This window comes from Triticum aestivum, chromosome 1D (assembly GCF_018294505.1).
Source record: "Triticum aestivum cultivar Chinese Spring chromosome 1D, IWGSC CS RefSeq v2.1, whole genome shotgun sequence".
In the NCBI taxonomy this organism is placed as follows: domain Eukaryota; kingdom Viridiplantae; phylum Streptophyta; class Magnoliopsida; order Poales; family Poaceae; genus Triticum; species Triticum aestivum.
The window spans coordinates 422,103,286-422,174,823 of NC_057796.1; the positions used below are offsets into that span (position 1 = coordinate 422,103,286).

General features: G+C 47.1%; 3 protein-coding genes across 6 annotated transcripts; 1 reads left to right on the plus strand and 2 right to left on the minus strand.

The window, feature by feature from the left end:
- Positions 1-2,753: 2,753 nt before the first annotated feature.
- On the plus strand, positions 2,754-9,070 carry LOC123172441 (thioredoxin H1). Its single transcript, XM_044589410.1, has 3 exons — positions 2,754-2,987; positions 8,474-8,596; positions 8,689-9,070. The coding sequence occupies exons 1-3, from the start codon at positions 2,901-2,903 to the stop codon at positions 8,836-8,838; spliced, it is 360 nt and encodes a 119-aa protein (XP_044445345.1). The 5' UTR covers positions 2,754-2,900; the 3' UTR covers positions 8,839-9,070.
- A 676-nt stretch (positions 9,071-9,746) lies between these two features.
- On the minus strand, positions 9,747-14,578 carry LOC123182556 (calmodulin calcium-dependent NAD kinase). The gene is made up of 8 exons (XM_044595171.1): positions 14,013-14,578; positions 13,105-13,328; positions 12,916-12,977; positions 11,839-12,060; positions 11,496-11,625; positions 10,895-11,220; positions 10,544-10,685; positions 9,747-10,438 (listed from the first exon to the last, which is right to left on the minus strand). The coding sequence occupies exons 1-8, from the start codon at positions 14,107-14,109 to the stop codon at positions 10,154-10,156; spliced, it is 1,488 nt and encodes a 495-aa protein (XP_044451106.1). The 5' UTR covers positions 14,110-14,578; the 3' UTR covers positions 9,747-10,153.
- A 4,901-nt stretch (positions 14,579-19,479) lies between these two features.
- LOC123182557 (TNF receptor-associated factor homolog 1a) lies at positions 19,480-30,893 on the minus strand. 4 transcript variants are annotated; one of them, XM_044595175.1, is made up of 13 exons: positions 30,754-30,893; positions 29,642-29,859; positions 28,256-28,367; positions 27,265-27,353; positions 27,117-27,185; positions 26,892-27,021; positions 26,350-26,508; positions 25,888-26,251; positions 25,300-25,409; positions 24,234-24,384; positions 22,870-23,213; positions 22,599-22,794; positions 19,480-21,924 (listed from the first exon to the last, which is right to left on the minus strand). In XM_044595175.1, exons 2-13 carry the CDS (start codon positions 29,817-29,819, stop codon positions 19,663-19,665), a joined length of 4,164 nt encoding a protein of 1,387 aa, XP_044451110.1. In that variant the 5' UTR covers positions 29,820-29,859; positions 30,754-30,893; the 3' UTR covers positions 19,480-19,662. The 4 variants fall into 4 exon arrangements, with proteins under 4 accessions (XP_044451110.1, XP_044451108.1, XP_044451109.1 ...); XM_044595173.1 differs by having other exon boundaries at positions 28,256-28,370; XM_044595174.1 differs by lacking the exon at positions 30,754-30,893 and adding an exon at positions 30,569-30,643.
- Positions 30,894-71,538: the final 40,645 nt, after the last annotated feature.

Here is a 71,538-nt window from a genome sequence, read left to right on the forward strand (position 1 = left end):
ACTTTTGAAACTTTCGTTTCAACTTTGCTTCGGACCACAAGTGACTTATAGGCATAATACTTTTAATCTCTACAAAAAACAAAGTCCATTTTGTGCACTCCTTGTGGGATCGATACTTTTACTTAAAAAAAACTACAACTAAATCATGTGCACTTGGAAGTCATCATTATATAAAATACTTGCAAACTAGCATACTACGGATGCTCTGATTCACAAGCTAGTACCACATCTACTGTAGTATCATCCAAACCGACATGGAAAACAGCATGAACATCATCAAAGCCTCCAAGCAAATCTAGCATGCTACCAATCCATCACCACTATCTATCACAACATCACATGCTCATAGTATAGAATGCCGGCACATGCTCCTGGATCTATTCCTACCACATGCTCACGGAACTAAGAGCATCTCCAGCCGTTGGCCCCCCAGGATTGTTGCTTCCGCTGACTCGTCTATGATCGAGCACTTGTATTCGAGCCCTCGAGGCCCCGGGCTTGTATTATAATGCTTGTATGACTTATTTATGTTTTAGAGTTGTGTTGTGATATCTTCCCGTGAGTCCCTGATCTTGATCGTACACATTTGCGTGCATGATTAGTGTACGGTCAAATCGGGGGCGTCACAAGGCGCTAAAAATCGCCCCCTGGGGGCGCACCGGCGCTAAACCGTGTGCTGGGGGCGTGATGCCCCCCAGTCGTGGTGCCCACGTTTTTTTAAAAACTTAAATTTTGTCACAAACATGGCGCAAATTAAACCAAACTTCGGGAGTTCATTCATATTTAAAATATTTTACAAAAAAGAAAAAAACGCAACTAGTCTGCTCCTCGCCGTCTCCCTCGCCGCCCGCCGCCCTTGCAGTTCTACATGCCGAGGAGGCCGTAGAACCGCATGTAGTCGCCGTCGTCGTCGTCGTCGTCGTCGCCTTCGCCGCGGCCGCCGTCCCTGCTGCAGCCCTCCCCCGGTTGGCGCGGCGGGTTGGATGGTCCGGGGGCGTCCTCGTCGTCGTCGCTGTCGAGGATCACGACGCCGTGCTCGTCCTCGCGCCCACGTTTGCGGGCGGCTATCTCCTCCAGGGCCCGGCGCTGCCGGACCATCTCGTCGCGGAGGTAGTCGTCGCGCGCCCACCGTAGGGCGTCCTCGTCGGAGAAGCCGCGCCGGGCTATCTCCTCGTACTCCGGGGGGAGGCTGGGCTCCGGTTTGGGCGCCACGAGGACGAGGCGGCCAGAGGCAGGGGTGGAGTCGGCGATGCAGACACCGGAGTTGCGGGTGCGCCAGCTGACAGGCGTGTCCTGGGGCTCCGGCTTGACGGGGCGGAGGCAGGGAGAGCCGGGCGACCGACCGGACGAGGAGGAGGACGCCCCGGGGTCCATGCGCCTCGGCGTCCACGAGCTCCCACGGCGGCGAGAGAAGGACGGGGGGTCGGGGTACTCCAACCTCGGCGTGTTGCCGCCCTTGATGTACTCGAGGACGGCCTCCAGCGTGCGGCCGGGCACGCCGCACCATCGGCGCCGCCCCTCGGAGTTGAGCCTACCGGAGGGCACGACGCCGTTGGTGGCCTCGAGCTGCTCGGCGTGACAGCCCGTGAGGCATCAATGGCGGAGGCTGACCGGCGCGGCAGCGCGCGGCAGCTTTGGCATTGATTCGCCGCGGGAAACGAGGCGATGAGGACGATGAAGCGGCGAGAAGCGAGACGAGTCGCTGGCAAGGAGGGCCCACGACTCTTTCGCGCCAAAAACGATTCGCCCGGCGCCCCCGAGAGCCCCCCAGCACGCCGGGTTCAGGTTGGGTCCGCCGGCGCCAATTTCGGCCCGAGCCGGCGAAAATTGGGCCCTTGGGGGCGCGACTGGGCCGATTTTTTGGCGCCGGCGGCTGAAAAGTCGCCTGGGGGCCTTGTTGGGGGCGCGGCTGGAAATGCTCTAAGCTCGAACAAGTAGGGAGGAGGGAGTGATCGAACTTACAGCCATCAATGAAGCCGGGTGGAGGCATGGAACATGTTGGAGAAGAGGAGGAAAAAAATCGCGGCCGCTCGTCGGTGAAGAATCCGCGCGGGATGGAGAGCTTGAAGGGCGGGGGGGGGAGGGGGGGTCGGCGGTGACCCAAAGGGGGCTAAATAGGGCGACCCATTCGGCGGGAGGTGACCCAATTCCTCCCGCTGCTTCTTCGAGGACGCGCACGAGCTCGCGCCATCTCCATGCTCGCATGAGCTCGTCGTCACGTCCCCCTCCCATGCACGATGCGAGCCTAGCTGGGAGGAAATGATTGATTCGGTCATTTCTAGCGGGTCTGACTGAGTGCTTTAAGGTTTGTGTTATGCATACCAAACAGTAAACATAGACATTCACAGCGTAAAAAAAACATAGACATTCAGACAGGCCAAATTTGCATCTGGCGGGCCTGGTTGAGTGGAATGGAGGCTACGGAACGCCCCCTTGGCTACTCTAACATTTATCAAGATCTATATTTATGGGCTGAGGGGATGCCTACGCGCTCTCCGTTTGTTGTACATACATAACCTTTTTGGCAAAAAAAATACATACATACGTACGCGTGTGTGTGAAGAGGTGGTCACTCTATTAAAAAAATCATCTATCTATATGAATGTGCAGGAGCACCCTACACTAGCGAGGCTCCGTAAAAGGAAGAAAGAAAGGAATCCCAGGGCGAGCCATCAGACCGAACGAATCTGACCCAAAGGCCAGGGCCTAGACTGACCTTTCATTCCGAATAAAAACAAGGGAAGGTCCCATGCCAAGAATCCGGAGCCAGTTTTATCCGCAAGGAAGGCGTGGCTGCTTGAGCACGGGGGCAAAATAGCCCAATATTTGGGAAGGCGAGACACAGAGCAGCTAGAAGTAGAACAGAAGAGGCACGCACGCGTGAGAAAGAAGCGAGAGACATGGCGGAGGAGGGGAAGGTGATCGCGATCCACAGCCAGGAGCAGTGGGCCGCCAAGATCGAGGAGGCTGGCAGCAGCACGAAGCTGGTATGTACATGTGTATGTATGTATGAACCTGCTGGTTTCTTTCTTCTCCTTTTGTTCCCATCTCCATGTGCTGCTTCACAGATTCGCTGGTGTACTGAGAGCCAGGATTTTTTTTAGTGAATTTCAGTTTTCACCTCATACTTCACCATTTTTTAACAAAAAAATAGCCCGTTAACATTTTTCATTCAGATTACACCATTTTGCGGAAGTTTTGCCAGTTTTTACCCGATTTAACAAAAATTTAACCAGTTTTAATCCCATAGTGAAGCGTTAGGGGAGCCCCCGCCATCAAGTATGTGCAGTGGCGGCACCAGGATATTGCAACGCCCCCGGGATGTAGCACTGTAGCTCCGGTGCTCGCTATAGTGAACAAAGGGAATTGGATTCATGCCTCAGACAACCCGGGCGGCTGCCTGGGGCTTGTCTCCGCCGCCGGGCATGTGAGGCATGCCACGTTGTAATTTTCGTTTCGGCGATCACTTCGCGCGCCCGAACCGGTCGAGAATGGCTTAGCCAAACGTAGTTTTGTTTTCTCACGGTTGTCAGATGTACGTACGGAATGCTTTGCCTTGACGAGTTGCTTCTTCACGTCATGCGGTTCCTTGTTCATTGCTTCCACTTCATTCTTCTTCGCGAAATTTGCTTTCAGGTGTTGCATCGTACCAGACACACTTAGTCGGGTAAAACACTAGAGGAGTTGTCCGCAATTTAAAATACTTTAACTTGTCTCTCTTGGTTTCCACTTTAATTTTTCTTAGCGAGTTGTGTGCGACGGTAGTGCTAAAAAGTTTCACCATTTGTTTTATGCGTACATCAGAAAAGTCTCTTCAAGTTTTTATGGTATATGTGCAAATTATCTTCCAAAAAACGGTGACCTTGATTGCAAGCTCAGATAGCTTTTTATGTTTTTTTTTCAAAAAGAGGGGACATCGCTCGACCTCTGCATCGAGTGATGCACACAACCTTTTATTTATCATATCAAAGTTCATCATCCGACCATAACAAAGTTCAACAAATAAATTGTCACACATGACTGTCCCAAGGGCAAATTTAAAAATAGAATATCATACGGAAATGAGCCTCATGCATCATAAATCCTACTAGTAGGCCGCCAACCAAATCGGCTGAACAAATCCCAAGAGACCATTTCCCATCGGTTGCACGCAAAGACCATGGGCGCCCGATCTTCCTCCTTGCATAGACCATGGATGGATCCAGTTGGTGGCCTTGAAGATAGCCTGCAAAAAGTTCGGAACTTTCGTTCTGTTAAAAATACAATCATTGCGAGTGTTTCACATGGTCCAAAGTAAAGCACACGGATCTGAGACTTCAACTTGGGGTGTACCCCCACTAACCAGTTTCCAAACATATTCGCAGTAGCTTGGAAAGTGGGCATTGAAGGAATAGGTGTTGAATCGAGTCCTCATCGCCACAAAAGCAACACTTAGTGTATCCTTGTCAATCTTTTTTTTTTAATTATCTTTTGTCAGGATGACCTTGCGATCTAAGTACCACATGAAGATTTTTATTTTCAATCGGACTTTCATTTCCATATATATTTGTGGTGAAAAGGTTGCACATCACTGATGAGGTTTGCATACATGGATTTGTTTTATGTGCGAGGGTAGTGCTAAAAAGTTTCACCATTTGTTTTATGCGTACATTAGAAAGTCTCTTCAAGTTGTGTAAATTATCTTCCCAAAAATTGTAACCTTGAGGTTTGATTGCAAGCTTAGATAGCTTTTTATGTTTCTTTTCGAAAAGAGGGGACATCCCTCAGCGTCGAGTGATGCACACAGCCTTTTATTTATCATATAAAAGTTCATCATCTGATCATAACAAAGTTCAACCAATAAATTATCGCACATGACTGCCCCAAGGGCAAATTAAAAAATAGAATATTGTAGGGAAATGAGCCTCATGCGTCACAAATCCTACTAGTAGGCCGCCAATCAAATCGGCTGAACAAATCCCGAGAGACCATCTCCCATCAGTTGCACGCAAAGACCGTGGGCGCCCGATCCTCCTCCTTGCGTAGTAATGATCACGGATGGATCTAGCTGGTGGCCTTGAAGATATAACCTGCAAAAAGTTCGGAACTTTTGTTCCGTTAAAAATACAATCATTATGAGTGTTTCAAATGGACCAAAGTAAAGCACAAATTCCCACACGTGTATAAGATTTCAAATCAGGCACCTCGCTTAAAAACCATTGGATGACACTAAGATCTGTGCGCGTCTAATTAGTATTAGCATTGATGGGTAAATCTTATTAGGAAAGAATTATTGCTTGATATGGACACTTAATACCTTCCCAGATTAGATAGGATAGAGAAAATCAGTAATAATAGCCCATGTTTTAAGTCCATGCATGTCTCATCGTACGTGCATATAACGGAGGTCATACGTTGAATAAATCACTAGGTATATACGTACATAACCCAAAATATCTTAGGTATGTTTTCTATTCGAAATATGTTGGTTATATATTAGATAACCATATGTCACGTAGCCGGATATATACATAGCCATGTTTTACTTTAGATATATGTCACGTAGACTGGGTATGTACAATTTTTTCCAAGATTTTTTTTACACAACCGGGTATATAAGTGTGCAGATACATGGGGTATTTCCACTTGAGGTATATACGTCGACCGGATATTACAATATTTTCTTCAGTAGGTATTGGATAGTTAGGAAACAAAAATAAAATGCAATTAGTCAAATAACAAATTCTTGGGTATATACATACCCGCGTATGTACATACTTTTGTTAGTAAGTATAAGATACCCATTTTAGATAATTGGGAAACAAATAAATGTAATAGTATAAAAAATAAATTATTGAATATATACATACCTATGTATGTCCATAATTTCACTGGTAGGTATTAGATACCTGTATTAGATAGTTGGGGAACAAAAATACGCGTATTAGATACCTGTATCAATTCTAACAAAATCAATATTATGACGTTTTATTGTATGGCAAGTCTTGCATGCCTAATAATTAGAAGAAAACAAATAAAACATAAGCAGGGAAAGATTATCTTCCCAAAAATTGTGACCTTGATTGCAAGCTCAGATAGCTTTTTATGCTTTTTTCGAAAAGGGGGGACATCCCTCGGCCTCTGCATCGAGTGATGCACACAGCCTTTTATTTATCATATCAAAGTTCATCATCAGACCATAACAAAGTTCAACCAATAAAATGTCGCACATGACTACCCCAAGGGCAAATTAAAAAATAGAATATCATAAGGAAATGAGCCTCATGCATCACAAATCCTACTAATAGGCCGCCAGCCAAATCGGCTAAACAAATCCTGAGGGACCATCTCCCATCGGTTGCACGTAAAGACCGTGGACGCCTGATCCTCCTCCTTGCATAGTAATTACCACGGATGGATCTAGCTGGAAGCCTTAAAGATAACCTATAAAAAGTTTGGAACTTTCGTTCTCTTAAAAATACAATCATTACAAGTGTTTCAAATGACCTAAAGTAAAGCACAAATTCCCACACGGATCTGAGACTTCAACTTGGGGTGCACCCCCACTAACCAGTTTCCAAATATATTCGTACTACTCGTGGTTGGACGTAGATTGTAAGCTATGTGGACCGTTCGCCATAGTAGCTTGGCAAGTGGGCATTTAAGGAATACATGCATAATCGACTGCTCATCGCCACAAAAGCAACACTTAGTGCATCCTTGTCAATCTTTTTTTTTCAGATTATCTTTTGTCAGGATGACCTTGCGATCCAAGTACCACCTGAAGATTTTTTATTTTCAATGGACTTTCATTTTTCATATATATTTGTGGTGAAAAGGCTGCCCATCATTGATGAGGTCTGCATACATGGATTTGACTATGAAGGCACCAGAAGTAGTCAACTTCCAACAGAATGTGTCTGATTCGTGTGAAAGGTTGACCATCATCAACCTTTCAACAAGATTTAACCAGTCTGTCCATTTGTCCCCAATCAGTGGTCTTCTAAAGGCAAAATTCAACGGTATGTGGCCCATCACAGATGCAACAGAAGCATCTTTCCGCTGCACAATATGATAGAGACGAGGGTATTGCATGGTTGTGGCATGCATGTCCCCTGGCCATTTATCTTCCCAAAACTTAGTAGTTAGACAATTTCCTACAATGAACGTCCCTCTGCGAAAAAAAATTATTTTTAACTCCCATGAGTCCTTTCCAGACAGGCGAGTCTGTTGGTTTTGCCTGAACCTCGGAGAGGGTTTTTGAATGAAGGCACTTATTCCTAAGTAATTCTTGCCAAACCCCGTCCTCAATAAGTATCTTGTAAAGCCATTTGCTCAAAAGACACTTAATTTTAATCTCAAGGTCTTCCACCCCTAGACCTCATTGGTCTTTAGGGCGACAGATCACATCCCACCTTGTCAGGCGGTATTTACTCTTATGTTCATCAGACTGCGAAAAAAACCTGAATCTATAGTAATTAATCTTTTTCTTACCCCTTTAGGTATTTCAAAGAAAGATAATGTGAACATAGGTAAGTGTGTGAGAACGGCATTGATTAGGGTGAGCCTTGCCCCATAAGACATAAGCTTACCAATCCAACAACTCAACTTTTTCTCAAAGTGATCCTCAATAGCTTTCCATTCCTTATTAAGAAGTTTACGGAAATGCATTGGGATACCAAGGTATCTAAAGGGGAAAGAGCCTAACTCACAACCGAACAGATGTTTGTACTGATCCTCTTCTTCTTTGGTTTTTCCAAAACAGAAGAGTTCGCTCTCGTGGAAGTTAATTTTGAGACCAGATAACTGGTCGAATAAACAAAGAATAAGTTTCATATTTTTTTTGCCTTTTCAATGTCATGTTCCATGAAGATGATGGTGTTATCAGCATACTGAAGTACCGATACCCCACCATCCACAAGATGAGGAATTAAGCCCGCAACATGACCTGCTTCCTTGGCTCGGCTAATGAGAACCGCTAGAAGATCTGCCACAATGTTGAAAAGAATAAGCGACATAGGGTCTCCCTATCGCAAACCCTTTCGTGTTCGGAAATAGTGACCAACGTCATTATTTACCTTGACACCCATGCTGCCCCCTTTGACAAATGTGTCAATCCACTGGCACCATTTTCTCGGGAAGCCTTTCATGCGTCTATATTGTTGCAAGAATGGCCATTTAACTTTGTCATAGGCTTTTTCAAAATCCACTTTGAAGACAACTCCATCAAGTCTCTTTGAGTGTAGCTCGTGAATCATTTCATGCAAGACAACAACCCACTCCCGGATGTGCCACCCTGGCATGAACGTTGTCTGGGTCGGTCTCGCCACTTTGTGAGCGATCGCCGTACCATGATTAGTTGCCACTTTCGTGAATATTATGCTTTTGAATTAGCAATAGTGACTGTAAAGAAAAGAAAAAATAGCAATAGTGTAACTAACCGAGGCTTTCCATATTTCTCAAGTTCATATTGGCCTGTTTTTTCTTGTAACAGGTGGTGATCGACTTCACTGCAACATGGTGCGGACCATGCCGCTTCATTTCTCCAATCTTAGATGAGATTGCCAAGAAGCTTCCAAATGTTCTTTTCCTCAAGGTGGATGTTGATGAAATGAAGGTAGCGGAGCTTTTGGCACTGTTTACAGAAGAATAGCGTGCAAATTCTGAGTTACTATTGTCCTAACAACAATATATCTATGTGACAAACAGTCAATTGCCGAGGAGTTCAGTGTCGAGGCCATGCCGACGTTTGTGCTTATGAAGGAAGGAAAGGTCGTGGACAAGGTTGTGGGAGCTGCCAAGGAGGAGCTGATTGGGAAGATTGCGAAGCACAGTGCAACTGCATGCATAGTGGAGTAGGGGTAGTATTCGCCTAAATAAAATGGTCCTTCAACTCTGAGTTCGAGAATAAGATGTGTGTCAACCGCTGCTTGCTACCGCTCAACTCATGGATAAGCTGGCACTGGTGCTGGAGCAGATACGTAATGTAATGTTGTTAAACCCTGTTAATCGCGCACACTGGCGACAAACTGTATGTGATGATAACATCGGTCCATGAATAAAAAAGAAACCCCGTGTGTCCAAGGTTCAACCGCGTGCAACGGAGAATTCCTCGCCTGCGATACGGAAATGACATCGCACACACTTTGATTGAGCGATACCGGGAGTCCGGGAGCACGGTTCAACCGTGTGCAATGGTTGGCTCGATCGCAAACGGTTTTGCTTAACGAGTTGTGTGCGACGTTGTTCACACGATTACCAATTGACGAATCCTTGTTCCATTAGATCTTTTACATATGAAAGAAGTATGTTTTTGGTCCCTCAAGTTCCCAAAAAGTACAGACTTGGTCCCTCAAGATTTTTTGATATACATTTGGCCCCTCAAGTCTCAAAACCGGACAAGTTTGGTCCTAAACCATATTTTGACCCCGTTAACCGGGTTTGACCGCCACAAAACCGCCTGATGAACAGTAAATTCGAGTTAAAAAATACTTCAAAAAAACTGAAATTTTTTGGGGTCCAATATGCTTACATGCGTAAGGTGTCCAATATGCTTATATGCTTACATGCGTAAGCATATTGGACCGCAAAAAATTTCAGTTTTTTTGAAGTTTTTTTAAAACTCAAATGTACTGTTCATCAGGCGGTTTTCTGGCGGTCAAACCCGGTCAACGGGGTCAAAATCTGGTTTAGGACCAAACTTGTCCGGTTTTGAGACTTGAGGGACCAAATGTATACCAAAAAATATTAAGGGACCAAGTCTGTACTTTTTGAAAACTTGAGGGACCAAAAACATACTTTTCTCTTTATATATTGGTATATAGACAGATAGATGCATCCGGACCAGCTCCATTTCCTGGGCACGCCGACGAACCCGATTTGTAACGCGTACGTGTTATGCTCATATCGAAGATTGTCAAAGCACACAAAACTGTACCGACGCTCGTGAGTGTGTGTGTGTGTGTGTGTGTGTTTTCGATACGAGAAGAGTACACAATGATGGATCGGGTTTGGAGATGGCAGAAAGCACGGCCTCTTCGGCGAGCCATCCATCATTTAGCACCACTCAACCCAACGGAAAACCCCAGCCTGACAGTGTCAAGAGGAAGAAGAAGGAAAGGGAGAAAGAAAACGCCCTCATCACGGATGATGATTCGCACCGCACGCGCCGGACTCAAAAAGTTTGTACCGGCGCGTCGCCGCGGAGGGCACCGTCGGCCAGCGACGCGGCCCGGAAGCGCGCCTCGCTCGCCTGGACGGCGGCCCTGAGCTCGCGCTGCACGGACGCCCTCGACGGTGACGCGACGAGGTCCTGCCACGCCGACGGCGACGGCTGCCCGTCCGGGTAGAGCTCGTCCACGCAGTTGGCCTCGTCGTTCAGGCCGCTCACCCGCTCCAGGCACCCGATCTCCTCCGGGTCCACCAGCAGGTTGCTCTCGCCGTCCTTCCACCCTATCAACTGCAATGCCATGCGCAACAGCGTTCAACAAACATGATACTCCAGCTCCAAGAGTGGGTTGTACTCTCATTGTTGGCTTCGGACAGAGCGGTGGCTAGTCCTCACCTTTGGGGCACCCATGGAGTTGGTGCTGTAGAGCCTCGCGTTGTCGACGACGCCGCAGTATCCGCGGAACGCGGTGGCGAATCGCTTGTGCGACTGCAGCTGGGACTTGACCCTCACCGCTCTCCCCGTGATCACCGCTCTCCTGCCAATGCCAAACTTTTTTAGATACAAATGCTTCTGTGTTTCCACATTCAAGTATGAGCAGAAATCTTCCTCTCTGTTGGGTGAGATGTTCAGTACTTGAAGTAAAGTAGTTCGGCCAAATGGCGATAGCGCGAGATACTAGAATGAGCAGAATTTCAGCGATGCAGGGGCTAATTTTGGCATGGACTGAATTAGTAGGAGATTCACCTGATTCCTCTCACAACAGCGAGGTAGGCATCACAGACGACACCGACCAGCTCGATGCGGTAAGGCTTCCTCGACCTCATCTCGCTCTCTTCGTCGGCACTGCGGGCCTCGACCGGCTCCCAGTAATCCTCCGTGATTGACCCATCTTCAGTGACCTTGTAGCCGACGCCCATGCGGTACCTCTGCCGGTGCACTGCCCTTGCCATGGCTACCGTTTGCTGGAAGAATGGCTCCCATGACAGTGTGCCATCCATGATCACGTCCCTCCCTTCGTTCAGGGCGGTCACCAGGAGCGATGAGGCCGCGTCCATCGATGACTGGTGCACCTGTATCGACGTTGTGAATCACGATATAAGAAGTGCATAATGGTTCATCAGCTAATTCAGTTCGGATAAATTGCTTGTTTCCTTTCAGTATAATTGAAATGATGAGTTTCTGGGTTTGCTTCAGGTTGGTTTCTGATATCGCTTTTGATTATTAGAAGTCTGAACCAGTAGAATGTGCAACCTTGTTCATTTTGATCAGTCAATTAATCGGTATATACTGTGCTACTCACATAGAAATATGCATATATATATATAGCAATCATAGTAACATATACCAGCTCTGCTGTCTGCAACATGTCGTTGTGGTGGCCTCTTGAGCTGATGGCTCGATATATAACATCGGTTTCCTTGAATGCATCTGCCTCCACCACCACTGCATTTGCTGCTGCTCCAGACCAAAATGATCTACAAATTATAGGGTGATCAGCGTATAGACAAAGTCTTCTATTTAACTGCTCTACTTGCTTTGAGGAAAGTCTCGGTAATGTTTCTGTCTTCTCAAATCAGTTTTTAACAGCTCGGCATTTCTCGTCCATTTACTCGGCATTTTTGTGCAAAGTGTGCAGGTTGCCAGAAGAAATTTACAGTGAGCAACAAGTACAGAATTGATCAACTTACTCCTTTAGTATATCTTTAAGTACAGTGCTCTTGCCAGCTCCCATTCCACCACCCATCAGGAGTAGGACTGGGCTGCGATCACAATGTGCTACTGGGACCATCACATCGCTGCACTGTGCCGGACCTTGGGGAGATAGTCCTATGGCCTTCAGCTCTTCCACCAGTGTGGAGAATAGCCTAGTTACCTTCAAGTTTCTTGTGACCCTTTCGAATCTCTGACTCCTGTGTTTAGAGGAGATTCAGATACTAGACTTCAGTTTTGGTGTCAGAGAAACAGAGATCATTACCTGTAATTATATCTCATACTTATGACTGAACCAGATTGAGTTTATGTATTCTTTTTAAGAAGAAAATGCCATCTCAGATCTAAGTTGTAAACATATGCTCAAACTCCTCTGCCTAGGAAGTTAGGGAGATAGATGATGCATGAAGGGGCTTGTTAAGCATGCAGTTCTTGTGGTTTTATTTTCGTATTTTTTTCACATTTTTAATGGATTAATTCAACTACAGTTCTCCTATGCAGACATATTTCGCTTTAGAAACGGACAGATATACACAAGTAGAATTATTGTATCCCACTGGCAGTGAATTAATTGCTTTCATGATTAACAATAAGAAACGCAGACACAAACTGGACCAGAGAATTTAGCAATGCACTCATTCAAAGGGACATTTCCCGGAAAGTCTCATGACAAACCAACATGTGGTTGTGGGAGTAATTTAAAACCTTAGCACATGGGCACCATCTCAATCTCATCACTCCTGACCTCAAAAGATGCAGTTTCTGCTACAGAGCCCACGCTGAGCTCTGAAGTTGATCTAGTGCCAGGTTGACTAATTTATCACTCCGTCAGATAAAAGTAGAAGTCAACTGTGTGAATAATTCAAGGACGAAATCCAGCACGCCGATAAAGAAGAACTTATCAAACCACACACAAGAGGGACATACCAAGCTACATACACTAAGATGATGTAAGCTAAAAATAATGGGCGAAGCAAAGCAAAGAATAGACAACCACAACGCATTGACAGGCTCTACTATGACGCGTGCCGCTTAAAGAATGGATAATCAATCACCTAGTGGCCTCCAATACCATGTTCCTGAGCTTTCTCTTGGGCGCGCCTTCCACTGTCAGAACCTGTGGAGATCACACTGTATCAAATCAATATACAAAATATCAGTGGAAGAGCATCGTCGCAAGGAAGGAAGAAGAGAAGGTCGATTTCATTCAAAAGCCGTCGTCATCGTCGCTCCTTAATTTTTACCTGGGTGATCATGTAGGTGGAGCATTTCCAGTGGAAGGAGAAGTAGCCGAGTATGCACTTGTCGAGCTCCTCGATGAAGCTGACGATGAGGGAGCCGGGGTCGGCGGTGTTGTGGAAGAAGGCGAATATGTTGTCCTCGTAGCCCTTGTTCTTGCGCAGGTAGTCGTAGGCCAGCGTGCACAGGTGGGGGCACTCGCTGGCGTGGTCGAACCCGATTTGCCTGGCTGGAGAAGAAGAGAGGCCACAGGTTTTTGTCAGGCAGGCAGGAAGGTGCAGGGGAAGCTCCAAAACGGCATTATTGTCATAGGATTGTGAAGCTAGTAGAGCCAGAAGGAAGGAACATGCCGTGCGTCTGGATCTCTTTGATGGCGATGTGGGTTTTACTTGTTTATTGTATAAAAGAGGTGGAAATGATAGCGATGTGCATCCGGCAGGGTCACAGAAACATTATCTAATGTACAGTTTTTTGTGTATGGCATGGGCAAGTTGGGTGTCTAGTTAAATGTCCACCATGAGCAAGCAGAGCCGGTAATTTTAATTAACAAATCGAGAGGGGATGCTTGTGCAGCTGGGATTCCGGGCTGCGTCCCTATTTCTTGGATTGGGATCCGCTGGGGCAAGGAGCGGCAGCGGTGCGAACCACGAGAATCTGAGGATGTTCACCTGGTGAAATTGATCGCGTAATTCACTGGTACAAACTGAAGGATGAGCATAAAAGCAGCACAGACGAACAGGAACACTATTCAGATTATCAGGTAGGCCAAAACTGAAACGCGTAGCTGCTCCGTCGATGGATACAAGGCAAGGAGCGAAGAGCAAACAGCACCTAGCGGCGGGGCGGCTGCTGAAGCTAAAGCAAGGGAACGGGGCGGCGAGGGGAGGGGATGGAGAGTGGCGCAAGTACGTACCGACGTAATGGGAGAAGCGCTCGAGCTCCTCGACGCGGCTGGCGCTGGAGACGGCCAGGCGCGGCACCAGCGCCGCCGCGGGCCCGTCGTCCCTCATGCCCCCTCCTGACCTTCCGGCGGTTGAAGGCGAAGGGAGACGAGAAATGCGCTCAACAGGCCCTCCTCGTCCGCGGCAGTGAGATCAGACAGGGAGGGTGCGGCGTGGATTTGTTTATACGGAGCGGGAGCGGGAGCGGGTCGCCGATGCTTCTGGACAACCCACCCGAGGGTGGGTCGGAAATCCTGGAGCCCCGGGGGTAGGCGGTACAGTGGCGTGCCCCTAGCTAAGCTACGGAGCGGAGCGGACGGAATGCGCGGCCGGCCGGGCGGCGGCGATGGGGACGGACGGCCCGGGATTCGCGGGGTGGGAGCACTCGGCGGCCGCGGCGTGGAAGGAAAGAAGGAGAAGGCCTGGCTGCCTGTATGTATATGTATGGACGGTACGGTACGGTCCGCGGCCTCGCGACGGCGTAGAGGGAGGAGCGCGCGGTGGTGGTTGGTGGTGGTGGTGTGCAGGGTGCGGGGCCAACGGCCGGTGGCTGGCGATGGCAGAGAGAAAGAAAGAAAGCGTACGGGTGAAATGATCGCGCGCGGGCAGTTTTGACTTTGCTGCCCATCGCCCACACCGGCAAATTTGACAATTTTGACCTCGGAACGAAATCATTTCATAGAATGAATTGGGTGCGAAACTATTTCACTCTCCTGACCTTTTTGTGTAGCGTCCGCCACGCCGGTGCCACACCGTACTGTGCAGCGCCTAGCTCAGCGGCGTTGCACACCTGTCCACCGTGGCAGCCCCTGGGCCCGCACCCAGCAGTGCAGCGTCTCCGAGCTAGGCGCCACACATGGAATGTGCAGCGCCTAGACTCCGGGCTACGCGTTGCATAAGTCTGTAGCTATCCAGAAAGCAACATAAGGTAGGCCTCCAGTCTGGGGCAAAAATTTCGCTAAGTGTTTGTGCAGCGCCTAGCTAGGAGGCGCCACACTCTACAGTGAAACGCCTAGGCTCAAGGCGCTGCACTATAGAGTGTGGCGCCTCCGGGCTAGGCGCTGCACAAGTCTGTAGCTATCCAGAGAGCAACAGAAGGTAGGCCTCCAGTTTGGGCCAAAAAATTCGCTAAGTTTTGTGCAGCGCCTAGCCTGGGGGCGCCACACTGTACAGTGCAACGCCTTGCTGATGGGCGCTGCACTGTAGAGTGTGGCGCCTGCCAGCTAGGCGCTGCACAAACACTTAGTGTTTTTTGGTCATTCATACTGGGTCATTTTCAGCCACACTTCAACATTTCGTATAATAAACATTAAGGTTCAAAAAGTGTTCACCAAAGACATCATTTCTTAGAAAGGACCATCACAATAAGTTCAAGTTTAACATAGAGCTACCACCACTCCAAGTTCAACGACATAACAAATTCCACATTACTAATAGCTACGACCACTCCATGTTCAACGACATAACAAATTCCACATTACTAATAGCTACGACCACTCCAAGTTCAACGACATAACAAATTTCACATTACTAATAGTTACCACCACTCCAAGTTCAATGACATAACAAATTCCACTCTAAGTTCAACATTATAAATAAAGGACGATGACTAGTGCTTTCCGCGCTTGCTGGCTCCTCCCCCCTCTTGACGCTTATCTTCTTCACCTTCCTAGGAAGAGGAACCCGCTCCGGCTCCGGCTCCGGTTCCTCCACGTCATCTACATTGTCATCCAAATAGTCATCCAAAGCCGCCATCCGCGAGGTGCCGACCGTCCTTTTGCCTCTTTGGCCTCTTTGGGTGAAGTCTTCAGGTGTGTACTTGTTGATTCCCTTCCTAGGTTTCAACTCGTATGCAGACCGAGCCTGGTACGTCCCCACGGTCATATCATCAGCAACCTATGCATCAACAGAAGATATGGAAAGACCGTGTGTGAGGATATGGTTAGCAATGCATCAACAAATGGATATATATCGTCATGCCATACCTCTTGGGTGACCACACCCACATCCTCATCCGCGAAAGGTTCACCATGGCCCTGCCCCGAAGCGGGATCTGATGGTGTCGCCGACCTAGACCGTTCTGGTGATACATACTCGGGCCACGACAACCGAAAAGGTTTGATAGCCGCCTTAACTTTTGGCCCTGGCGCTGCAACATGTACAAGTGAATGAGACATGGAACGTAGCAACATATGTCAAGTGCTAGTTTGAAGGAGATGTGAACCTTAATGAATGCTCGAAGTGCACCTTCCCCATCGCTTTTGCCAGCCGGGGTTGTTTCCAGAATAGTCTCGGTCTCATCAGCTGCTTTCTTGATCTGGGCACGCTATGAACAGAAACGGTACCATAGTGTTAGGCAAGCGAAGATGTGAATAGTGCGAATGGAAAAGCAAAAAGGGCTAACCACAAAGTTCATCATTGGAGCTGAAGGGATCACTGAGTTGCCTTTCCTGACTAATGCGTTGTACTGGTGCTGGGCTACCTCATCAAAAACGGTGGGTTCTTCCAGAATCTCCTCAGCATACGCCGGCTTGCATACCTCCACGCGGGTACTTGCAAGAAACCATGTGAGATAGTTGTTGAACGCGATCGGGCAGTGCTCACGAAGCTGGGCTCGTTTTCCAGCCCTTGCTTGCTCCACACTAAGAGCGAACTGCAGGACATACTTCCTGTGATGGTTGGCCCAATCCTTGATCTTCTGCTGCTTTTTCCTATCCAATCTGCAAGTTAGAAACAGAATATTAGCATCATCGAAACCGTCGAGAAGCTGCTAAGGGCTCAAGGTTAATTATATCTTACGCGTGTAGCAACTTGTCCGTGTCCTCCCACTTCGGCGGGTGTGGCTGGAACAAACCAAACTGGCGGAACACCCGATGTGGCAGGTGAAGCTCAACCGCCCAGTTGCATATCAGTGGGCACCGCATATGCCAGAGATCTCTATCCTTAGTGCACATCGGATTCAGCCTGAACTCCATAGGGTTACCAAAACTCTCTCCTTTTCCATACGGCTCCCATTCCACCTGCAAAATGGGATTGAATGCAAAATTGATATCGAGTTACGATACAAGCATGATAATCACTTATGCAATGTCAGTTCACCTGCTCAGGCGTGATCACGTCCAGCTCGCTCTTGTACAACTTGTACATGGCCGAGGGATCATCCGTCGTCTCATTTAACACATCCCACTTGTAAGCCCAAGTGGGGAGCCGTAGTGGGTCGTCTTTGTCGTCCCAATCCTCGTACTTCACGGTCTTCGGTCGTCCAACCGGGAAACGCTCCCAGCTCCATATGGAAAGTGCGAGCAGACAACCACCAATACCTCCAGTGTGCCTACAACAGGCTTCTTCCAACTGCACATAAAAGAGAACATGGTCAAATTTGCCGCAAGAGCGCATTGATAATGTATCAATGAAGTGAAAAGGAAACAACTTCATACCTGTCGATACAAGTAAGCCAGTGTCGCCGAACCCCAACTCCATTTGCTATCGAAGACGGTCAACGCCTTCAGCCACATCCATGGAGCATTCTTGCCTGTGCCATCAGCAAACATAGTCCTGGATATCACGTACCACATGTAGACACGAGCATATGTCTTCACCATGTCCTCATTAGCATCCTCAGGGCAAGTACTGAAGTTCGATGATATCCACGTGAACGTAGCGCCGGCTGCGACTCTTTCCTTCTTCTTATCTTCTGCTTCTGGTTCCCGAGGCTCCGGAGGAACCATACCGATAAGGGCATGCATCTGCGCGCGCCACCCATCAGAATCGGTGTTCATACATAAAGGATTCCCATCGATAGGAAGACCGGTGATCATAGCAATATCCTGGAGCGTCACGGTCATCTCCCCGGTCCGAAGATGGAAAGTGTGTGTCTCCGGCCTCCAATGATCAATAAGCGCGGTGAGTGCTGCAGCATTGTTGGGTGGCGTCGACCGGCGGACCAACTGAATGAAAGGGAGAAGTCCTGCCTCCCTTACATACGGTGTGTACCGCTCATCATAGCGCATCCATCCAAGGGTGACCCCGTGAGACCGAAGCTTCAGAGGTGCAAGCTCCTACAAACAAACAAATTATAACATTACATATGGGGCATTTGTGTTTGAAAAAAAATACGAAATTCATAACACCGGCCACTTTCAGTATTACCCGCTGCTCCACCGACATAGCGTACGACCGGTGTTGTTTGTCCCAATGATCATCGAGAAGCCAAACCATCCTAACAATTTCAACAAAGCATTCTTGTCAACACGATTATCTTTTCAATTCAAAAAAACTAAAGTAGGCCTACTACATGCAAGATTCAAAGCATATGTATCCAAAGCATTCTTCTCAATACGAGTATAATTTCAGTACAGATAAACTAAACTAGGTCTACTTCATACAAATAACTTTTCCATAGAAATAACATGTCAATCTATGTATCCAACCATATCTTTTCAATAAAATAAAATAAACCAGGGTTCCACAAATCAAACAAACAAGGGTTGTAATACATGCAAGATTCAAATCTAATCTAATCAAACAAGGATTTCCCAAATCTTCAAAATACCATATTTTGTATGGATAGAAAGAAGGGGATCGGAGGAGAGTACCTTCTAGGATGGATTGGTGAAGAAATGCACGGACCAAATCGTCGGATCTGAAGGATTTGGGAGAGGGGATTGAGAGGGGGAGAGGAGGAAGCCGCCGGCGCGCCTGTTCTGTAACTCCTCCTGGAACGAATGGGTGGGGTGGGGGGAGGGGAGCGGGCGGCTGCCATCTAAGTCACGGTGCAGCGCCGCTGCACATTACATGTATGGCGCCTACCTCGTAGGCGCTGCACTGCTGGGTCCGGGGCCCAGGGCTGCCACGGTGGACTGGAGTGCAACGCCCCCGAGCTAGGCGCTGCACCGTAGGGTGTGGCGCCGGCGTGACGGACGCTGCACAAAAAGGTTGGGGGGGTGAAATAGTTTTACGGGCAGTTCATTCTGTGAATTGATTTCGTCCCGAGGTCAAAATTGTCAAATTTGCCCCACACCACAGATTTATTTCACTTTTCTTTCTGGAAAAGAAGGGGCTCTCGAACCGCACGGTCGCAGCAGGCAGGCTGCCATGTGCTCCCGGCGACGTCTTCCGATCTTCTCGGCCCGCGTCCCCCGTCGCGTCAACAATGCACGCCTCCCTCCCTCCCTCCTTGACTCGTCACGCGCCAGGAACCTGCCGGTAGGCAGGCGGCGAATGACCCGACCGACCAAAAGCGTTCGATCATGTCCTGCTAGTCTGCTACGTAGGCACTAGGCAGCGACTGACGCACAAATGCCAACTACTTCAACATTTCCGCTCACTATGATGAGAAGATCCCTTTCGAGGAAAGAAAGGTTAGAACGGCGGGCGACTGGTCTAATAATGCGCTCACTCCAGTCAGTCAGTCAGTCAGTCAGGCACTCAACAGCAAACTTGAAAGCAGCCGGCGACAGCGCTTTACGGAAATGTAAACTGTATCCCTTTTCTTTTCTCCCCTTTTTTAAAGCTAAAGGTTTCAAATTACATGCCCATGGCGGGACAAGCATCTGTTACAACAAGCATTATTTTCTTCCACTGTAAGACTCGCTGACTGTATACAGGCATTATATCATCGCATCACCAGCGCCCGTTGTTGGCCTGGCGCCGATACGCGGCTGCGGCGGAGCCCACACCGTTCACCCCGCTAGCCAGGTTGCTGCTGTAGTCCCCCATCTGGTGGTGGTGCTGTGGGAACCCATTTGTGCTCAACGATCCGAGATTCATCGACGACGGATTGACGGGGCTATGCCCGCCATACAGCCAAGGCTTTGATGTGCTCATGTCAGACAGACCACCATTGGTGGAGTATCCATCCAGCGAGGAGAACTGTATCTCCCTTGTCCCCTGGCCCTGGAGAGGGCTCATGTCGTAGGCCCTCGAGAACCCATCGTCGTAGTACCGGTCGGTGGAATTAAACCGACTGGGGCTGCTGACAGAAGCCAGCATCTCCGGATCTGCCAGGCTGCCTCTGCTAAACCGCCCAGGACTACCCACAGAAGACATCTCAGAATCTACCAAGTTTCCTCTGCTAAACCGCCTGGAACTACTGAGAGAGGCCATATCCAAATCTGCCAAGTTGCCTCTGCTAAACCGCCCGGGACTGCTAACAGAAGCCATTTCCGAATCTGCTATGTTGCCCCTCAGCGAAAATGGCAGACCATAAGCATGGTAATCATGGCGCATAGGCTCTGCCTTGCTGCCATTGCTCTGTCCCTCGTCGAGCAAATCATTGATGATGTCAAGGTGCTGATATTCTTCAGCCACGGGCGCCTGTGGCTGCTGCATGACAAAACTGACAGGAGCCTGTCTAGGTGGTTGCAATCCTCCAAACCTGCTGAAGTTTTCTGTCTCAGTGCCCCGTGTCTGATGATAAGCATCATCTTTCCAAGTTTGTTGATATGCGTGACCATTTGTCGTCCGTTGGTAAGGGGAATCGTCCCTCCAGAGATGATTGTTGATGCTACTATCACCTTTCCATGGTTGCCAACTATCAAGTGTATCTGAATTCCCCAACCCAGATTTAAATCCATGCCTAGCTGACAACAACTGATCATTCCTCCCAGCAGGAGGCATCATTAATGACGCAGTTGATGCATATGTTGATAGCGGCTGCGAAAGTGCAGTAGCTTGTCCCAGGGAAGTTGACTGATATGAAAGAATTGAAGAGGATGTACCCAGACCAGCCTTACCAAGGATGGCATTACGGTAGGTCTGTGGAACATACGCTGGGGCAGAAGGGGAAGGATCATTTCCTGATCTTACAGCTGCTTCACTCGCTGAGCGCGAAAGCAATGTAGAAACTTGAACTTGTGGGGTAGCTGGTACAGTTGTTCTTGGTGTAGGGAATACAGGGGCACTTGAAGGCCTTGATGTTGTGACAGCAACCTCAGAAACTCTGGTGGATGTGACCTTTATAGGAGTAGTCTCTTCCCGAGCTTCTGAATAAGTGGTGGAAGAAGTTTGTGGCGATGCTGAGGGAAGTGGAGCAGCTTTATCAACTTGTGGTAGTCTTGGCGGCGCTGGTATGGATTTATCAACTTGCAGTGATCTTGAAGGAGTGCCAGCATCCTTAGCAGATGGTGGTGTTATGGGTACAACTAGAGAAGATTTACCAGCTGATGGAGATTTTAGAGGTACCAGATTAGCTTTATCGGTCGCTGGAGATTTCAGAGGAACCACAGCAGCTTTAGCAGCTGCTGGAGATTTTGGAGGAACTGAAGTAGCTTTATCAGTCAGTGGAGATTTTGGAGTAACTGGAATAGCTTTATCAGTTGGCGGAGATTTTGGAGGAACTGGAGTAGCTTTATGAGTTGGCGGAGATTTTGGGGGAACTGGGGTAGCTTTTTCAGCTGGTGGAGATTTCGGACGAACTGGTGTAGCTTTATCAGTTGGAGGTGATTTGGGGGGAGCTGGAGCAGCTCTATTGATTCGTGGCGATCTTGAAGGCAGAGGAACATCTTTATCTGTATCAGTTGGAGTTGATTTTGAGCTATTCGGAGGTGCTCTAATTGGTTGCGGTGTCAAACTTGATCCATGATCTTTGTTTGAAACTGGGTCAACCTTTGTTCTGGTAGGGGCCTTAACAGGCACAGCTTCAGTACTCGTGGTGGCTGGCATGCCTGAAACAGCTTCTTCTGGCACACCATTGGCCAGAGGGACCTCCTTATTGGCTGTTCCATTGGCTTTTACATCATTCGTAACTTCAGGGGAATGTTCCGGGCTCTTCAGAACATCAGGTGGCTTCTCCGTAGAACTGGATGAGGATGATCCATTTGTCTTTGTTTGATTTTCCATTGCTTCAAAGTGAGCTTTGAAAAGTTTTCTCCCCTCAATGTTTTTCTGAAATATACATAGAGAAAGATAGGTTACAGAAATGAATTAGTTGAAGCTACGAAGCAGGAGGACAAGACCCAGGCAGTGCATCTGGTACGAGTGACTACTGTACATACATTTATCTGTATTGTATGCACTTGAGAAAAGGGTTTTCCTTTCCCGTAAGGAAAAAAGGACATATCGTTTTTTCCAACCAGATACTACCATGCAGGGTGGTGATCAGGGATAGAAAAATAAACCAGAACCTTTTTGCAGTTAAAAGTTGTTTCGACCACAGGCCGTAAATACCTTGTCCACTTGACAAACAAAAAAGCATGTAACAAGTGCGTGGACATTGTCGACCAGCACAGCACAGCACAGAACTTAGGAACAAGTCTACCTGAACAGTGTCGATGTGAGATGTGAACACATGAATTTATCCAGACTGAATCAGTACTCAAATGAATAGAAGATGTATCGTTAACCATTTCAAAACTAATTTCAAACCATCTAATGCTAGAGATTATAGAAGTACATAAGAGTAATGGGAAACATATATTCCATATCTATTAAGTTTAAAACCAATTCTTATAATTCAGATCCTTCAACAACCAAACATATGTAGAAACTCGAAAATACAGCAGAACTTTGAACATCGTGACAATAGAAAGGCAATGATATTTTCGAAAGAGTAACTTCACCTCATGGAGACGCTGCCCCAGCTCACGAAGTCTATCTTTCAAGGTGAGTAGAACTGTATCCCGGTCCAATTTTGGAGCAGTGCCACAGCCAGAACTATTGCGATCTGAACTACCAGTAACACTGGAGGAGGGAAGGCAATCGTCTTCTTCGGCATAACTGATAATGCTTATGCCCTTGTTACGCTGATTTTTCCCTCTGCACAAGTTCAGTTAGCCCAGGTGCCATCTTACAAGAACAATGCAAAACTTTAAACATATCGTCTTCACCTACCTATTTGGTGACACGTGATTTCTGCTGTCTGGCAAATTGTTTATTTTGCTGTGAATACCATTCATAGCAGTAGAATCAGCTGAAAATGCTGATGAGTTGGCCTCCATAGAGGAGACTCTCTTTCCATTCATAGGTCTAGAACTGTCCAAATGATCTGGCCCATCTGAAGCACCTTCTTCCAAGGTAAGGCCAACCTTCAGTGCCACTTCTTCTGCCTGCTTAGATGGTAAGCCATCACTATCATCAACTGTGATTTCGTCATTAAGTCTTTCCAGAATTCTTGCTTCAGATTTATCTTCTCTTTCCTTGTCTTTAACCTTACGGTTGTTCTTCTTTTGTTTGGCCTGAAAAGAAATAGTTTAAGAACACACCAGCAGAAAACAAGAACAATGCAGTAGAAAAGAAAGCATCAACCAAACAATGAGATATTAGACCCAAGGGTATTTAAACTATGTACACATTAGAAACGAAAACCATGCACAAAACTACTAAAGTATCCATTGAGATACACACAAATCATAATAACTTCACCACAAGAAATAAAGCTGATCTTCAAGAATGGTGTAGCACAAAATGTAACCAACATAGGACTAAGTGCTAATACTTGTATCTCGATTCTCGAATACACATAAAGGGGATCCAGGGTAGGGAGACGGGTAAAATATGTGCAGTCAAGAGTTCTAGAATATTCCCACCACAAAATAAGGTTAGCTGTGTGGGTATCATATACCAGAAAGAAAACTGTTCGTTTGTAACAGGATAACACGCATGACATGCCATACATCTATATTCTATAGGTTAAAAAGCTCTTTCAAGCTCGGGAAACTTATGCAAGTTTTAGCTGGACTATGGGCCAAGTTCATCACAAGACATCAAGCTAAGTTCTTTAAATGTTTTCACAACATAACCGAAAACTCAAGAGAAAAGAAGTTAAAAACTAGAAGGATTCCAAGTTTACAGCTAGTTCTCAGTACAAAACACAAGCTGCCTTGTTTTATTCATCCCAGCAATGAGTTCCAGGCAGTTCATATTCAATAATCATCCACTGCCACTTCATAAAAGTAGTGAAGGATATGAAAAATTATGACTGATGAAAAATGAAAAATATAGTGCATCACTGAAACTCAAAACAATGCTTTAGCATGCATCAAGACCAATCAAATACACAAGAAGAATTATAAATCCTAACTCGCAATGATCACCCGATAATTTAAGTCCAATAATTACTGGGCAGAAAAATTGTTCCAGAAACTATAGCTGTTAGCTAGAGAGTTGGTCCCTACTCTGGCATTCCTAAATAATAATGGCAATACAACATTCAACCTAAGAAACTAAGCGAGAAAAAGGCCCATAGAAAAAGTAACCTGTTTTTTCTTTGCACGCTTGTCCTTTTCGTTCGCACCACCGCCACGCTTTCCCTTCGTCTCATTTTCAAGTCCCGCTGCTTCCTCCTCACGGATTAGCTCTTCTTGCCTCTTCAAAGCAACAGCTTCTTGGTATGCAACTTCAATTCCACTGACACAAGCAAATATGCAAGAATCAGAAGCAACAGATAGTTGATCACATTATAGAACAACTGACCCACAGTTGAAGATTCATCTACCCAACTTTCTTTCAAACTTATATAGAAAAAATGCCTTTAATTTTCATTTGTAAACTACAAACAGCAGAAAAATAGTTCAGTCTATTTTGAGCTAGATAACCGCATGGCCCTTGCTTCTTTACAAAATCACCAAAACATTATTCACCAAATACAGACAATGGAGCAGAACCTCACAAAAAAAGACAGAACTAACTTGTGCCACAATCTTATACTTCTTCCAGAAACAGGTAAGTGCTGTTTCAGACACTGGTGCCCAAAATACAATTGACCACCAATTTCTGTTGTAATATATTATAAAACCTATTGCCTTTTGTTTATAAGAAAAATCTGATCATATCACGTTCATGTGTCTAACCTAATTGTTCATTTAGATAACTGATCAAAGGAAAAATAGTTTGGCCGCACACAATCAAGAATAGTTCTTATGTTTTACACTTTTAGTTGATCAAGCTTTTGCTGCTAATGAGTATAACATAAATTTCAGTACAATAAGATATGGCTCAATATAGAATTAACCAATTCAGCACCTTTTGTAGTACTTCGTAACTGGATACAATTTAAGCCTCGAACATTCAGATCAGACAAACTAAAACCTGGCTCTACGTTTCATAAAGTTTGCTATGTCCAGGATGTTTGCCCCTAGCAAAATCTTGAAACTTCAAGGGTTAACTAGCCGTATTCAAATGTTCAGCTGCTCAAGACTCTGAATAAACGAGCCCACAAAGCTTGAGGAACAAACACATACCTATCACTTCTAATTTGGGCCAATATAACGAAGTAGCTTTAACTTTAAGTAATAAGATCAATATACAGAAAACAGTTGTTACCTAAATATGTGAGATAGCACAAATGTTTCAAGTATCTTCCGCCCAAGCTCAGTTAGGCGTCTTTCTTCACGCTCCATAGAGATTTTGTTAACCTCGCCGGAACTACCATCCTATGAAGATGGGCATAGTTACAAAATGATTAGGTGCGACAGTTATTTCACTGACACAATAGACTACAGTTTCAAATTTGAGCATTACAGATGTTTCAATATCATATGATAAATACAAGCTCACCAGTACCTGCTGTACTGAGCTAGTTCAAACAACATCATAAGCCCATCCCAAACCAACATATCATTCAGTGAACATATACTAGGCAGTTCAAACAAGAACCTACAACCTCTCTTTGAACAACGGAAGAAATTGGACGAGCTGCAGTAAGGTAGGTATTGTTCATATCACAAAAGGAGGTGCAGCAACTACGCTACTTGAACGACATATTGCAAATCCAGTAGAAAAACTTTATAAATTAGATTAACAAACAGTATGCATAGATATAACTAAGACACTACTAGCAAGTAGTAAAAAATATATATCCTAATAAACTCAAAAAAAATGTTGCAATATATCAAACCTCATTAATCATACCTTCATGCGGCTCTGGGAACATTTGTCATCCTTCGGAGATACTGGTTGACAAGGCAAGGGTTCCAACGCTGCTCTCTCAAGTAAAGTTATAACATCACCAGCTAAAACAAATATGTCCATATCAACATTGACCATGGGTGCAGGTAGTTCATCCAATTCTGCTATTTTTGTTCTCCCTTTCTTGCCCATGCTCTGGTATTCGAGTGCCTTCAGACCCGTATACAAAGAGTCCATCACTAATGTTGAAGTAACCTCTTTCTCTACAAAGAAATGCTTCACCAGTACTTTAAGTATGATATCAGTCTTCTCTCTGGACATACGGTGCCTGGTTCTTGGGTCAATTGCTGACCAGAATGCACGAAAACTGAAAGGCCAACAAAGATTTCAATCTGTAAACATAATATGAACAAACATGCAACATTGACTTGTTGTGATGTATACTAGAAAAGATAATGGCATCACCTGGACCATCTAATTTTGTCCTCAATGAGCTTGGTAAGTTTATTTCTTCGTTCCTCGATAAAACGTCGGTAAATTTGTTCTATATTGGTCGTATAGACACGGAGCAATTCTCTTCGGTAAGGACGATCAAGGCAACGAAATGGTCTGTCCACTTTCTCCCTTCAATATGAAAATAGAGCAGTCTAATGTTACATGATAGTTCACAGTTGATTCTACATATAAAGAGAAAACAGCTGCAGCTATCTACTATATAAAGTAGCTGAGCATAAACCATCTGGTCTGCATGAGTTACTAAAGATTGACCAAAAGAATAAGACAATGGAACTACATGCATTGCACTCCCGCCATGGGAATAGCCGAGTACGATTTATAGGAAGAAACAATATATTCAGAAAAATTGGCATTTTCACAAATGTTGTTCTTGCAAAGACATGCTCAGATGAACAGATCGAACAGTTCCCTTCTGTCTTCTGAGACATGAATTAGAGGCATAATGGTAAAAAAAAATAGCTACTAATCATGAGCATAGACAGATTAACTACCTGATAACTTGAACTTGAGCAATTATTTCAAGAACATCGTCCACGAGAAAACCATCCTGAATCTTTGACAACTCCATAAACTTTTTCCATCCCCAATCATGCTCCTTCTTCCAGAACCTATGCAAAGTGTCTACAAAAATTACTTCATTAATGCCTGAACAAGGTGAAAAGATAGATAGATATACTGTAGCTTCCTATGAAGAGAACAAACCAAGTTCAGCTCACCTGAGTATTTAATTTTCTTAGGATCCATATTGCCTACAGCTATAGTGAACTGTGCAAAATGGCTCCATCCTGAAATTTTCATACTAGAGTCAGATAAGTAATTTCCAATGTGTGCAAGATAGCTGCAAACATGGTAACAACATCAAACCTGGGAGGAGTTTGTCATGGTTAGCAACACAAAGAAACAATGACAAGTGATTGGAGACATCACATCCTTGAGGGTATACAAGTATATACCTGTGAAATAACAATTGGAAACAACAAGGGAATCAACATCTGTGCATACAGAGAGGAACAAATATACACCAGAAAAATGAGTCATGAAGCTTTCAGATTTGTTCATTTAGCCCTCAGCGAAGCTACAACATTAAGCCATCAGCAAAGCTACAATATTAAGCCATCAGCGAAGCTAAAAACCTTTCTGAAGGTAAAAATGTAAATTTTGGTGTCCAAAAGAGAAAAAAATGGTATCGTATACCAAGACGCACTGCGTCAACGGTAACAGAATAATCAAAACAGACATATCAGGACCCTGAACTTCCAGTCCTTACTCCTCCCTCCCTGCTCCACCCACGTGAAATAAATACTAAAGTACAATGTAAACCAAACATGTCAAAACATTGCACATACGAGAAAAGGATTGTGTGGCACTCTCCAATCTCCAGCTTAAGGACAATATTTTTTATTCAGATCATGCACTTCTTGGGAAAGGGCCAATACATCAACAAAACATGCAGAGGTAGGCTCTATAATCATAAATGACTGGGGTGCACAGAGTGACAGAAAGGAAAACATAGCAAGACAAAATTGCCCCATATTACATTTTATAAATACCAACACGAGAAAAATCAAACAAATGACAAACTACAGGAAAGCAAGATAATGTATGCATCATTACTGCCATGCAGGAAGCAAACTCTTGAATTATATGTCCCCACACGAGGCAAAAAGAAAATGCACAAGGTAAACCACGAAACACAGGCGTCCATGCAGGCTGGGCTATCGAACAGAGTAAAAGCTATAATTTCACCAAAACATGTAGAACCCACGACAGATTTCACCCCCCTCAGTTCCCAGGTAACATTTGAAAATAGATCATTGGTCAAGTTGTTGAACAAGGTTGTCAAAAGGCACTTTACCATTTGTAACCACCAGCCTCAAACGGCTCACTTTTCATCTCTCTCTTCTTCTCCTTGGAAAAATTCTCAATCCTCCAAGTATGCCGACCGTATAATTCTGAAGGTTTAGGGCCTGCTATCAGAGTCGAGAGAAATGAGATTAAACACACAAAAAACAAATACAGCTTCCACATCTCAGAGGAAGTTATCCTTAAAGGAAGTTCAATCAATAGCATGATAAGACTTGCATCACGGTAAGGAAATAGATTTATCCATGCAATGAAAGCAAATCTTGACACAAACAAATTTAATTTGGGCAAGTATCAGCATGCAAATTAACTACTCCCTCCGTCTGGAATTACTTATCGCGGAAATGAATAAAAATGGATGTATCTATCACTAAAATACGTCGAGATACATTCATTTCTCCGACAAGTAATTCCGGGCGGAGGGAGTATTTAAAAGATTGTTCCAATTTTAGAATAGAAGAAGAAAAGATTGCATCAACGAGACAACTAATGACATCGTGAAGTGGCACAAAAAGAGAAGGTAAATGAATTATTTCATTGTAGAAAAAGAGCGACAGAAAGTGATCCTAAGTTTTCAGCTTGTAGAAGCTATTTAAGATGGCCAGTTTAAGACAGTGTTGAGTGACAAACAATTAGCACCACAAATCATTAAATTGCCTACGCGATATTTAGCTCAATATTAATTGCATGGTATTTTAGAGTGCAATAGACTAGGTGCTTATGGATAATCTCAAGAAATAAATAAAGGCATGATCACATTTTATTTTATTTACAATGGAATACTGGAAAGATAGCTTAATCTTTATATACTACGCACCAAGCTCTAATATGCATGCAGTTTGAGTTTAATCATAAATGGTAAATGTCTTGAATCAACTGACATTCTGGTCTAACCATATCATGATTTCTGCCTTTTTCATTGAAGACAGGTAATAAGACAAATTAAAGCTCTCTGTATTTATATTTTCTACATTAAGAATCGGATACAACAAGACTTTCTAAATGTGAGAGCCATGCCAAACGCTATCTATCATCATGCCCATGCAACGTCTGCATTTCTAATCATGGCACTAAGTCCCAGCAACCAGCACGAACCAACCTTGGATAACATGGCACTGCAAAATGAACCAATATGTACTGATGAATGGGTCACAAGCTCCACCCTTACAGCTTGACAAGATAATTTGGTGCACATAGGAGGAGGGGGTATAGTGTATCAGCTGCCCAGTTCGTGCTGGACTATTTGAACATGCCAATGATTCATTCAAGTACAAAAGGCATCACAGCAATCCATACCAAGATAATTTCCACAGCATGTCGCGCCAAAATAACATGCTAATCAAACCACGCAACCATATATGCAAGTGCATTCACGAACCAGGATCATCATCGTCGTAATCGGTGTCCCAAAATGGCGGGGACGTTGAAGGGCTTCCGCTCTCGCCCTGGTCGCAGGACCGCCACTCGGACAAGGACTCGCCGGACAGGCTGCGATCGTCATCCCTCATCCCAGCCGTGCTCGCAGAAGAATCATCGGTTGCTGAGGCACCAGCCATCAGCAAACCCTCCAGCTACTTCGGACAACCTTATCCGCGGCTGCATGCATAAACGACAACGGAATTATTACTTTTGAGCTGAGTCCAGCACACCACAATGCTAATAAAACCAGTGCTCTTATCCGATAAGATCCCCACGGCGGTATCAAGTTTACTAAGTCGCGACAAAACCGTTATCAGACCGGCACAAAACCCACCGGAGGTATCAATCAAGTCTACTAATGCCTCCCGACAAAACCGTTATCAGACCGGCAAAAAACCCACCGGCGGTATCAAGTCTGATAACTACCGACAAAACCGTTATCAAGGCGGCACAAAAACCCCTTGAACAAGCCTATCACAGTCCACCCAGTACAGAACCTTCCAATACTGTCAAATTCGACAATCTGATGACCTCTACTCGGCAGAAGACGGCCTTCCATCCGTGAACTCCACGCCCTACAGCTCCCTCTAACCTCTGACCGCTACTCTAGCCCGTCCAGCGGGGCAAGGGGATCTACCCAGCGCCCATTTCGAGAGCCCTTCTCGCGGAAACGCGGCATCCCGAGCTGACAGCGCCTCCCGGTGGGGAAAACAGCCAGCTCGCCGTCGGATCAGCCGGGGCCGCGACGAGGCCGAGCCGGCACGCGACCGCCCGAACCCTAGCCCCGCAACCCCGCGAGACGCGGCACCGCCCGCGCCCGCCCTCCGTGGGGCGGGCGCGGGCCCTGATCTAAGCGGGACGAGACGGGAGGCCCGAGGGTCCGTACCTGCCGCGGCCGCCGCCCGGGGCAGGAGCGGTGCTGCGGCGGCGGGGGACGGGCGAGAGGGGTGAGGGGAATACGGTCTTGGATTGGGGAATTGCGATGCGTAGCAGCGAGACGGGAGGAAGGGGGGAATGGAATGGAAGGGGAGGGAAAAAAAATCGAGGGGAGAGGGTGGTGAGGTGTGTGACCTTTGGCACGGTCTGATTCCCCTTTCGTCCACTCCTTCGCTTCGCTCCACTTCACCTGCGATGCGATGCGCGTTGGGCGGCGAGCGGGGGGAATGGCCAACCGAAAAGGGCAGGATGACCGACGGGATGGTTTGGGGAGGTGGGGTGGGGTTTTCTTTCCGTGCGCGCGAGGGAGCGAGCGAGCGAGCTTTGTGGACCTGCGCGTGGTCGGTCGGCCCGGTGAGGTCACGCGGTGCACGGTCCGGATCGGGCGTGAGCCGTGCTCGTTGTGTTGAGTGAGCCTCTCTCTCTGTGTGAGTGTTGACAATGGTTTCTTTTCTTTTCGGGAAAGGCTTTTCCCCTTTCGGTTTTCAGCATCTTCATGCGTGTTTATCCTAAAAAAAAAAGATGGTGGTTAGTGGCGACTATGTTATCTTTTCTTTTATTTACGCGCGTGTGTTTGCGCCTTTGCGGCGCTGTGTTGGATCTCCGGTGTCCACTTGATGCGCCTTCGACGTTTCTTTCATGCGGAGATATTCGACGGTTGGTTGCTCTGTGTCATCTTCTCTTCTTAACAGGTGTCGAGTAAGGCCGCTTCTTAGGGCAATGTTGCACTCGGCCGTCAGAAGGCATCGCGGGCAGTCAGGATCACCCGTGAGATCTCCGCGGTGGCACCCCAGGATATCGTCCTCGGCCCCGAGGCATCTCCGTCTTTTCAAACAAACCCCATCACCGTCCCTCGAATCTGTAGCCTCCCATTCACAGCAGCGTTCACCTCTCCTTCCTCCTCGTGGCGCCGCCGCCACTCCGCCATGACAAGGAGAGATGATCTTACCCAAGCTTCAGCGGGGACGAACCGAAGATGGCGAGAAGTGAGCGCACCTCCACCTACCCTCCTCCACTGTTCCTCTCTGCGGCCATGAGAAAACAGCGAGCTGCCGCACTAGAGGCGGCCGCTCTCTGGCGACGGAAGAACACGATCCAGCATACCTGGGGCAATCAACGCCGCGGATATGAATGCGAACCCGTAGGTTTGTCTCTCTCCACGTCTCAAGAATCTCAAACCCTAAATCCTCCTTCCTTGTGTACTCAGCCGTTGTTCGGCAATGCTCCGACCTGCCAGCCCCCATGCCAGTGGCTTGGGTTAGCGGTGAGGACGGGTGAGTCCATTGGCTAGTAAGCCTACGACACTTGCTCCACTGGGTAAAACCATGTGCTCCCATTGGCTTTTGCATCATGGGGTGTCGCTCTTTTTATGCGGTTTTCGGCATCTGGTCTTTTCCCTGTTACTGGGCACATGTCCACGCGTGTGACTCTGTGTGATGGTTTTTGTTAGCTCGTTCGCCTATGTGTTGTCGTTGTCTTTATCATGCCTCTTTCTGCATTTCTTCTCTTTTCCTTATTTCTCTTTCCCTTCACCACTGTCGCCTTATGCTTCGCCAAGCCCGTCCCTTGCTTTGGCCCGCTGGAGGTATACTCTGCAACTCATCCCTGCTATCCGATGGCATTCGTCCTTCCTGCTAGTTGAGGTTCCTGCTATCCGATGGCATTCGTCCTTCCTGCTAGTTGAGGTTCTTCCTCTTTACTATCTTCGTTCTCTTCTCTTGCCTAACTGTGCATGTGCCAGAGGTGCGATCTCAAGGGCCCCAAAAATCGTGGGTCCCCAACCGGGACAAAATATTTTCTTTGAATACGTAGGAATTGATCTGTAGAAGTTGGATTGGCCGATCACACTTGAAAATTTACCCATATACCCGTTGAACATCATGTGCGATCAACCGAAGGCCTAAAGTCGAGCATCAGAGCAGAGAGCATTTTGTGCTTGTACCCGCATAGTGGCCCCACTTTGATTCTGCCATTAGGTAGTTCTTTTAATTATATGTTTTTTTGAATTGTAGGGCCTCACCTTACATTATGCACCAGGGCCCCAAATTTCTAGGGACGGCTCTGGCTAATCGTTGGTATGCCCTTGTGCCACACCAGCTCCCCTGAACCTAGAAGTAGCAACCACTTGTCTTGCCAAACTGGTACACACTCATCAAAGAGTACTCTGTAGCATATGGAGAAATCCTACACTACAAAATGTTACAGTTGTGTTACCTAACTATTCTCTACCCACCCCCTAGTTTGTTGGGAACGTAGCATGCAATTTCAAAAAAAATCCTAGGATCACGCAAGATCTATCTAGGAGATGCACAGCAACGAGAGGGGGAGAGTGTGTCCACGTACCCTCGTAGACCGAAACGGAAGCGTTAGTTTAACGCGGTTGATGTAGTCGAACATCTTCGCGATCCAACCGATCAAGTACCGAACATACGGCACCTCCGAGTTCAGCACACGTTCAGCTCGATGACGTCCCTCGAACTCTTGATCCAGCAGAGGGTCGAAGGAGAGTTTCGTCAGCACGACGGCGTGGTGACGGTGATGGTGATGTGATCCGCGCAGGGCTTCACCTAAGCACTACGTGAATATGACCGGAGGAGTAAACCGTGGAGGGAGACACCGCACACGGCTTGGAACAATTGGTGTGTATCCAAGGGGTGCCCTGCCCATGTATATAAAGGAGGGAGAGGAGGAGGCCGGCCACCTGGGGCGCGCCAAGGAGAGGGGAGTCCTACTAGGACTCCAGTCCTAGTAGGATTCGCCCCCCCCTTTTTCCTTCTCATGGAGGGGGAAAGAGGGAAGGGAGAGGGAAGAGGAGAAGGAAAGGGGGGCGCGCCCCCTCCCTTTATCCAATTCGGACCCCCTATGGGACGGGGTGAAAGTGCTAGTTATCGACTAGAGGGGGGTGAATAGGCGATTTTTATGAAAGTCTTCAAAACATGGGAGTTTCAAAGACAAACAATAGAATTGAGCCTATTAACATGCAGCGGAAGGTAGACTACACTAGGCAAGCCATAGTCAAGTATTTAATGAAGTGAAAGCACGAAGACTAATAGCAGCTAGGTAGTAATGATCAGGATGGAAGATAGTATGAAGCCAAACAACAATAGTAGTCACACAGTGAAGTCAAACAGATAATGCAAGCACGCAATGACTTCACGAAGACAAACTGTAAGTAAAGAGAGGGAGAAGATAGAACCAGTCGCTTGGTGAGGACAAGGATTTGTTGGACCAGTTCCAGTTGCTGTGACAACTGTACGTCTGGTTAGGGAGGCTGAGATTCAACTTAGAAGACCGCGTCTTCACCTTATTCCCCTTGATCTAAGGACACCCAGTCCTCGCCCAATCACTCTGGTAAGTCTTCAAGGTAGACTTCCAAACCTTCACAGACTTCGTTCACCGGCAATTGTCGTGGTATTCTCACGGGGGGCTTGCGAGTCGACAGATGCCACAAGGGCTTTGTGTGAGGGTAAGACTGCTGCTGATAGGACCGGGAGCGGGTATGCGAGTAGCACGCGCTAGTTTACCCAGGTTCGGGGCTCTCTGGAGAGATAACACCCCCACTCCTGCATGTCTGAGTATATGTGGTATATCTGTAGTATAGAGTGCTCCTGGAGCTGTATCTGAGCCCAGTGCCATAGGCATCTGGCTTTGTATATGTCTCATATATGTGTATGAGCTAGCTAGCAAGTGGGCATGAGAGAGCTCCACCGTGAGTGGGCATGGATGCATGCGTGCGTGTGAGCCTGGATGGATGGTTGCTATATATAGTGTGGCTAGCTTAGCATGGGTGGTGGTGGCGTTGGTTACAAGCCAAGCTATGTGGTGGCATGGGCTAGGCATGGTGCATGTCATGCTTGTCCCCTGGGTCACTTCATAAATAGTGCCAGGGGACAAGTGACACTATACATGATGGCGTCGAGGTACAGCTATCTCGTCCGCGGTATGGCCGTCACGTCGGTGTCTTGTCGGTGTCAGGTCAGGCTGCAGTCGGCAGCCGGCAGCCAGCCAGGCAGAGCAGTCGGACCGGGAGCCGGCAGGAGCAGCCGGGCAGTCGGACTGAGGGGCTTTGCTAGCCCCGATGTCTTGAAATATTGGCTTGCCGTCTTCGGGATACCCGTGGCCAATTACTCCGACAGTAGCCCCCAAGCCTCCGGGCAACTTGGCAAAGTTGGGCGGAGGTTTTTTGGCGGGTGTTCATGGAAATGATCATGCAAAAAGACAAAGTTAGTCCACGCAGATATATCAAATGATTGCTTCTAGCATTGCAAGTTTTATGCGGAGGGTGCCGACTCGGTTTCGTCCGAGCCCCCTTCAATCTTTTTCATGTTCCCTCCGCTCTTTGGCTTGTGCTCTCGCTTGCCGGACAGCCGCTCTGCGGTCTGTGGCTGAGAGTGGGAGCGAATTCAACCGAGTAGATACTTGTAAAGGAAACGGCCGGGTCGCCCGAACCGTTTTTCTTCCCGGACGTTTTTCGCGTGGGTGATCTCCAGCGTTCACTCTTGCTAGCCGGACAGCCGCTCTGCGGTCTGTGACTAAGAGTGGGCCTTTGGTACCGCGCACGCTACTAAGCCGTCTGCGGGAACTAACGTCTCAGGCCAAGCGGTCAGCCCCCGGGCCAACTCTGGCTGGCGCCGGGGCGAACAGTGCTGCAACTGTAATAAAATGCGGAGATAGCCCCCGAGTATCGCTCGGGGTTATTCGTGCTCTCGCGGTGAAAAAATATGCGGGTGAGGAGCTCACATTGATTTTCGTGTAGCCGAGACGGAGGTCGTCGAAGACAGCCGGCGCGGCTCGGCGCTCGCGGAGCGCGTCGGCGCACCCGCTGGGTGTAGCCCTCGAGCCTCTAGGCGCTCGAGGAGGGTCCAGCCGGTCGGGCCTGACCGGCCAGGCGGCAAGCAGAACGCAGCTGAGCCGGCCAGGCACAGCCGCTCTGGGTGGCGAGGCGTCGGGCAGCGCCCTTTTTCTTCTTTCTTCTCTTGTTTTTGTTTCTTGCAATCTTCCGTGGGGGCGCGCCAGCGCACCCACTGGGTGTAGCCCCCGAGATTCGGGCCGACTGCTGAGCAGTCGGGCCGGATCTTCCGGCAACGACTTTGTCCTCTTCCCTCGCGGGGGCGCGTCAGCGCACCCGCTGGGTGTAGCCCCCGAGATTTGGGTCGACTGCTGAGCAGTCGGGCCGGATCTTCCGGCAACTACTTTGTCTTCTTCTTCGCGGGGGCGCGTCAGCGCACCCGCTGGGTGTAGCCCCTGAGATTCGGGATGACTGCTGAGCAGTCGGGCCGGATCTCCCGGCGACTACTTTGTCTTCTTCTTCGCGGGGGCGCGTCAGCGCACCCACTGGGTGTAGGGCGCTCCACCAGTGTAGTTGGCAGCTGGCCAGGCCATGCATGGGCGCACGTACATATTGCAGCCGGCCAGACATGCACGTACACAGTGCACCCATCGGTGCACTTCGTTTCTCTTTTTTTTTTGGCACTCGGCCCTTGACTTTTCAGTCGGCTCCGGGGAACCGGACACAGCCGGCTTCCCACTTTTTTTTCTAGCCGGCTCGCACGCGAGCAGCCGTCCTCCACTTCTTTCTTTCTTTTATTCCAGCCACCCTCGGGCGGGCAGCCGGCCATCTCACCCGGTCGCTTTTTTTTGTGTCGGGTGGCATTGATTGAGTCTTCCTTCGCTCCGCGTAATTGCGCACGCGCGAGAGCCTGGTGCAGCCCGGGCCCTCAGGGTAGCCGGCTCCAGAGGAGCGAGCAGCCGGACGAGGCCGAGGCGGCAGCCGGCAAGCGGGCACGCGCGACACCAGCAGGCGGCCGGGTCGGGCGCCGGCCTACGAGGAGCACCCGGCCACGGAGGAGCCGGCCGGCCGGAGGAGTTGGCGGCCGGGCGTGGAGCAGGCGGGCACAGGAGTCGGCGTCTAGGTGAGGAGCGGGGGAGGCCGGAGGGCGACTCGTCCAGGGGCTCGAGAGGCCGGCGAGGGGGCGCGGGAGGTTGGACATGGCGCAGGGAAGCCGGCTCGGGCGCGGAGCCGGCGCACGCGGGCGTCGCGAGCCGGACGGCCGGGTAGTGCGGGACGGACAAGCGGCCGGGCCAACAGCCAGTGCGCGTGGAGCCCGGCGGGCAAAGCCGGCATGCGGCAAGGATACGGCGGGCGCAGCCGGCTCGGGGAAGCACGCGGGAGGAGCTGGCGCGGACGCCGGATGCGGAGGTCGGCCCCCGGCGACCAGGCGAACAGGCGCGGGAGCGGCCCAGACGGAGGAGCTCGGGTGCGCCGCGAAGAGGACCTGCGGGCCGTCCGGGTTGCCGGGGCTTAACAGACAGAGCCAGCGGGCGGCCGGCGCGCGCGGACCCGGCGCGAGGGCGAGAGAGGCCAGGCGGAGCTGGCAAGCGCGCGGGCACGCGGACGCGAAGGGGCGCAGCAGAGCCGGCGGCTGTCGGGAGGTGGAGTGAGGCGCGAGGCGGCAGGTGGGGGTGCTGCAGTGCTCGTGGGAGCGAGGCGCAGCGGCACAGCCAGGCGATGAGGCTCCAGCAGCGCGCGGAGCGGCCGGATGACGCGGCGCTGCGCGGACGCGGAGAAGCGAGCATAGGTTGCATAGCCGGCGAGGCGGCGGGCTCGGGCGCACGAGCGAGGCAGCCCGCAGCGCGACGGGGTCTGAGCGGAGTAGAGGCGGAGATGTGCATGTCCGTTATCCGGCTGATGCATGGGCAATATAAGAGGAATATCCGTGCATTGTACGGGGATTATCTGGCTCGCATCTAGCTGCTGTATGAAGAGTGTCTGACTTGCATCAGGGAAGCGTTTTGGGTAGTGTCTGACTATGGTTGACTTGCATCTAGCTAGCTAGCGTAGATGATATATGGAGGCATGAGCGCGCGTTTCGGCCGGAGCAAGGCACAACGCGGAGGGGAGCAGACGCGAGCGGCGCGTGGATGGACGCGGCCGACCGAAGCGAGGCACTGCGCGCGGCGCGCGCGCGGACGAACGGTCGGCGTCGCGGTGGTGGTGAAGAAGGCGCGGCCGACGGAGAGGATGCGCCGCCCCTCGCGGCCATTCCGGGGGCATGTCGATGTCGAGCCCCCGACCGCTATCGGAGAGACGGCGCGACGCCGCGGCAGTGAAGACGAAGATGGTCCCGCCCGAACTGCGAAACCAGCAGCAGCGTGGTAGCATAGTAGTAGTACCGCCCCACGGTGGGCGCCAACTATCGTGGTATTCTCACGGGGGGCTTGCGAGTCGACAGATGCCACAAGGGCTTTGTGTGAGGGTAAGACTGCTGCTGATAGGACCGGGAGCGGGTATGCGAGTAGCACGCGCTAGTTTACCCAGGTTTGGGGCTCTCCGGAGAGATAACACCCCTACTCCTGCATGTCTGAGTATATGTGGTATATCTGTAGTACAGAGTGCTCCTGGAACTATATCTGAGCCCAGTGCCATAGGCATCTGGCTTTGTATATGTCTCATATATGTGTATGAGCTAGCTAGCAAGTGGGCATGAGAGAGCTCCACCGTGAGTGGGCATGGATGCATGCGTGTGTATGAGCCTGGATGGATGGTTGCTATATATAGTGTGGCTAGCTTAGCATGGGTGGTGGTGGCGTTGGTTGTAAGCTACCTTGGGTAGCTTACAAACCAAGCTATGTGGTGGCATGGGCTAGGCATGGTGCATGTCATGCTTGTCCCCTGGGTCACTTCATAAATAGTGCCAGGGGACAAGTGACACTATACATGATGGCGTCGAGGTACAGCTGTCTCGTCCGCGGTATGGCCGTCACGTCGGTGTCTTGGCGGCGTCGGGTCAGGCTGCAGTCGGCAGCCGGCAGCCGGCCGGGCAGAGCAGTCGGACCGGGAGCCGGCAGGAGCAGTCGGGCAGTCGGACTGAGGGGCTTTGCTAGCCCCGATGTCTTGATATATTGGCTTGCCGTCTTCGGGATACCCGTGGCCAATTACTCCGACAGCAATCCACAATGACTCTTGGATGCTCAGAACGCCACGCCTAACCGGCTGGAGGATTCACAGTCCTCAAGTGTAACAAGTCTTCAGATCACGCGGACAGAAAGACTTCAGTGATGCCAAACACTCTTTGGGCTCTGGGTGTTTTGGGCTTTGTCCTCGCAAGGATTTCTCTCTCAAATGCTTCGGAGGTGGGTTGCTCTTAAACGACAAAAGCCGTGCACTAAATTTGAGCAGCCACCAATTTATGGTGTAGGGGGTGGGCTATTTATAGCCGCTAGGCAACCCGACCTGATTTGTCCGAAATGACCCTGGGTTACTGAGGAACTGACACGTGTTCCAACGGTCAGATTTCAAGCACACGCGGCAGCTTGACTTGGGCTACAAGTAAAGCTGACTCATCCAGCTCTAGATAAGATTTGCTCTATTTGTCTTCGCTCGAAGACATAGGATTTGGTTGAGCATCACTTCAGTCACTCTGACTTTGTTCACTTGGACCCCACTTAACATTACGGTGGTTCCTATGACTCAACAAAGAAGAAAAGGAAACTACGAAACAACTATGTCTTCGCACTCCCTAGTCTTCACGTGAATGTCTTCTCGAGTCATAAACTTCGATGTGATTGTCTTCACATACCACCATTGTCTTAAATGTCTTCATACATTTTTAGGGGTCATCTCTGGTAGGTAAACCGAATCAATGAGGGACTACTACCTGTGTTATCCTGCAATTCTCACAAACACATTAGTCCCTCAACCAGGTTTGTCGTCAATACTCCAAAACCAAGTAGGGGTGGCACTAGATGCACTTACAATCTCCCCCTTTTTGGTGATTGATGACAAACTGGTTGAAGTTTTCAACGGGGATAAAGTATTGAAATTGTAAAGGATTAAGGTATTGTCTTCATAAGTAGCAAAAGGCTCCCCCTGAAGATGTGCATATAAGTATTTTGCTTTTGGAATGCAAATGCACATGGCAGGTTGTACTTGTGGAGATCCTCTTCAACTTATGAAGGCAATTCATCATGCATGATAACATATAGCGAAGATAATGACATGCATAATGAAAATTGGACGTCTGCAATATGACTTCGTGCGGGATTTATCATCACTCATGCAGAATTTATCATCGCAGCACAGAATAGCAGAAAAAGTAGCAGATGACCATCAAGTTTAAGTGTTACAACTCAAAGAACTAGAAATATCAAAAGCGAGAGTTGTAAGCACTTGGCAAAAGTATAGCAACCACCCATATGGACCCGCTTGAAGACTATCAACTCATATGCTTCTCCCCCTTTTGTCAGTAAGGACCAAAAAGGTTTGAAGACATAGAGCCTCTACTCGTTTCCATGAGGAGTAGGTGAAGCAGCAGGGTCGTCGTTGAGGTTCGGTGGTGCAGAAGAACTCGGTGCAGTGTCGATACGCGCCGAAGTTGGAGGTGGTGAAGTAGCATCATCTTCATCATCAATGACTCTGGCATTAACAGTTGCCGTGGAGGAGTACTCAGAGTCTTCGAGTGAGGGAGTCTGACGCAAGACAACATTCTTGGGAGGAGTGGAATCAAACTTGAATCTCTCTGTGAAGCCGTCGTCTTGAAGATCAGCTTCAGCACTAAGCAACATCAGACTCTTCCACGACCTCCGACAGGTTTCATGAGTGACAAATACATTCTTGGTGGCAAGGTTGCGAATGCGATTGACATCCACCAAGAGGCTTTGCATCTGATGCTTCAGCCAGTCGTGATGCTTATCCTGTTTTTGATGCAGGGCAACAAGAAGCTCTGGTCATTGAGAACACGAGAACGCTTTCGAGGCCTTTGAGCAATTGTGCTTTCAGTTGCTTCAGTATGGGCACGATGAGGTGCACGTGTATTGCCAGCCAAGGGATAAACACGAGTAACAGCCAAAACTCCTTCAATGGGCTGAGTGAAGCTTTGATGATCGGCATTGTGAAGATAAATTGGCTCCTTGGCAGGCTCTGGGTAGATGGCTTCGACAGACAGATCAACCTCTGGCAAGAATATGAGATGATTGCGCGCAGAAGGCTGATAGTTGACAACAGAGTGAAGCTTGATGAGGCGCATTACCCATGGAGCATAGAATTTCAAACCAAAGAGATCAGAGCCAGATGCAGCTAATTGCCTGATGAAGAAGTCTTGAGCATTGAAGCTGATGCCATTGAAGAGATAGAAAACCAATGTCTTCATTGCTCCTTCAAGCTTCGCTGCAGGAGAATGTCCCTTGATAGCCATAGAGTTCGCCTGATAATATGATAAATAGTGCGGGGCAGATACTCTAGGTCTTCAACAAAGAATTCCCTTGGATATTCAGCGTCACGTGGCAGTGGCTTCATCATGCTCAGCATTTGGCTCATGTTGGGCTCAGGCTTCTGGAAGATGCTCTCCAAAGCATTGCGGTGAAGCTGACAACCAGATTCATATAGTTCACCTGGAGTGGGCAGGCCAGTGAGCTCAATAATATCAAGAGCTTTGGCTTCGTGGTGTACATTGCCTGTCATCCACTCAAGGATCCATGTCTTTGGATCCCTGTTGTAGCCGCGAATGTGGAGGGTGGCATAGAATTATAGCAGAAGCTCTTCGTTCCAGTGCTCTTTATCAATCACAAATTGTAGCAGACCAACATCTCTGAAACAATCAAGGGCTTCTTCTAAGCAGGGCAGGCCAGCAATAGCTTCACAGTCTAGGCGCATATGGGGAAAGATGCGCCCTTGATCATAAAGAACACAAGAGTAGTAACTGCGTTGCTGATAGCTCCATAACCGATCAGATGAAATTCTTGGCTTCGAGTATGGGTTCTTGTCGCTGTCAAAGAAGGTGTTGTGTGCAATGAAGCCATTCACATTGAAAGATCGTGGTGAATTTGCAGTACCTGGAAACCTTGGCAGCCTCGGTTTTGGCTTCTGGACCTGAGGCCTGTGCTCCACATGATAGTCAAATTGATGTCCGGGAGCAGGAGGAGGAACCAGAATGGGCCAGCGAACCATGACAGGTTGGCCGCGATCAAATGCTAGCTCGATAGTGTGTGGCCTTAGAGGCGGTACAGGAGCATCGGCATTGACGTGAGCTGCAAGTGGTATAATGGCTTCAGGTGCAATATTGACTTCAGGTGCATTAGAAGCTTCAGGCTCATTAACTTCTGGTGCCACATTGACTTCAGGCACCACATTTGCTTCAGCCATGACAACGTCATTGGCTTCAGTATTGGTGTTGGTGGCCGCCTCAATATTATCAACCTCCACTTGAGTAGCTGGAGGGTCGGACACGTTCTCCTCGAGAACAACTTCTTGGTTGGACGGGGGTGTAGCAACACATTCTTCTTCTTGACGGGGTTCTTCTTGATCATCGGCTGATGCAACCGGAATGTCTTCAGCAGCTTTGGCTTCAGACTCTGAGATGTTCGCAGTTGGAGTGGCTTCAGAAACACTTGGTGTGATACTGAGTGGTGGTGCTCTTCTCCTTCTGGAACACTCGAAAGAGTGACTTGGGGCCTTAGTCCTTTGCGAAGCCTGCGAAATGCGGGCGACGCTTGTGGAGAGGGAGTTGGATGGGCCTCAAAGTCGTCATCATCAAGCACCGGAGGGGTGACTTGAGTTGGGGGAGTACATGGTGATTCTTCTTCACGGGGGAAGTCTTGAGGGTGATCAGCCCATGAATCATCCTGAGCAATTGGCGTCAAAGGACAATCAATGCTGATGAGTTCACTGTTCATGAGAACAGGCGATGATACCATTTGGTGCTCGATCTAAGGAAGGACTTCATCATCATCTACATTGTCTTGGGGACCAATGTCTTCAGCTGCGGTGTGGTCAACAGCTGGATCTTCTTGAGCTTCAGGAGCCTCTGTGGTAGCAGGCTCGTGAACTATCAAACGACGCTCTTGGTGTGTGGACGCAGGACGAGCAACTGAGATTGGCTCGACGACAAGGGGCTCTGTGGGAGCAGCCCGATCTTTCTTCCTTGTCTTTCTCTTCTTGGTCGGTGGAGCATCTTCAGTGGTGCTCTTGGACTTGCGCTTTTTGGCTTCGGCTTCAGCTGCCCTTGTTTTCTTGAGTTCTAAAGCTACTGTGGGGACCTTAGGCTTCACGCCTGTCATACTGGCGGGGAAGACGATGCGAGGTTCTTCCCGCCTGGATGTTTCAGCTAGGGCCACAGCAGGCTTCTTCTTTTTGGAAGCCATCTTGGGGTCGATGCTAGGACGCCCAAGTGCCTTGCGCTTCTCGGCTTCATTGTGAGCTTGAACACATTTGGCAGCAAGGTGTTTCATTCGCTCTCTTGAACCTTTTGCTTCTTCACATTTCTTGTGAAACGCCTCCTTGAGCTCATGCATCATTTGCTTGAAGTTTTGGACATCAGTCACACTGAGCTTGGCCATGTGCTTCTTGAACTGGGCTTTTTCATAGTTAATTTTGTTCTTCAGTTCAACAATCCTTTGAGCTAGAGCCAGCTCAGGAGCAATGGCTCTATGGAAGGAGATGCTGAGGCCAATTGGGAGCTGAAGATCATTAAAACTGAGGTTTGGGCTGCCAAACCACTCATCAATGAAATTGTTCAATATGTCCACATCAAAGAGGGGCAAATTGTTGAAGATTTCTGCCTCTTGCTTGCTCTTTATTAGCAGCTTAAGAGCATCATTGCCAAGATCGTCGTCACTTGACAGATCAATGGCTTCAGTCTCATTCCTCAGAACGGCAGCTGGCGTAGGGCTTGTCTAGAACTCTTAACAATTTTCTTCTGGGGCTTCTCTTTCTTCTTGGAGACGCGAGATAGATCTTCAGAATGCACACTTGGTGCAGGAGGAGCAGTGGCCAGAGGCTTCGCACGCAAAGTGCTTGGTGCAGCAGCAGATTTCGAAGCCTTTGGTTTCTTTTGTTTTTGAGGCTTCGGCGGAGCAGGAGCGTCATCAGAATCAGCTTCATCTCCAGACTGATCCACTGTGGCTCTCTGTGCGGCGATGTAGGAGAGGAGACCATCAAAGCTGTTGAAGGGGCCGATGCCATTGGGATTGGCATCACGTGTGCCATCAGCCCGTGGAGCAGAAGGACCTGGATTGAAATTGCATCCGAGACTCTTCTTGTTCTTTATGGCAGAATCCTTGGCAAACTTGTAGTTGCGCTTAAACAGATTGTCGTCACGACACCATAGCAGAGAAGATGGATCAGCATTCTCTGGCTGTGGTCCGCGAACCATGCAAGGATAGAAGCCTTGAGCAATGGCTTCAGTTCTGGACCTGGGTGGAAGATTTTTGTATAAGATATCTCCCCAAGGTCGCTTGATGGCATTCTTCTCAGCATACTCAGCAGTGACGAATCTGTAGTTGTACCATTCCTCTGCCCAATATCTTCGAATCCACTGGATTCGAGTCTTGAGTTCACCATAGGTTTCTTCTGGGTCTGTTTTGTACATCTCATATAGATCTGGTGGCAAATCCTTCGATGTATTCCCACGGCGTTGTCTGCCTCCCTTCCTTGCTGACTTTTCAGTGGCCATGTAGTTCAGACTGAATGGCTTCAAAGCTGTCAAAGGCTTCCGTCTGCTGGTCAGACAAGAGCTAGCTTCGGGAGAATTGATGTGATGCTGTAAGAATTCTGCAAATGAATGCAGACTATGAGAACCAAGGGATTCTCCAACGGACATGTACCTGTGACAGCATTAGAGATGCGAGGTAAGGGGAAGAGGTTGTTGGGGAACGTAGCAGAAATTCAAAATTTTCTACGCATCACCAAGATCAATCTATGGATTAACTAGCAACAAGAGAGGGGAGTGCATCTTCATACCCTTGAAGATTGCGATGCGGAAGCGTTGCAAGAACGCGGTCGGTGGAGTCGTACACGAAGCGATTCAGATCGCGACTGAATCCGATCTAAGCACCGAACAACGCTGCCTCCGCGTTCAACACACATGCAGCCCGGTGACGTCTCCTGCGCCTTGATCCAGCAAGGGAGAGGAGAGGTTGGGGAAGACTCCGTCCAGCAGCAGCACGACGGCGTGGTGGTGGTGGAGGAGCGTGGCACTCTAGCAGGGCTTCGCCAAGCACTGCGAGAGACGAGGAGGGAGAGGGGTAGGGCTGCGCCAAGAGAGAGGGAGACTCGTGTCTTCTGCAGCCCCAAAACCCCCACTATTTATAGGAGGAGGGGAGGAGGGTGCGCCCCCTCTAGGGTTCCCACCCCTAGGGGTGGCGGCCAGCCCTAGATTGGATGGAGGGGGCGGCCAAGAGGGGGAGAGAGGGGGGCGCGCCCTAGGGTGGGCCTTAGGCCCATCTGCGCCTAGGGTTTCCCCCTTTCCCTTCCAAGCTGCGCCTTGGGCCCTAGTGGGAGGCGCACCAGCCCACTCAGGGGCTGGTCCCTTCCCAGTCTTGGCCCATGCAAGCCTCCGGGGCTGGTGGCCCCTCCCGGTGGACCCCCGGAACCCTCCGGTGTTCCCGGTACATTACCGGTGACGCCCGAAACTCTTCCGGTGGCCAAAACCTCACTTCCTATATATTATTCTTTATCTCCGGACCATTCCGGAACTCCTCGTGACGTCCGGGATCTCATCCGAAACTCCGAACAACATTCGGTAACCACGTATATCTATTCCCTATAACCCTAGCGTCATCGAACCTTAAGTGTGTAGACCCTACGGGTTCGGGAACCATGCAGACATGACCGAGACGTTCTCCGGCCAATAACCAACAGTGGGATCTGGATACCCATGTTGGCTCCCACATGATCCACGATGATCTCATCGGATGAACCACGATGTCGGGGATTTAATCAATCCCGTATACAATTCCCTTTGTCAATCGGTATGTTACTTGCCCGAGATTCGATCGCCGGTATCCCAATACCTCGTTCAATCTCGTTACCGGCAAGTCACTTTACTCGTTCCGTAATGCATGATCCCGTGACTAACTACTTAGTCACATTGAGCTCATTATGATGATGCATTACCGAGTGGGCCCAGAGATACCTCTCCGTCATACGGAGTGACAAATCCCAGTCTGGATTCGTACCAACCCAACAGACACTTTCGGAGATACCTGTAGTGTACCTTTATAGCCACCCAGTTACGTTGTGATGTTTGGTACACCCAAAGCATTCCTACGGTATCCGGGAGTTGCACAATCTCATGGTCTAAGGAAATGATACTTGACATTAGAAAAGCTCTTAGCAAACGAACTACACGATCTTGTGCTATGCTTAGGATTGGGTCTTATCCATCACATCATTCTCCTAATGATGTGATCCCGTTATCAATGACATCCAATGTCCATGGTCAGGAAACCATAACCATCTATTGATCAACGAGCTAGTCAACTAGAGGCTTACTAGGGACATGTTGTGGTCTATGTATTCACACATGTATTACGGTTTCCAGTTAATACAATTATAGCATGAACAATGGACAATTATCATGAACAAGGAAATACAATAATAACCATTTTATTATTGCCTCTAGGGCATATTTCCAACAGAGGTCATATGCATTCTCAGAAGATTTTGAAGATAAATCAGTTTTGAAGACATTGACCTCATAGCGCGAAGACATTCACTTATATGTTGGGAGTTGGTTCCAGATTTGTACGAATCCAAGAATAGGTACAAGTGAGGAATCTAACTATGTGTGAAGCATAAGTGAATATACCAGGCATGTTATGAGATGCAGAATAGGATAGATCCAAATTTGTAGACACAGAAACTACTTATGGTGGAGAAGGATGAATCTATCGGATCAAAAAGGTAGTAAAAAGTGAGTTTTAATTACCACACAAAGAACTGCTAGACGGAGCGGAGTAGGAGGCCGAGCAGTTCAATCTCCCGTGCCCTAACTTGGCGACGGAAGACACCTACAGCAACAGCGGAGGAGACGAGGTCCGCGGCCAGCGTGAGGACGGCGTCGGTGAGGTCGCGGCAGCTAAGAGCTTCGTCGCCGGCGTCGTCGAGAGCTAGCGGTGGCGCTAGGGTTTGTCGAGGTGGAGAGGTGGAAGAGAGATTTTGACCGTGATGTGATGTGCATTTATAGGGAGAGGGACAGCACAGCGCAATTACGCAGGTGCCCCTGGCGGTTCACATCTGAGGGACACGTGGCGAACATGCAACACATTGGAAGTTGTTCCATGTTCCCACGCACGCCTGGACTGTCGGGTGGTTGTTCCGGCTTCTCCGGGTTTCCGGCAATAAGGATTGAGCATTTAAAACAGATTCAATGTTTGTCTCTGTATCTTCTGCTGACAAGGACGCAGAGAAGACATTTGACGGTTTCAATAGAATGCATATGATTTGGATAGATAGAATTTGAGGGAGAAGCATAGAAGAGATTAGGGTCCGATGACATTCACTTAGATCGAAAGATTCAAGCAGGAAGACATAGCTATAAGTGAATCCTGTAGAGGACAAACATAATATATATCCGAGGGAGATCAAATCAACATTGTGAAGATAATCATGTGCTTAAACCAATGTTGAAGACAAATCAAATGCGAAGACTATGCAATTATAACGCCAAGAGAAAATACTCCAAACAAGAGTTTGGTGGTGGCGTTACCCACCGTATAGGAAGTATTAGACCCAGACACGACGCACAATTATCGTGGCGCTCCGAAGTCAAATTCCGCATTAATGTATTCACACTCAGTGTGTAAGTCTTCATTGGTTGAAGACATACATTACTTCGTGTGTTGCACATCTAAGTCATCAACATGCATAAGTGTTAGGATGTGTGGCTAATCACATGACATTCGAGGATTCCAAGATATTTAGCTCACACCGCAACTTGCAAAACCTTTTCTCATCCAAGGGCTTTGTGAAGATATCTGCCAATTGCTCTTCAGTGTTGACGTGAATGATATCAATATCTTCCTTCATGACATGATCTCTGAGAAAGTGATGACGAATTTCAATGTGCTTTGTCTTCGAGTGCTGAACTGGGTTGTTGGCAATCTTGATGGCGCTTTCATTGTCGCAGTAGAGTGGTACTTGTTTCATATGGATGCCATAGTCCTTGAGAGTTTGCTTCATCCATAGAAGTTGGGCGCAGCAAGATCCAGCAGCAATGTATTCAGATTCAGCAGTGGAGAGTGACACACAGTTCTGCTTCTTTGAAGACCAACAGACAAGTGATCGTCCCAGAAAGTGACATGTGCCTGATGTAGACTTGCGATCCACTTTGTCACCAGCATAATCAGCATCCGAGAATCCAACTAGATCAAACTCTGGGCCCTTTGGATACCATAATCCTAGTGTTGGGGTGTAAGCCAAATATCGAAGAATTCGCTTCACAGCTAAGTGATGCGATTCCTTTGGTGCCGCTTGGAATCAGGCACACATGCAAACACTAAGCATTATATCTGGCCTAGATGCACATAAATAAAGTAAAGAACCAATCATGGAGCGGTATACCTTTTGATCAAACTCTTTACCATTGGCGTCAGGACCCAGATGACTTTTGGTTGGCATTGGCGTCGTGTAACCTTTGCAGTCTTGCATTCCAAACTTCTTCAGGCAGTCTTTGAGGTATTTCTCTTGAGATATAAAGATGCCGTTGCTCTGCTGACGAATTTGAAGACCAAGGAAGAACTTCAGCTCACCCATCATGGACATCTGATATTGCTCTTGCATCATGTGTCCAAACTCATCACTGTATATCTGGTTAGTGCAGCCGAAGATAATGTCATCCACATATATTTGGCACACAAACAGTTCAGCATCATATGTCTTCGTGAAGAGTGTGGGATCCAGGGAACCAGGTTTGAAACCTTTGCTCTTCAGGAAGTCTTTGAGTGTGTCATACCAAGCGCGAGGGGCTTGTTTGAGGCCATACAGTGCCTTGTTGAGCTTGTATACCATGTCAGGATGTTTTGGATCTTCAAAGCCAGGAGGTTGTGCAACATACACTTCTTCTTCAATCTTGCCGTTGAGAAAGGCACTTTTCACATCCATTTGGTACAGAAGGATGTTGTGATGGTTGGCGTAGGCTAGCAGTATGCGTATGGCTTCAAGCCTAGCCACCGGAGCAAATGTTTCATCGAAGTCAATTCCTTCAACTTGAGTGTATCCTTGAGCAACGAGACGGGCCTTGTTTCTGACAACTTGACCATGCTCATCTTGCTTGTTGCGATATATCCATTTGGTGCCTATGATGTTGTGCTTACGAGGATCAGGACGCTTGACCAATTCCCACACATTGTTCAGCTTGAACTGTTGAAGCTCTTCTTGCATAGCTTGAATCCATTCAGGTTCCATGAAGGCTTCAGCAACTTTCTTGGGTTCAGATATTGAGACAAATGCAAAGTGCCCACATAAATTTGCTAGCTGTGTTGCTCTTGAACGAGAGTGGACCTGGTGCATTGATGCTGTCAATTATCTTCTCAATCTGGACTTCATTTGCAACACGAGGATGAGCTGGACGAAGATTTTGTTCAGACTGATCATTTTCTTCATTTTGGGCATTGGCTTTAGGCTGAGCATTGTCTTCAGGTTGGTTAGGCGCAGAAATGATAAGTTCCTCTTCAGCCTGTGCCTCAGAAGGTATGATCTCTCCAGTTCCCATGAGCTTGATGGATTCACTAGGTGGATCTTCATCTAGCACATTTGGCAGGTGCTCTCAGTTAGGAGTTCATAGGATGTCTTCTTCAGAAGCTTGTGAAGATAAACACGGTTGATGACATGGCATGCAGTATTAATAGCTTCAGGCTAGAACTTTCTTGGAGTCTTGTATTCATCAAGCATCGTCCAAGCCATCTCAATGAGTGTTCTGTTCTTGCGCTCCATGATGCCATTCTGCTGAGGTGTGTACGGAGCGGAGAACTCATGAGTGATGCCCAATGTATCCAGTAAAGGTCGAGGCCAGTGTTCTTGAACTCCGTGCTATTGTCACTTCTGATATGCTTGATCTTGACGCCATAGTTATTCATGGCACGGTTGGCGAAGCGTCTGAAGAAATCCTGCACTTCAGTCTTGTAGAGGATTATATGCACCCACGTATATCTTGAATAATCATCAACAATGACGAAGCCATAGAGACAAGCAGTAGTAGTGAGAGTAGAGTAGTGAGTAGGGCCAAATAAGTCCATGTGTAGCAGCTCGAAGGGTTGAGATGTCGTCATGATTGTCTTCGAGGGATGCTTGGCCCTCGTCATCTTTCCAGCTTCACAGGCACCGCATAGATGATCTTTCTTGAACTTGACGCCCTCGATGCCTACAACGTGTTTCTTCTTCGCGAGAGTGTACAGGTTCCTCATGCCAGCATGCCCTAGCCTCTGATGCCAGAGCCAGCATTCTGAAGCTTTTGCTAGAAGACATACGGCAAGCTGTGGTCCTGATGAGAAATCTACCATGTACAAATCATCTTTCCGATACCCGTCAAAGACTAGAGACTTGTCAGATTCCATTAGAACAAGGCAACGATATTTTCCAAATATCACAATCATGTTCAAGTCACAAAGCATTAAGACAGACATTAAGTTGAAACCAAGGGATTCAACAAGCATCACTTTATCCATGTGCTGATCCTTTGAGATTGCAACTCTACCTAGACCCAATACCTTGCTTTTACCAGTGTCAGCAAATGTGATGTGGCTCTTGTCAGATGGACGTAAGGTTGAGTCCATGAGAATACTTCAATCACCAGTCATGTGGTTAGTGCATCCACTGTCCATAATCCATTCTGAAGACTTTTGTGTCATACCCTACAGTACAGTTAGGGGGATAGGCTTCACCAAGAGTATTGTGAAGCATAAACATTTGACGCACAAGAGGATTATCAAAGCTCAGATCAAGGTTAGGACTGATAGGATGATTGGCAACCGATTCAGGAACAAAATACATAGTAAGACCATTTGGGCATTTTATCTTGCGCCCACAAGATGTTTTAGGTCCCCAGCAATAGCATCGGACACCTTTGATTTTCGGCTAGAGACCTTTCCCTGTAAAAGAGAGTTAAGTTTTATTAACCACCCACATTTTTAGGGGAGGCTTCGAAGCAATGAGTCTAAGTGCAGCATCTGAGAACTTCGACTTTGGAGCCCTAGCAAATAGCCTTGCAGGAGATGAATGATACTCATATGAATAAGCAGAAAAGTTCTTAGTTTCATGAACATAGCGGTTTGAAGAAACATGCTCATATTCATAAGTCTGAGTATGATTTCCCTGTAAAACATTGGTGTTAGGGTGACTCAGGTGAGTCCTCTGTCTGTATGACGCCTTTGGACCATATGAAGCCTTTGGTCTGGGGTTTGTCTTCTTCCCTTGTGGTGTCATGATGACATTCACAGGAAGATTCTCAAGACATCTTTTGGGCACCCAAATCTTCTTCATAGGTGGTACATTCCTACAGTTAGTACCAATATACCTGGCAAACACTTCACCTTTCTGATTCTTAAACAGTTTATAGTTTGCATCAAAAGATTCATCAATTACAATTGGGTTAGCACAAGTGAAGCCAGATAAGGTGGATGGGTCCACTGAAGGTCCTTTTGCAGCAACCCATGTGGTTTTGGGGTACTGCTCAGGTTTCCAGTAAGAACCATCAACATCCATTTTCCTCTCGAACCCAACACCCTCTTTCCTAGGGTTTCAGTTCAGAATCTGCTTTTTGAGGACATCACACAGTGTCTGATGCCCTTTGAGACTTTTGTACATCCCTGTCTCAAGCAATGTCTTCAACCTAGCATTTTCATCAGCAATAGCAGTGGTATCCTCAGCAGAGGTTTTAGTTACCACATCAGCAGTTGAAGATATTGCAACAGTAGCAGCAGTAGAACATTCAGCAACAGAAGTAGCGTTATCACGCTCAATGCATTTTAGACATGGTGGTTCAAATCCTTCCTGAGCGGGACTGATCTGTTGAGCGCGAAGTGACTCATTCTCTTTTTGAAAATCTTCATGAGCCGCTCTTAGTTTCTCAAGTTCTTGCTTCCTTTGAAGATAATCGTAGGAAAGCTTTTCATGAGTTGTTGAGAGCGTTTCATGTCGACTTTCAAGTTCCTCATACTTAACATGAAGATTTTTATGTCTTCAATTAAGGACTAAGATTGGGTCATTTCCGCGTCCAATAGGTCATCGCTTTTGTCTAACAGTTTTTGAATATGTTCCATGGATTTCTGTTGTTCAGTTGCAATTTTAGCAAGTGTTTTGTAGCTAGGTTCGGATTCACAATCAGAGTCATCTTCACTTGATCTTTGAAAGTAAGCATCCCGTGAGTTTACCTTGGCACCACGTGCCATGAAGCAGTAGGTGGGGGCAGAGTCGTCCTTGTCATTACCATCAGTGTTGGTGAGCCATTGTCTTCAGTGTTGAAGATGGACTTGGCAACGTAGGCTGTAGCTAGAGCCAAACTTGCAACGCCAGAGTCGGACTCCTCCTCAGACTCCACCTCCGCCTCCTCAAAAGCAGACTCCTCCTCTGAATCCATCTCCTTGCCAACAAAAGCACGAGCCTTGCCAGATGAGCTCTTCTTGTGTGATGAAGACTTTGATGAAGATTTGGAAGAAGAACTTGAGGATTTCTTCTTCTTCTTGTCATCAGAATCATATTCCTTGTTCTTCTTCTTCTTCTTATTTTCATTGTCCCACTGCGGACACTCAGAGATGTATTGACCAGGTTTCTTGCACTTGTGGCATGTTCTCTTCTTGTGGTCATGAGAAGAGGCTTCATCATTTCTTGAGCTGGATCGTGAAGGTGAAGCCTTTCTTCTTTGTGAATTTCTAGAACTTCTTCACAAGCATAGTGATACGTCTCCGTCGTATCTATAATTTTTTATTGTTCCATGCCAATATTCTACAACTTTCATATACTTTTTGGCAACTTTTTATATTATTTTTGGGACTAACATATTGATCCAGTGCCCAGTGCCAGTTCCTGTTTGTTGCATGTTTTATGTTTTGCAGAAACCCCATATCAAACGGAATCCAAACGGAATAAAAACGGACGGAGGATATTTTTGGAATATTTGGAAAATTTCGGAAGAAGAATCAACGCGAGACGGTGCCCAAGGTGGCCACGAGGCAGGGGGCGCGCCTGCCCCCCTCGTGGGCCACCCGTAAGGCGGTTGACGCTCTTCTTTTGCTGCAAGAAAGCTAATTTTATGAGAAAAATCTGGGCGAAAGATTCAACCCAATCGGAGTTACGGATCTCCGGATATAAAAGAAATGGTGAAAGGGCAGCAGACGAGAACGCAGAAACAGAGAGAGACAAAGAGACAAATCCAATCTCGGAGGGGCTCTCGCCCCTTCCACGCCATGGAGGCCAACACTACAAAAAAATACACTTTCGTGATGATACGTGTTTGTCACAGTAGGTCGCGTTTTTTGTCATGCATGTACATCCATGACAAATTTATGTCAGAATCAAGATAGTCATACCTGTGCTGTCGTAGAAGTGTTCCATGACATTACCAAAATTATCATCACGGAAGTGTCCACTTCCATGACGATAAATCGCGGGTCACAGAAGTGCTTTCGTCAAGGGTGACCGACACGTGGCATCCACCGTAACGGAACGCCGTTAAGCTATCGGGTCGGGTTTTGGATCCGATAACCCGTTAACAGCCGCGACCAATGGGGATTTTCCACGTGTAAAATCATCATTGGCTGGAGGAAACACGTGTCGGCTCATCGTTGGGACAGATGTCATCCACTCATTGGACAGAAGGCGCCTATGATACGTCGACACGTGGCACGGCCCATCAAGTTTAAATGGGCCAGCCCAACTAAAGGCCCACAAGATTTTGAGGACCATAATGGGCCGGCCCAGCTAAAGGCCCACGAGATTTTGCGGACCATAATGGGCTGGCCCAGCTAAAGGCCCACAAGATTTCGCGGACCATAATGGGCCGGCCCAGGTAAAGGCCCACAAGATTTTTGTGTGCCATAATGGGCCGACCCAGCTAAAGGCCCACAAAATTCTTGCGGATCATAATGGGCCGGCCCAGCTAAAGGCCCACGAGATTTCGCCGACACTAATGGGCCGGCCTAGCTGTAGGCCCACAAGATTTTGAGGACCCTAGTTGGCCGGCCCATTAACTAGCTGCCATGTTTTGGGCCAAATGCCGGCCCATATTTGATCCGGTCCATTAATGGCCTGCCACGTTCCGGGCCTAATAATGGCCCATATGAGATCCGGCCCGTTAAAAGCCTCCCACGTTCTGGGCCAAATCACAGCCCAGATCAGGTCCGGCCCTTTAAGAGGCTTTGGCCTCAATTATGGCCCATATCAGATTGGGCCCGTTAACTGGACGCTATGCTTTTGGGCCCACTTGCTAAAGGCCCATTTAGTAATTCGGCCTGATATTAGTTTCGGCCGGTTAAGGGCCCGTTTAACATTTCGGCCCTATATTAATTTCGGCCTGTTAAAAGCCCGTCATATAGTTGGGCCTAACTACGGCCCGGTTTGCATCCGGCCTGCTCGCAGCCGATATCTGATTGGGCCAAACAAGGACCGAGACAATTTTGGCCTGTTAAAAGCCCCTGATTTGATTCGCACAATTATGGGCCGGGGTCCATTTCGGGCTGCTGCCGGCCCGTGAGCTGTTCAGCATGTTTCAGGCCCAACCTACTTCTCAGCCTCCTAAAAGCCCATTGAGTTTTCTTGCGAAAAGAGGGCCGGGGGTTACTCGGCCTATTAAAGGCCCGAATCTACTAGTGGGCCAGTTTGACGAGGGCCATGATGCGGATCATACATCGTGATTGCATGACGGCCCGATTATGTACCGTAATTTTACGGTTTGGCCGGTTTACTGCGAAGACATGATATATATACAGTAAAATAACTGCAGCATCGTGAATAAGAAAAAACCTAGACTATACAATAAAGAAATTACGGCATATTACATCTACTGGGCATCAAAGTTCGCCACTATAGTAATAAAGCACAAGCAGACAGCAGATTACATACACTGGGCATCAAAGATCGCCACCAGTGCAAATAAACACGCCGACAAAATAATATACAAAACCGACAGCACTTCAATAGAGTTCAAGAAAGGTTAGCCCTGCTGGCGAGCTGCAGCGCAACCACCTGAGCAAGATGATGAGACTGCGCTTGTTCAACACTTATATCTTCCTCACTCTGAAAGATAAACAAGCAGACAGATACCATGTTTTGCACATAAAAGTATCAGTGCTGACAATTCATCACATTTCTTACTGACGAATAAAGTGACAGAGTTTAAAATTGCATTAACACAATATGGTATTGTTCAGGTCAAGGCATGGCAGGAAATGACATTGTGTAGGAGTTGGCAGCTTCACGACACCACTGGATTATAGATCAAGAACTCATAAGTATCAATGGTTAGTGTGCTGTCAATTTATCCCATTTCAGATTGGCAAATAAAGAGACGGTTTAAATAATAGTAGAATGATATGACATTGTTCATAGTTAGACATTGCAGAATATGACATTGTGTTGTAGTGGGTAGGTTCACCACACCACTGGATTACGGATGAACAGAAGCATACATGCAGTGCAAAAGAAGATCACTTGCTTTGTATAGTTTAATTTACATGGTATGAAGAAGGAACTTGGTTGTACAACTGAAAACTTAAATTGAGAAGGACAAACTTTTGTTTATGAACTACATAATAAACTTTAAACATGCAATTTGATGCAAACACCAAAAATAAACAGCTGTTGCAGTCATGCCTAACCAAATATACACAACAAAGTTTGAAGGCTTGAGAAGGACAAACTTACATTACTGGTGAAGACATGCTCTATAAAGCCCTTGTCCATGCTGATGGGGGGGGGGGCAATTCAAGAAGTTTACCACAGAATCTTCTTCATAAGCATTGCCTTTATTCTACATTTTGTTAAGAGTAAATATAGATGTGATAATATATGAAAAAATGGAGAATATTTAAGATAAGATGAAGAGTGATGCTACATAACCAAGTAGCTATAAATGTATGTGCAGCGATACAGGCAAAAGGCATAGCCAAGAGCAATGCACAGCTAAACTTCTTCAGTACCAACCTTATGGTAAGAGTAAATATAGATCTGATGTGTAGAAAATGGAGGGCAAAGGAAAATAAGCTGCAGAGTGATGGTACATGAACAACTACCTGTCAATATAAGTACACTGATAAAGGACAACATGTACTTACAAGAACAATGCAGAGCTAAAAAAATATTGGCATTGGATATATTCTACACTAATGTAACCATTCATACAGATCAGATAATTTGGAGCGAACAATTGATAAGGAAGCTATCATGCATACTGCTGTCACATAATGAACAAGGTATGTATGCAAGTACAGTGATACAGGACAACAGGTACTAACAAGAGCAAAGCAGCAGGCAGCATATTTGCGATATCCTGTCGTTCTTTTCGAACCGGAATTCTTCTTCGAGCAGATTTCCTGCAAAAAAGATCCGTAAGGCACATGCGGAAAAGTAGAAGTTCAAATTATCATTTGATTTCATAGACAATACCTCATCCTGGGAACGAGACCAGTGCATAACAAGGTTTTTCCATTCAATGTCTTCTAAATTTAGCACAGGAGACTTCACCGGAAATTCGTTTATAGACTTGCCATCAAAGTGTGATTTCCTCAGGTAACACCGATACTGCTGCAATGCTTCCTTGAAAAGCACAAGCAAGCTTTGCTCGTCATGACTATCCAGATTGACCCTCGCCTAGTTACAACAATGTAATGTAAATCATTGATGTGTTCGATCAGCAGAAAACAGGAAAATAATAACCATGAATAATAGCACTTACACGTAAGTTGGACAAGAAGATGTGAAAATGGTGTTTGTCTTCACTATAATCTTCCCATGATGGGAATATATGCACGTAGTCCCTAACAACATTGAAATCATTGTCTTTAAACTGGGAATAAATGGAATGGGGTTCCAATCTGCAAGAATTGGCCGTCTCTGCAGTTGGGATAGGTCTTCGGCCGGTGGACTTGCTGTATGTTTTGCTGGAGTGGGATTTTTTGTGGTACAGCTAGTGCTATGGCAAATGAAATCGGTATACCTTTTGCTGGAGTGCAGGTCCTATGTGGTGGGGCTAGTGGTGTGGCCAGTGAAGTATGGGTACAGTCTGCTGGAGTCGGTCCTACGTTTAGTGTCACTGGTTGTACAGCCAATATAAGTGGGGCGCTGTCTGATTTCTCCGGCACCACCACGTTTTTCAAGGACTTTGCTGGTGCTCCTTCAGGTTCGGCAATCACCCTCTTCCTTTTTGATGTCTGATGCACAAGAACAACATTTGAGTGGAAAAACATGGTATGATGATAGATGGAATATGTATTGATAATGGATGGGCATGGCATCTCGAGTTATATGATGAGTAAACTAAGCAGATGGCAGTGCAACAAAGTAGAAGAAATGCAAGACAACATATGCAAGATACGCGCAATCAATAAAACCTTGCCAAATTAGAACAGGCACCTTGATGGGTGAACAGGACATGCCATCTGCCTTTGACTCCTCGAGGTTAGAATAGTCATTAGGATGATATTCTGAACAAGAATCAACAGGTGGGGAGCGTATGCGTTTCATTGCTTCCAGAATGGCACTCAATGCCTTGGTGCTAATTTGTAAGTCATTGCAGTGTTCCACAATATTCTTTTGATGCACGGATTCTGATATTCACTGTAATTGCGTATAATATCTGAGAACCATGAAAACATAAATAGTTGTGAGATTATCTTTGTAATGCAGATGATATTCTAATATAGGGGCGCCCCTGTAAACACTTGTGTGCTATCACTGGATTCTGATGAGAGAGCTCATGTGTGCTGTAATATGGTGCGTGCATTTATATAATCTGGCACAAGTACACAAAAAAATAGGCCCCAGAAGTAAAAATAGGCTCCAGAAGTAAGGATTGCCAAACCATGAAAACAAGTGCACACAACAACTAGGCAGATCATAGTGTACATAACAGGGGTACACCATAACCACAATATATAAATCGGGAAAGTGGAACTGGCTTGAAAATACGGTGTTGTATTGCCGCTAGTAATTGAAAGCCTATCGATCACGTACAGCCAGCTCTATCACCTGTTGACTGCAGATGTCCCTGTGCCCCTTCCTGACAAGGAACATACTGTACGTACTAAATACAGAATAAACAAAGAGGAACATGTTAAAGAACAAAAGAGGAAGTATATTCTCGAGGTTCCGCTTCATTGCATACAATATTGGTTGCCCACTCATGATGAATCACAGCGCCCAAAGAAATGCAATTCCATGCTGTCTCTCTATATGTGGCAATTTTGAACAAGAGTCATTAGGATCATATTCTGAACAAGAATCAACAGGTGGGGAGCGTATGAGTTTCATTGCATCCAGAATGGCACTCAATGCCTTGGTGCCAATTTTGTAAGTCATTGTAGTGTTTAGCTTCAAGAGTGGACTGCTGCTAGTGCGACACAAAGCAGCTACACAGACCATAGTGTAGATATAACGGGGAAAACCGTAAGCATCAGAGTAAAATCAGCAAAGTGGAACTTGCTGGAATATATGTGCTAGTATTGCCGGTACGGCTAGAAAGGCTTCGGATACCAGCTCTCTTCAAGTGAAGGTGCGGTACTATTAATATCAGTGTTACTCTCAAAGGCGAAACAACTCCCCGCATTTCCTTGCTATTCTTATAGGATTCAAGTGGGCAGGTGACTACAAATCCTATTCCTATGTTTACAAGATCCTACGAATCAAAGAGGCTCAAAGTGTCCATCACAACCGACCGTATAGACCTCTACACTGCAAAAGTCCCTGCTCATCTTCAGTACAAGGAACATACTGTACCACTATCATACTCCCTCCGTTCCAAAATATAAGTCTTGGTAGAGATTTCCACTATGGATCACATATAGATGTATCCAGATACATTTTAGAGTGTAGATTCACTCATTTTGCTCCATATGTAGTCCATGGTGGAATCTATACAAAGACTTGTATTTAGGAACGGAGAGAGTACATATTAAAGAAGAACGGAAGAGGAACATGGTAAAGAAGAGCAAGCAAATTTTGGATAATAAAATGTTGGTTGCGCAGTGCCCACACATGATGAACCAGAGCGCATTAAGAATGCAACTCCCAGCTGTATCTCGACCATTTCAGGTGGTTGGATGAAGATCCTACGTCGCCTAACTCATCTTCTTCCTCGTCTCTGATTCTTCCCATACAGAACACCGCACGGGCTGCCGGCCGGACCACTGGCCCCCGCCGCCTGTGTTCCTCCGCCACCCCCACCCCCACCCCTGCCCAACCCCCACCCGCGTCGAGTTTTCTTCGTTCGGCGAGGCCCCACAACCACCCGAGCCCCTTCGTTCGCACCGGCGAACTCCGGCGAGCTCTGAAAAATCGACTGACCCAATTTTGAAATTTAGTCTACTGTGATTTAACTAGTGTGGAATATAAAAGGGGAAAACCATAAGCATTGGGAGTATAGTGTTGAGCGTGCCATGGCGGATCTGAAGGTGCAAAGCAGACAAAGGCAACTTCGCAACCAAGACAAGAAATCAGAGTAAAGCAGTGGCGATCTATTTTCTTGCCGCGATAAATAAGTTGAGCAGATACGAAAGAGTACCGCCTCTGGTGTGGCGCCGTGTACGCATCTGCTGAGAATTCGACGGTGCTGCGGTAGCGATGGCTGTCGGCGGCGTGGAAGCAGATCTAGGAGGGTAGACGGTGGCGGCGGGGCGCGGTGGACGAGACGATCGTAGGAGCGGCGCCGGCAAGGTGGACGACGGCGGGGATGAAGCGAGAGGACGGGATGCAAGGATCCCGGTCCGAAGCCATGGATGAGAGAGGTCGATCTCTTGTAATGGATGGCGGCATCGGGGTATCAGCTCCGGCATGGTGGAGGAGGACGGCAGTGGATGGGGTGGCGGACGGCAGCGGACGGAGGAGGGTGGGGTGGAGAGGGTGTTTTGGCGCCCACGTAGTACGAATGGGGAAAAGGGAGGTAGAGAGGAAGGGGGGAACCATGTATTCAGGGCGCGCTTGTCTCAAATGCGAGGAAATTTACAAACTTAGCCCCCGTTTCAAATTTCTACTACATCACAACAACATTAGTCGGTTGGGGATAGGACGGTAATCTCGCATACACCGAATATTTGCCGACGAGAGTTTGTTTTTGGAGCCCATCGTGTATGAATATGAATCGGGGAGGGAGTCGATTTCGGCCGAGGACACACTGTGTTTTGGCACCCACCGTGTATGAATCCGGGTGAGAGGCGGTTACGTCACGTTTGGGTGAAATTACAAACCTACCCCTATCGAAACCTATAGAAATCCAGCAGATAGGCTTTGCGTGGCAGGGATAGGCAATAGTGATTTCCATCTCGCAGATTTTGGTTTCGGGCGGTTACTGCGACTTTCCCCGCTTCGTTCAAATTTTGCAGAGTGCACGTTTATCGTGCCAACTCAATTCGAATCCCGTTTGTATTCTATTTTTTTTCGGGCGGGATCCATTTTCAATTGGAATTACATTCTATATACATCATTTTTTATATATACTTTCAAAAGCACAACACCATTTATACATAAATATGGTTTACAAATGGCATGATCTCAGATTCATAAGGTTGTATCCATCAATTTGGATTTTCAAATATTTGAAACCACTTTATGTTGAAATCCAATGTATGCATTCCTCACTAACTGTCTCCAATTAATGTGTGTTTCATGCGGGTTTTTTTTACTTCTCAAACATGTATAATGTGTTTCACACACGCAACATATAGTGTAATCCCGTTTAGACATTAGTTGCATATAACCATGCATTGTTTGTAATTGAAGAATCTATGGATCACCAATATTGATAAACTATATAACATTACACGTGTGAAAGATCGTGGATGTCGCCTAGAGGGGGGGGGGGTGAATAGGTGCTTTAAAATAATTACGGTTGAGGCTTGAACAAATGCGGAATAAACCTAGCGGTTAATTTGTCAAGCACAAAACCTACAACAACTAGGCTCACCTATGTGCACCAACAACTTATGCTAAGCAAGAAAAACTACTTAGGTGATAGCAAGATATATGACAAGAAACAATATGGCTATCATAAAGTAAAGTGCATAAGTAAAGGGCTCGGGTAAGAGATAACCGAGGCACGCGGAGACGACGATGTATCCCGAAGTTCACACCCTTGCGGATGCTAATCTCCGTTTGGAGCGGTGTGGAGGCACAATGCTCCCCAAGAAGCCACTAGGGCCACCGTGATCTCCTGACGCCCTCGCACAATGCAAGATGCCGTGATTCCACTAAGGGACCCTTGAGGGCAGTCATCGAGCCCATACAAATGGCAACCCTTGGGGGCGGTCACCGAACCCGTACACTTTGGCAACCCTTGGGGGCGGTCATCGGAACCCGTCAAATTGCTCGGGGCGATCTCCACAACCTAATTGGAGACCCCAACGCTTGCCCGGAGCTTTACACCACAATGATTGAGCTCCGAACACCACCAACCGTCTAGGGCGCCCAAGCACCCAAGAGGAACAAGCTCAAGGGTACCAAGCACCCAAGAGTAATAAGCTTCTCAACTTGTAACTTCCACGTATCACCGTGGAGAACTCAAACCGATGCATCAAATGCAATGGCAAGGGCACACGGAGTGCCCAAGTCCTTCTCTCTCAAATCCCACTGAAGCAACTAATGCTAGGGAGGAAAATGAGACGAAGAACAAGAAGGAGAACACCAAGAACTCCTCTCTCTTTTCCCCTCACATAGAGGAGAAAGTGATTGGTGGAAATGTGGATCTAGATCTCCTCTCTCTTTTCCCTCAAAAACTAGCAAGAATCCATGGAGGGATTGAGAGTTAGCAAGCTCGAAGAAGGTCAACAATGGGGGAAGAACATGAGCTCAAAGGATAAGGTTCATTGGGGAAGAAGACCCCCTTTTATAGGAGGGGAAAAATCCAACCGTTATGTGCTCAGCCCGCACACGAGCGGTACTACCGCTCGGGCGGAAGAAGCAGGGAAAAGGAGCAACAAAACAAGAACCTTGGGGCGGTAGTACCGCCGATAAGCGGTACTACCGCTCACCCCAGCGGTACTACCGCTGGAGGAGAAGAACACGGGACAAAAGGAGGTAGGACAGAGCAGAGTACGGTGGCAGTAGTGCAGTAGCGGTACTACCATGCCTTACTGCCGCGCGACTACTACTGAACCCGACACGAAAAGAGCAGACCCAAAATCGAGGCGGTAGTAGAGCGGTACTGGAGCGGTACTACCGCTTGACGCTACAAGCGGTACTGCCGCTGCCACCGCGGTACTACCGCAGGGAGAAAAACAGAACTGCCAAAACTTCTTCATATGAGCTCCGAATTGAGCAAACTCAAGCTTGTTGGATACAAGACGACGAGTAGCATCAAAACAGCAACTGGTTATAGTAAGAAGAGGCAGGGGAGGTATGCCTAACAAATAGAGGAGTGAAACCTCCAACCGAGAAGAACCGGCATAACCTCCAACATCGAAAACATCATAGAAGATGCGAGTGAACTCCGTTTTCGATGAACTCGAGCTTGTCATCAAGATGACCATAAGCTCCAAAACTCATGAAGAGAAGAACCAAACAAGAACCAATAAAGATGATGCAAGGATGCAATGGTTTGAGCTCTCTATGAACGATACGATCAAGCTACTCATCGAGAGCCCCCCTTGATAGTACGACAATCGATCCTATAACCCGGTCTCCCAACTACCATCATGAGACCGGTAAAATAGAAAACCTATCAAGAGCAAACCTTTGCCTTGCACATGGTCCACTTGAGCTAGATGATGACGATCTTGACTCCCTCAAGATGGACCACCTTTCTTGATTGCGTTGGCTCGATGAAGACTAGTTGATTGCTCCCCCATACTCCACTATGGGTGAGCCACCCTTCCGCACATCTTCACAAGTCCATTGTCACCACAATGGATTCAAGCATTTGATCTCTTCGTGATGCTTTACTTGAACTTGCCCGCTTCACTTGAACTTGCACACCGCAACCTAACCCCACAAGGAACTCTCACGAAGACCATGGGTTAGTACATAAAGCGTAATTGACAATGCTTACCATACCATGGGATCGCTTGATCCCTCGGTACATCTTGTGCGCTTTGTGTGTTGATCAACTTGATTCACTCTTGACTTAGTCTTGATCAACCTTGACTCTTTCCAACTCTCTTCATTTGGATGATGTCTTGAAGGTAAACATAAATGATCACACAATCTTCTTCTTCAAGACATGCTTGCAATAAGCTCAATTCTCACATGACCAATCTTTGGATAATTCCTTAATAACACCTTGGTCACCACATAAACTCCTTGAAACCAACACATGGACTTCAAGAGATGCCTATGGACAAATCCTTCAAATATAACTCAAGGCAACCATTAGTCCATAGAGATTGTCATCAATTACCAAAACCAAACATGGGGGCACCGCATGTTCTTTCAATCTCCCTGGTAATTGATGACAATCACTTTCAAGAGAGTTTATATAAGGAATTATGCATCACCATGTAATGTAACAACCAATAATGCATGCGTATGAGATGCAAATGCTTAGGAACAAAACCAAAGCAAGGAGAAAACTCTGAAGACTTCTCCACAAAACTCTCTGAAACTTCTCCCCCATTGGCATCGATTGCCAAAATGGGCGAAAAGCTTAGAAGGCCAATACAAAAAGTGTTCCTCCATAAATTGTGTATTTCTCAACAAGAGAGTGGAATGCAATACACATGTCCAACGGTAAATACTTGGAGGAAGACAAACTATATTGAGGCCCAAAGATTGCAAAAGAATGATATGCCACAAAGATATAACAAAGAGAGAAACAAGCAATCAAGCAATCAAAAGATACCAATTGAAGCAAGCAAACAAAGGATATCAATTCAACCAACTAGACCGAAGATCCTATGAGCCACATGAATAAAGGATATGATTTGAGCAAAGAAGTGTTCTAGAGAAACTAGAGAAGCTCCCCATGATTTGTGCACAATTTAGTTTTGTAATTGGATACAACGAGCACAAAATAGGATCGTCACTCCCCCAAGATCAATAGAACCTCACGACAAGTGCAAGAGAGCAACATAGTGTTCTAAAGACTCTAGTGAAGCTCTCCATGATTTGTGCACTCCTTACAATATTTGCATTAGGATACCAAGTGCACAAAATCGGATCATCACTCCCCGAAAATCAATAGAAACTCACAACAAGTGCAAGTGAGCATGTAGGAATCAAAGCCTAGCACTTGCAACAAACAAATGGTTGAGCAACATATAAAAGAGGCAACTTAAGAGTAGGCTCAACCAAAATGATGTGTGTGAGTCATGGCAAGGCACTTGAGAAGACTAATGTACGGATGAGCATTAAGCATCAACATAGTCTTGGATAGTGGAGATACAAGGTGCATGACATGTCCTCCCCACACACACCAAGCAAAAGGGTTCACAAGCACACTAAAAATGTAAAATGAATAACCAACACTTGTGACAACCCATGGTGGAGATAGAAGATGAAAGCCTCATCAAGACGAGGGATACCAATTAAGATGGCAAAAGCCTCGTAGAGATAAGCATGAGGAAAATAATCTTCACCACACAGGAGTGCATCAAGATGCAAAGAGATAAGACATGCACTCAAGGCAAAAGCTTTCACGGAGCCACCAAAGAAATAACAAGAAAGACAAGGTGGACGTGAAAGAAAGAATATCATCTAGAGATGTAATTTCTCTCAAGTGTATAAGGTTCTAGGTAGACGAGATCATGATGATATATATCTACAAAGAAGGATGTACACCCGAAATAGTTACAACATGAAGGAACAAGATATCCAAAAGGAAGTCATAGATATACCAATAAGATATTTGCTTGGAAGCATAGCACATGGCTAGATATGGTCTTATTGTACATAAATGAATTCCTACCACACAACCATCAAAGACATCACAACTAGCAACAAGAGATCATTGTTGGGATGCTTTGAGAAAGGAAACAAGTATCACAAGAGAGAATGAATAACATGCCATGATACAACCTACACAAGGTTGATGCAAGAAATGTGTGCATGAAGTATATGAAGATACTTGTTACCGAGTTAACATTGGAAGGATGTAGTAGATACCAATTGAAGGTACAAAGTAGTTCATTGATCATCCTAGCTTGACTCCAAAAAGCACATGGTGACAACACCTTCCTTGTGATTGAGCCGAGCATCCAATGCATCTCCAATTGTTCCTAGAACAACAACACAAACAAAATGGTACCCAAACTCATTGGGACCAAGTAGTTAGAAACACCAATACATAGGACAAACTCCACATAAATATGTGCATATAGATAAGAAAATGAGTTTCATGCACATCTCATCCAAATTGAGACTAGGTGGAGTTTCCCCTATATATTGGGTCAAAGAAAGAAAGCATGCCAAAGATACTACATGAAGTTAATATGCATGCTCAAAACTTTCAAGAACCGATACCAATTGACAAAGAAATACCGAGTGAAAATGATACCAAATGGAGAAATCATCACTTGGAAGATATCCTTAAAGATACATCAAGGAATGAGATATCCATTGATACATACTAAAATAAAGATGTCAAACTCCCAAAGAGAGGATGGTTCCAAACAAAGCAAGCTCTCAACAAAGTTTCATGATGGCACAAAGTACCAAAAAGAAAGCGGCTTGCCTTCCACCAACACACATTTGATAAGGATGACAAGAAGAGTGTTCTAAAGAAAATAGGATAGCTCCCCCACGAGTTGTGCATTACATAGGATTTGCATTTGAATACAAAATGCACAAGGTGGGATCACCACTTTCACTATATCTAGAAAACACTAGACAAGAACAAGAAATAAACAAGATCCACAAGTGGTAGGGAAGACAACGGGAGTTGACACAAACCTTGGCAAGAGAAAAGGCAAATGAAAACAAAAGCCAAGGTAAAGAATATCAATAAATTCTACCACACATAAGTGACTACCAATTGTCAAAAGACATGAAGTATTTGGAAATAATTCACGGTGGTAGATAACAAGGATATCCAACATCATCTTCACAACAAACAGAAGCAAATTGCCACTTGTAGAGCTAACATGTCACCTAGGAACAATATAATTAATAATATCAACTCTAAGTGACAATATCTCAAATGTACACATTTTCTAGGCTTGTAATATGCACATAGCATATTACTCCCCCATAATGTGATACCAATGAAGAAAACTTAACAAGAGGCAATAAGAGGATCCAACAAGAGATAATTAATGGAAAATTTAGAATTTGAATTTCTCATGAGAAGACATACCACATAGCAACTAGATAATCTTGAAATATCAATACTAGATGGTATTACTCATGTACACACATTTATAGGATTGTGAGGTGCACAAAGCACATCACTCCCCCATAATGGGATATTCCATTAATCTCTCACAAGAGCCAACTAAGAAATAAACAAGATGCAAAAGGCTCAACGCATGACACACACATACATGATGTGCAAACCAACACACACATACTTGATAGCTCAAGATAATCAAGTTGGGAGCACAAAAAATACAAACACATGCAAGGAACAAAACCAAAACATGCAAAGGGGCAAGTAACTTTCAATGTAAACAATTTAAGTACAAGTTACCGCAAGGAGGCACATTGGATATAAGATATAAGCTTGATGATTCAATTGACTTGGCTTGAGGCAATAAGAGTTGTCGTGGAATTGTCACGACAGATGTCCTCGTGCAAGGACTTAATCGTGGAGCCATCGCAGCTAGGAAGCTTAAAGGGGTTAATCGGGACAAGGGACATGAGGATTATACTGGTTCGGCCCCTTACGGTGAAGGTAAAAGCCTACGTCCAGTCGAGGTGGTATTACTTAGGGTTTCGATGACCAGGAGCTAAACCGCTCTGCTTGGCTATCGATCTGATCTTACTTGTCCCCTGAACCGCCGCCGGGTCGTCCCTTTATATAGAGAGGTTGACGCCTAGCGGCTCTCCGAGTCCCGGCCGGCTTATAACAGTGTCCGGCTCGGACTCTTAACTACTCTTGCCTTACACTACAAGTCTTGCCATAATGGCGGTTTATCACTACGGGCCTTAAGCCGCCTCCGGGTCTTAAGCCCATTACTGACCCGCCACCCTCAAGCTTGGTACTGGGCTTCACGTGATGATCATTATGACGTAACCCGGCCCCTCCTGGGCGGGTGACTCTAATGGTTATATCCTCAACATTAGGCCCCAGATTGATTTGAACCGGTTCATGTCAATCTTCAATCCTTTAAGAGAAAATCTTCCGGCTTCTGCTTGTGCGAAGGTTATAACCCGCCGTGACGTCATCTTCTGGATTCTTGGTAACCCGCCATGACGTCATCTTCCATTAAATTCATTTTTTATTCTGTCATATCCCAACGGATCTTATCTTAATGACCATCCCGAGAATCGAGGCGTTTCTGCGGCAAGATAATCATGTCTTCCAGCCTCCTCGTTTCTCGCGCCCATTTACCAGCCGTCCCTTATAAATAGGCCCGGCCCATAGGCCTTCGTCACTCTTCCCATCCATCGTCTTCCTCCTCTGACGCTCCAGAGCCCGAGCTCCGCCGCCGCCGCCGCGCACCTCGTCTTCACCGACCAAGGCCGCTGCATCAACCTGTCTTGACCAGAAACCTGCGGCGCGCCTCCGCTGCTCATCAGCACCAGTAAGTCCTCGCCGTCCCGTACGTCAGATCCGCATTAGGGCTCGCAAGTTCTCTGTGTTCTTCATAGTTCATCGCGATTTCTTCACATTTCCGCCACCGAGGTTCCTTTTGATCCAAAACGGTACAGACTCCCTGCGGTAGTAGTTTCTCACCCATTTTTATGCTAGTAGATCCCTTTTGTCCGCAAAAAGACCTCGTATAGAGCTTATGAACTTCTCTGTATCAGCTTTTTAGGTCTAGAATTTTTTCCTTTCTGGATGATCGTTTGATCCAAAATAATCCCTGCAATCTGTGAAACTTGTTTATGCAATACTTAGACAAAAACTGCATCTGTTAGCCATGGCGGCTCATATCGCCGGCTTAAAAGAAGCCATGCTTTGTGAAAGTTCTGGCTTACTCATAATAGAGTTAAATAACTTAAATTGCTTATAATACCCACGACGGCTTAAATAACCTGACACAATTAGTTATATATCATTAGGCCCCTTCATAAACCGCCATCCTGAATACTGAACTGAAATCTTTCTCCGGCTTAAATTTGAACCGGACATTTCCCTTTGTCATAGGCTTCCATTTTCCATAATGCCGCCCAAGGCTCCCAAGGCGCCCATTACGTGCAACTGGGTGAGGTCCAACGTTACTGAAAGCACCTTAGATGACTTCGTAAAAACGGGTTACCTGCCTAAAAAGGAGGTCATGTCCTACCGTGCGCCTGACCCGTCCGAAGAGAGACCTCAACCAAAAGACGGAGAGGTTGTTATATTTGCTGACCACATGAGCCGGGGCTTTGCTCCTCCTGGCTCAAAATTCTTCAGAGATGTTCTGAACTTTTTCGATCTGCGACCTCAAGACATTGGACCCAATTCCGTGTCGAACATTTGTAACTTTCAAGTGTTCTGTGAGGTATACCTTGGAGAAGAACCCAGCCTGCTACTCTTTAGGGAGTTATTTTACCTGAACCGCCAGAATGAATGCGCCAACGGGCCTAGCTTGGAACTTGGTGGAATCTCAATTCAACGACGGAGAGATTGTCTCTTTCCTTATGCTGAGCCGCCAAGCCACCCAAAGGACTGGAACCAGACATGGTTCTACTGCCAGGATACTTCTCCGGCTGATGAGAACCCTCTGCCCGGCTTTCGCGCCCTGCGTCTGGAGTCAAATCACCCCCTGCCAGACAAATTATCTCAAGCTGAGCGTCAACCACTTATCCCCACCATCAACAAAATCAAAGCTCTTCTGGGAAACGGCCTTAACGGCGTTGATCTGGTCCGGGTCTGGATTGCTTGGCGGGTGATTCCTCTAAGCCGCCGCCCCGGCTTAATGTGTGATTACACGGGCCGGAAGGATGATCCTCTTCGGCACAGCCCCAACGACTTACCTGAGGACGTCGTTGATGACATGACCAAGTCCCTTCTGAACGAGAGCTTAGCAGATTGCGGGAGGACAGGCTTAAGTCCCTTCTGCAAAGCTAACCCGGCTCCGGCGGTAAGCTACTGATCTGAACACCTTACTTTCCATTTTAACAATTTTCGTCTTAACTTCAAGAAACCTTTGTTGTATTTTTCAGGCTAATGATAAGTTCTGGAAGGTCAGGTATGACCATGAGGCTGCTAAAAAAGCCAGGAAGGTTAAAAAAGCCGCCAGGAGAGCCGCTCCCCGCAAGAAGGGGAGTAAGCCTAGCGCCTCAGACCTGCTTCACCTGGATGACACCTCCGAGTCAGAGGTAGCCCTTGATTCTTTAGGCTCTTCTTTTGTTTTTTGTTTGTTTTTAACCACCTTATTGACACTGATTATCAGCAGGAGGATACCGGAGCGAGTAACCCGGTGATTGAAGAGGTAACTATACTTTCCTCCGACTCGGAGCCCTTGCCAAGGCTGAAAGTCCGAAGAGTAACCCGGAAAGTAAGATTTTCACATCCTTTAGCTTATCAAGATCCTCAATTTCTTTTGAAGCGACAGATTCATGAGAGCCGGAGGCAAACCCGGACCAACAAGGATGCAGACCTCTCCTCCGGCTTACCTGAAGCATCAAGGAAGCGCCGGACCGAGGTTATCTCCAACTTATATCCTTTTCATCCTTTGGCGGGCGTCACTCGTCAACCACTCAATTCTTCTGATTCAAACTATCAGGAAACTTCACCTTCCTCCGGTGACTCCATGCAATCTAACTTGCCGGCTTTCAAGACCGCACCCGGGTAATGATGATCAGCTTATTTTGTGCTTATCTTACTCATGTTTTTGCACTAACCTTTTGACTTTCAGTGCACAAGCAAAGCCCAGCAAGAGGGCAAAGAAAAGTAAACCGGTCGAAGAGCCGGTCTTGACTGAACCCAACGCCTCTGCCTCTGAGCCGCCGTCTGCACCAGCTCCAGAAACCACCACCGCCCCATCTGACGAGCAAGTTATGGAGGGTTCTGATAACCCGGAGATCCCCAGCCCGGCTCACCCGGATGACCCGGATGTGGTGATTACCCGGACCGAATTTGTTGAACCGGGAAGACCCACCGTGCTGGCTAAGTGCTCTGCTAAGGAGGAACTTCTGGAACGCCGCAGAGCCAGGCTGGACATTACTAACTATGCCAATCTGAGCATTGGAGATATTGTCGCTGGTTATATTGGTCAAGTGCACAACAGCCGGGACCTGGAAATTGACATGGTGAAGCAGATACAGCAAAAATCTGAGGTACAACTCTCTTGCTTACTCCATAGTCATCCTTACCATGCTAGCCCCCAAGTCTATTACTTATGATAGAATATGTTGTAGACTTAATACCGGCTTACCTGGTAACACTCAAGGGCCGGGTTAAACAGCCTAGGTGAACCGGTCTTTTACCTTATGTTTTAATCAAGTAGTTGAGCAACTTTGCACATTAGCCCCCAAGTGCCGAGTACCTTTGCCTGCAAAGTGCTCGGGACTTACTTTCATGAACCGGCACTGTAGATAGAGCCTTTCAGCATACATTAGTCCCCAAGTACCAAGTGTCTTTGCTTGCAAAGTGCTTGGGACTTAATATTGCATTATAATCACCTGAACTGTAACCCGGAATTTGTACAGGCCGCCTGTAAGAAATTTGAATCGGAAATCTCCGATTTGAAGAACCGGTTGAAGACCCAGGAAAGTGAAACCCACAAAGCCAACTCCAAATTTGAACTCAGTGTATCTGCACAAGAGAAACTGAAGAAAAAATTTGAAGCAGAAAGGAAAGCCTGGGCAGATGAAAAAGCTGCTTTGCTCAGCCGGGCCGAACAGGCGGAGGCCACTCTTACTGAGAGAACCGCCGAGCTGTCCGGCTTAAAACGCCATGTCTCTCAGATGGTCTCCGCAATCTTTGGTAAATTTCTAATCAGTTTACATCATTTAGTTCCCAGAAACATTTCAATTGCCAACAGCTCACTTGACTTTGTAATGCAGGTCCCAGGAGTTCCAACCTCAACCAGAGCGTGCTGACCAAGCTGAAGGCGGTTTACACTTTGGTGGAGCAACTTTACACCGGGTCACAACGTGCTTTAGCCGTTGTGGCTCTGTCCAATGAAGTTCCCACTCACCTGGCAGATGTACTCAGGCGGCTTGCCGTACTTCCTCAGCGCTTCCAAGAGCTGAGACGGGCTTCTGCAAGAGCCGGAGCTATAGCTGCTCTGAGCCGGGCCAAGGCGTTTCTACCGGAGCTAGACCCGGCCGACATCGCTCTTGGATACCCCAGCCTGAAGGAAGACGGCACCCCCTTTGACCAGAAAGACTTCGCCGCCTGTGTGAAGAGCGTGCGCCCGGTGGCCACCTTGATTGGGAATGACACAGACCTTACCAAGTATCAACCGGGCTATGACGCGGAAAATCAGAGGATCCCAACTCCACGCTATGAAGCAGTCAGCCTGATCCCTCCGACTCGTAAGCATACCTTCGCCCCAGAAGTTGACCCGGCCGGGTTAATTGATGATGAGGCTCAATTTGAAGCCTTGAGTGGCATTGACTGGAAATCATCAACCTTCCAGGTCATGGAAACAGCCGGAGGAGCGGAGAGGGATGAGCCGGGAGCTTCAACCCAACAAGCACCTTGATTTCTTAGGCGGCTCATGGTTATGCCTTAAAAACAATGCCTCACCTTTTGGACTCGGGGAGTCCTGTAATAGAGTAGGACAAACACTTAATTTTGTCGTGCCATCGTGCACGTGTGCAGCGCTTAACTCCGTTGAAGCTGCTCTTTTATATTCCTCCGGGTTATGTTTGATCATTTACTTTCCTTAAGCTTAAAGAACTGTCTTTAATTGTCCTGCATAGAAAAACAAATCACAAGTCTCTAGGCGGCTTACCGCATGGAGAGTCATATATTT

Coding starts and splice junctions, on each gene's coding strand:
- LOC123182557 (XM_044595173.1), bottom strand. CDS start 29,819: ATGGCTGGTGCCTCAGCAACCGATGATTCTTCTGCGAGCACGGCTGGG. Junction 27,186..27,264: donor CCATGACAAACTCCTCCCAG/GTTTGATGTTGT, acceptor TGAAAATTTCAG/GATGGAGCCATTTTGCACAG. Junction 23,214..24,233: donor AGCGTGCAAAGAAAAAACAG/GTTACTTTTTCT, acceptor ATTTCTTTTCAG/GCCAAACAAAAGAAGAACAA.
- LOC123172441 (XM_044589410.1), top strand. CDS start 2,901: ATGGCGGAGGAGGGGAAGGTGATCGCGATCCACAGCCAGGAGCAGTGG. Junction 2,988..8,473: donor CTGGCAGCAGCACGAAGCTG/GTATGTACATGT, acceptor TTCTTGTAACAG/GTGGTGATCGACTTCACTGC. Junction 8,597..8,688: donor TGGATGTTGATGAAATGAAG/GTAGCGGAGCTT, acceptor TGTGACAAACAG/TCAATTGCCGAGGAGTTCAG.
- LOC123182556 (XM_044595171.1), bottom strand. CDS start 14,109: ATGAGGGACGACGGGCCCGCGGCGGCGCTGGTGCCGCGCCTGGCCGTC. Junction 13,329..14,012: donor GCGCTTCTCCCATTACGTCG/GTACGTACTTGC, acceptor CTTCTTCTCCAG/CCAGGCAAATCGGGTTCGAC. Junction 11,221..11,495: donor TGTTGCAGACAGCAGAGCTG/GTATATGTTACT, acceptor ACGTCGATACAG/GTGCACCAGTCATCGATGGA.